The sequence below is a fragment of the Strongylocentrotus purpuratus genome, unplaced genomic scaffold (genome assembly GCF_000002235.5).
Source record: "Strongylocentrotus purpuratus isolate Spur 01 unplaced genomic scaffold, Spur_5.0 spur5_scaffold_6, whole genome shotgun sequence".
Classification (NCBI taxonomy): domain Eukaryota; kingdom Metazoa; phylum Echinodermata; class Echinoidea; order Camarodonta; family Strongylocentrotidae; genus Strongylocentrotus; species Strongylocentrotus purpuratus.
In genome coordinates this window covers 14160189-14232277 of record NW_022145612.1, presented here as the reverse complement: position 1 = coordinate 14232277, position 72089 = coordinate 14160189, and the positions used below count along the sequence as shown (strand labels likewise).

Below are 72089 nucleotides of genomic sequence, written 5' to 3'. Positions count from 1 at the left end.
AGTAGGAATAATAATGTCATGATATTAATTCGAAGTTTAAAAAAAAGTATTTTTTATAATAAAATGGAGCTCATGTCATTTCATGTGGCACTAACAGTGATGTCGTTTAAGTGAGATCGAGGTAGACCCAATGATTCTCATGTAATTATGATTTTATTCGCAGTAATGATCTCTTACCTGTGGAAAATCGTGAGATTTTAGTTGTGACAGTCGTTGAAATTCCGGTACAACCATAGTGGTATATGATGAAAACGTCATTTCTTTGGAAAAGCGAAAACGACTAGAATGCTGCGAAAACGGATCGGTCAGCTTTCCCACAAGAACCTGAATTATGAGGATAATTTTGTTTGGTTTGATTCAATTTAATCTGTTATTGGTTTCGGTGATATCATGTTTTAAACATTATTTTTTATCATAAACACCCATCGATACAACATGCACGCGCACACGCAAAACAAATGAAATATTTGATTAGTAACTCCATGATAAGATGCAATATTAGCTGCAAGAAGGATACAGTGTAAACATGAAGCTTGATTTGCTTGAGGTACCTTAAAAGAATATAGCGGGTTTAAATACACTTGTGAAACAGACAAGGAATTAAGATTTACAATGATTTAAACAAAATATTGAGAACATTCGGAATTGTAGGTGACAACACAGGGAAGGGAATGCTCTACATAGCCTAGATGTTTGTGTAAATGTTTATTATGTCATTAACACAATTTACTTAGATGTTGTTTCATTTAGATTCAAACGCATTATCATAATGATTAAACTAGCACCTAACATGCATTACAAGATATATTATAAAGCATCTCTTTAGAGCCAGAAGGGTGTTAACTGTTATACAACTACGCCTTTCTGGCTCCACACGACTCATCTGACACCGGGGGGGGGGGTCTTACCTTGCCCAGCACCTTGTCGACCTCGATGTACTGGATCTCAATGATGTCATCGGTTGATTGCTGTTCGTCTGGATACGTAGAGCAGTGAGCATCGACCACACGCACCACCTTGGGCAAGGGCTGGGCGTCGATGAGCGATGCAGTTCCATCATACACCTTGTCGTCCAATAAAGGATCTAAAGTAGATTTTATTAATACATGAATAAATAAAAAGGTTTTATTCCTATTTCATTTTTCAACCACGACAGGTTTACACACATTAAAGTTAAAAGGGTGCAATTCATACAATATTGCTTAAACAGGAAAATGTTTGATGGGTACAATTTTACACAATACTGGATAAAAATGTATCCAAGTTGTGTTATATTACCCACTAAACATGCGTGTTCCCTTTTTACACAATATCGTGTAAATCTTACTCTACTTTTAGAGAGTATACTCACATAAAGTATATTAAGTGTTACGATAGGTACAACCTATATATCGAAATATCAAGATAGAGCATGAGTGGGCCCTTTTCAGGGTTAACCCTGTCGAAAGAATACGTGGTAACCGCAAACCTTGATAAAATCTATCCTCACCATGGAGTTCTATTTAGTTCAGTTCTGTTTATTCGCCCAAGTTGAATAAATGGAAATGTTATAAGAGAATTTTTACAAGCATTACACAAATTCATATAAAACATAAAAAACAGTGATAATCGGAATACGTAAGTGATAAAAATGCATAAAACATTGACATCTTAGACATTGAATTAAGATTACCCATGGCAAAAGCACTAAGAAAGAGTAAAAGGGGGAAGAAGGTGAATAGAGGAAGAAGGACGGTAGATCGAGGTGGGGGAGAGAAGGGAATGAGTCAGAAGAAGAGGAATGATATAGAGAGAATGGGAAAGAGAGATGAAAGAGAGCCACAGAACGGAAAGGTAGGGACAGTTGTAAGAAGAAAGAGAGAGCATCATGAAATGATAAAGGTATTTAACAAGAAGAACATGAATTCCTATACACAGGCACGTAGCCACAGGGGGGGGGGGGGGGGGGGACGTGTCCCCCCCAAAAAAATCCAAGATCGGTTGAACTTTTTTAGACCCCTTTTTTAGACCTCGATCGATTACATGTATGTGCCCCCCCCCCAAAAAAAAAAAAAAAAAAAAAAAAAAACATCAAACTCGTGCCTGCCCATACAGCAAAAGATAGTGGAGATAAAGATAATGTAAGAAAGAACCGGGAAAGTAGAAAGAAAAAGAAAGGGAAATTGACATATTAAGTGCAGAACACCATTCATGTATAGGACCTTTGTATATAACATGTAGTCTCCAAAGATTACAAAGTGTAATTAAACTGAACCGAATTCAACAAAGGAGCCCTTGATATAAAGTTATAATGATCTCATCTCCAGCTGGCTTCAAAGAAAATAAGAATATTTTATTTAAGATTATTTATCCAAAGTGAACTAAAAGACAACTAACAAGGACCTGATTTTTTTTAGGAAAAGACTTGGTATTGATGTTATATTATATTCACTATGAAGGTCAAAACAAAATGATTTTGCTTAATATGATTAAGATATACGAATATAGATTTAAACCCCCGGTGACATCGAGACAACAGACAAAAGATGGAGCTTCGACGGAACATAAAATGTCATTGACGCAAATGGCCAATAATTGATCGGTTGGTTTGGCGTCGGTGAGGAGTCAATTTGCGATGTGATTACATGATTTAAAAAATACATCTCACTAAACATAACGGATTCAAATCGCGTCTTTATGATAGCTGTACTTCATCATTGTGTCGTGGTTAAGCGTTGGTCACATCCCACCGTGCGTGTTTTTAGTCCGTACGGTTTTTGGGGAGGCCACGGCCGCCACGTTTTCTGAAAACGTAGGGAGGGAGTGGCAAAGGCAGGGAGGGAGTACCGGCAAAGCACGTCACACGCACGGTGTAAGTACGTGGCCCGCACGCCACACCTGGCCTAGAGCGGTTGCGTGCATCGTACGTTGCCCACGTGGTAAGTGCGTTGTACGTGCTTACAACGTGCTTACTACGTGCTTACAACGTACGGTCTCCGTGCGGTTGCCACGTTATCTTACGGAGGCCGTACTTACACGTGCTGCTCACGTACGGTGTCCTTACTCACTCGCACGTTGTAAGTGCGTGCACGTACGAAGAACTTGGTGAGTCGGGGTATGTCGAAGTATATAGGACGACATTCCCATTTTCTCTAGAAGTCCCAGCTGCTGCTGCCTCCTCAAGATGCCGCCCATTCCACCGCAGAGACTCCGGGTTCTGATGCTGCAAGAACACCTTCAAGTGGCAGCGCATGAGCACGACGTGGTATTACTTGCCTTGATACGGGAGAGAGAGAGGCAACAGAGATGCCGACGCAGGAGATGGTGGGTTCGCCCATGGGTCGAGAGGAGGAGGCTTTTTGGGCAGTACGAAATGTGTTCCAAGAGCTAGAGCGTGAATCGCGGGGGGACTATGTCGGATACATCCGAATGGACCTAACGAATGGGCACACAACAGCATATCCACGTTCGTGCCGGAGGTCTGCACCGCCATCTACAAGGTACATAAGGAGGAGATGTTCAACATGCCCTCCACACAGGACGAGTGCATGGAAAGCCGTCGCCAGCCAGTTTGGAACGCGATGGAACTTTCACCACTGTTATGGGGCGATCGATGGGAAACATATCGCCATCAAGAAGCCCAATAAAAGTGGATCGCTCTATTACAATTATAAGCGCTTCTGTTCTGTGGTGCTCCTGGCCATCGTGGATGCTAACTATTCCTTCTTGTGGTGCAAGGTGGGGGCAAATGGCTCATCCTCAGACGCACGCGTGTTCAACGAGTCCACCCTCCGGGGGGCACTGGAGGACAACATTGGATTCCCAGCACCGGATCCACTTCCAGGCGTCAACCGGAACTTTCCCTACTTCATCATAGGCGATGATGCTTTTCCCCTGCGAAAGTGGCTCTTGAAGCCATACAGTCGCCGTGCCATGACCCACAAAGAGAGCGTGATGAACTATCGGACCTCTCGGGCCCGTCGGGTTGTGGAGAACTGCTTCGGGATATTGGCTCACCGGTGGCGGTGCCTACTCACCACCCTGCTGTTGGAGCCTGACAGGGTGATTCGCGTTGTGTTGGGCTGCCTCACCCTTCACAATTGGCTGCGAAAGCGCCAGCCCGGACTACAGGACCTTAATTTGGACCACGAGGATGAGGATGGCAACGTGGTCCTCGGGGCCTGGAGGGAGGATGTGCAGATGACCGAACCCAACCAGATGGTCGGCCAACGGGCCTCAAGGGAAGGGAAAACCCTGGGAAACTTATCGAAGAAGACCGGATTGACCGAGAAGAACTCAACCAGGCGCTCCTCCTGTTTCGCCGAGAACGAGCAGTTGGCCTTTTCCTTTGTCACACCCTTTTCATGTGACCCCTTCTTCGATCCACCAGCAGCACCCTCCTCATGATCAGACGCTTTGGCGTCACCATCTGACTCTTTTTCGCTCCTCCTCCACTCTTCCTCTCTGGCCTCTCATCTTCCGCGGCACCCTCCTCATGATCAGACGCTTTGGCGTCACCATCTGACTCTTTTTCGCTCCTTCTCCACTCTTCCTCTCTGGCCTCTCATCTTCCGCGGCCCGTTTCTGTTGGGCCTCTCTGGCCTTCTTATCCGCTGCCTTTTGAGCTGCAGATGCAGCTGACCCCTTATTCTGTGTCTTCTTCGGCGCCATCTTGGAGACGAAATGTTGGCACTCTTCCGTCGGCTCGGCTTTTGTATACTGCATAAATCAGTGCGCACGACGTGCGTTGTAAGTGCGGAGCACGTGCTTACTCGGTACGGTCCACGTGAGTTCTGCGTGCTCATCAGAAAGTTGAACTGGGGAAGTGGCGAGTAAGCACGGACCACGCGCTTATCACGTGCGCAGCACGCACGTGCTAAGTGCGCCTTCCGTAGAGCAAGTGATCGTGGGAAACAAATTTAAAAACGCACGGAGTCAGTGCGTTGTGCGCTCGTTGGCAGTACCGGGCACGCACGTCACGCGCACTGGGGGTGAATCGGTAGCCCGAACGCAGCGAAAGTTCCTCGTGCACTAAAAGTGCTACGGTGTGTCTGCGTTCTCCCAAATCCGTACGGAGGCGGTACTCACCACGTACCGATACCCAAATTTTGCCCACGTTTTTGCACGTAGACAGCACGCACTTGCAAGTACGGCGGGATGTGACCACCGCATTAGTGGTTCAACCACTTAACTCCCAATCAAGGGTTGAGGGTTCGAACCCAGCCCGGCACTAACGTCCTTTTGCAAGACATTACTTCTCATTTGCCACTCTCCACCCAGGTGTAAGCGTGTACATGGCAATTATAACTGCAAGGCACACAGGAAGACCAGTAGTTATACTGATGTAGCTACCCTAGGTAAATATAACCCACAGTTGCGTGTATTATTGTTAAATCTTATTTACTTACCTAGAGGTAGTATCTCAAATTCCTGTCTGGTGTAGAGGGGTAGACGCAAACCCTTCCCTGTCTTTGTATCGACTGCGTGGATTACCGGTTTTGCATACACAAAATGAAGCATAAAAACATCCCCTTTCTTAAACTTGGAATGACACCCCGAAGCCAGAAAGGTCTTGGTGATACGAACGCATTGGGGTAGTTTTGTCTCACATGCAAGCTTAGAGAGGGGTGTAGTTTGTTGGCTCTTCGGTAGGTCTGCACTAAGCCTTGGTCCACAGACTTTCCCATCCAGTGGTGTCGTGGAGTAGTACGGTCTATCCATTCCAGAGTAAACATTTTGTGCCTGTTGTTTAGACATAATTAATTGTTAGTTGTTTTTTTACGTCACAGAAATCATTTCCGACGAAATCATTCGAATTCTCGTTTACTCTCCTTTATCGATCCTATAAGGTGTAACAAATTCGATTTAAAATGAAAAGTATGAGTAGTTCACTGGAATAAAACAGACTTTGAAGCTGTTGAATGTTGAATGTTTGCTTAATGACCATAAAGAGGAAGTAAAAATGTATTAGTCAATGATTAACACTACTGTATTAATGACTCAAAGTATGAGCCTTAATAGCCTACTTTTGGTATTTATGAACAATGCGGCGCTGGGGTGAGGGAGGGGGCAGGGGTGGCAACTGCCCCACTTTTTAAGTACCCCTATTTATATAGAAAAAGTGCTCCATTTTACTTCAGATAAGTTCTCCTGTTTCTTTCAAATAGAATCCTGCTCCACATTCCCCTTTCCACCTGATAAGTGCCCCTATTGAAGTCTGAAAGGTGCCTCTTCTTATTTGACAAATGTCCCTTTTCCTTAGTAAGAAGTGCCCTTTCTCCTTCGAATAAGTGCACACTTTCACTTCTTATAAATGCTCCTTTGATTTTATAAACGTACCCTCTTTTCATTTAAAAAAGTGCCCTTTTTTTCTTGTAAGTACCCCTTTTCCTTTGTAATACATCTTCCTTTTCATCTCTGATGAGTGTACCCAAAGTACCCAATTTTCACCTCTGGTAATTGCCCTTTTTACTTTGACACATGCTTCCCCCTTTTCTTTTTTAATTGGTATCCTTTCCCTTCTGATAAGTGCCATCTTTTCCATTCTCCATAATGATGTGCCACTTATTTAAAGCAACTAAGGCCCTTTTTTACACTATGCTCCCTCACATTTATAGTTGATATAATTATTTTTCTTATTAAAGGCCTTTCCAGTCTTTTATTATTAGATTGTGCTTTAAATTCCGTCGGGATTGGTTTCTTTTCACTTTTGCTCGCTCGCAAATAAAAATTCAGACCATCACGCCCAACTACAAATTATGATATGATGCAGTACCTTGGACCATGTAAATATTGAAATTATTCCTGATAAAATAATCACAATGTGTATTTACCGATGTCTAAAAAGTATATATTTTCACTACAAGGTTTTCCTTTGAAGGTGCCCTCTTTTTTTAGAAAGTGCCCTTCTTGTTGGTGCCCTCTCCAATTTGGAAGACATACCGCCTCCCCTGTTTACGGATGAATACAAAGATCGTTATGAATGACGAAAATAACAAGAACAAATGAAAAATGTATAACGAATCAAAATTAGCGAATATGCTATTTATAGGCCTATATAATTTCTACAGTACTGACCACCACACGAGTGACTTCCAAGTGAGCGTCTTGAAGGATGATTTCATATGAGATACGGCCACAGAGGAAAGAGAGTAACGCCTTATCCACAATCTCGGCTGTCTCCAACCTCGTGGGATGAATGTTTATTTCAAATCTTTTCCCATGTTTTGATTTTTGTCTTTTGTGTTTTATCTGTTTTCTTTCTTTCTGTTCTCTCTTTCTCCTTGTTTTCTTCTTTCTTCTTTACTTTCTCCCTCTCTCGCTCTATCTCTCTCTTCCTCCCTATTCTCTTCTCTCTCGCACTTCTTCCCTTCTTATTTTCCTTTTCCGGGGGGAGGGGCGGAGATACCGTGAGACCTTGGAACAGGCGCGTACGCAGGGGGGGGGGGGGGTTAAGAGGACACTTTTTTTTTTTTTTTTGTCCCAAAAAAATCGCAACGACTCAGCCAGCCGCTGAATAAGCGGGGGGGGGGGGGGGGGGGGGGGTAAGAGGACACTTTTTTTTTTTTTTTTTTTGGTCTCGAAATTTGAAAAATTGACATTTTGCTCCGTTGGGGGGGGGGGGTACGGTCACCTTTTTTTAGGTCAGCCATGGGAATATTTTTTTGTTTTTTTGTTGTTTAATAATTAAAAAAAAAAAAAAAAATCCAAAGGGGGGGGGGGGTTTACACACAAAAAAATACCAAAGAGGGGGGTTTAACCCCCCCCTGTGTACGCGCCTGTCTTGGAAGCGTGTTTGTATAACATTTAATTACTTTAGACTATAGTGTATCCTTACAGACAACGATTATTCGTCCATTCTTTTTTCGGGGGGATATCTCTTTTATTCTTCACTTCCTTCTATATTCGTTCTTTCGTTCATTCTTATAATTTGTTGGCCGTTCCATTCAGGGCAAGTCGCCACCCCTCCTGTGTTTAATCAAACGGACCTACCAGGTACTAAATCTTGATAATATAGTTCGACGATGTTGACATTTGCAGTTACTGCTAAACATGACAGAACATGTTATATAATTATGTTAAGTACGTATAAAAATGCTAAATAGGAAAAACAAGATATGGCTAATGATCATGCAATAGGTGATTCAACTATCAGTTTGGTTCCCAGTTGTGGGACCTTAATCGAAATAAAAAATAACCTTCAGATGAGATAAATTATACAATAATAACGTACGTAACGTACTCATCAATACAAGATTATTAGTATAGAAGCGCCATGGAATTGTATATCATAATGCCTCAGTTTCTTCTTCTTTAAGCAATCCCATAACGCATTTATATCAATACCATTAATCATTTACAGTGAGAAAAGAAAGATTGAAAACAACAAATACTTGACAACTCTGACTAATCAGATGATATCGTCCTATTTGGTACCAACCAGATAGTTGGAGTATGATAAACCAATAACAGAATGGGAATACCCCCTTATTCCACCGATTTGTTTGTTTTTAGTATTAGTGACTCGTAATTTTAAAAAAAAATTGTTTTTATAGCATTTAAGTTGATAACAATCAATATGTCAATATCACTTTGACTCTCTCCTTTCGTAATTAAGTCAATCTTGTGTTAGATCAAGTTCAAAGGCTGCCCTAGGATATTTATAGAAGACTCAATTAAGCATTACTGTTTTGTTATTATTATCATTATTATTATTTTTATCATTATCATTAGCATAATTATTTTTAATGAATATAGAAAGCGTATACAGCATTATAGTGCTCAGATGACATGCTTTAAAGATCTTTATTGCTTTCTGTATTAAATGCTTTATCTTATGATGATGACGGCAACATTTTAGAACGAAACGATAATATGAAGGTTGGCACATGAGCAGTTTCTACTCTCCTAAAGTATTATACACGTATAATAATAATAATAATAATAATATTGCTTATATAGCGCTTAATACGTCGGGAATATCCGAGTTTTTAAGCACTTTACATTATTACCCCCGGTCATCGGATTCTAGCTTGCCCGCACACAATGTATGCACTTTCTCCACTCCCTGGGGAGCATTTCAACAAGAGCTACTAGGCTCAAATTGCTAAGCATACCACATTGGCTTTCGTATAACATGTTCGTTGCTGGGGCGTTGTACTTTTTCGCTGCTTTTAAGAATGCACTTGCTTACGTCATGCTTTGATTTTCTTTTAATTTAAGAATTGATGAGTGGAAAAATCTATACAAACTTTTCTAAGCACCTTGACCATATTTCGTCTTAAAAAAAGAAAGAAATGTAACAAGAATAAATAGATATTCTTTATACAGTTAAAAAGAGGCATAAAATATATTCAGTCCAGTGTGTTCATTTCCTCTTTATGAACCTCTTTTCAATGAAATATTTTGTGCATAAGGTGGCAGAAAAATAATATACAGAACTTCGAGCATTATACGATAGCAGTATTGCCCAATTTATGAAATAAAAGTGAGATTTATATAAAATTTCATTTAAATCATTATAGTGTAAAAAGAAAAAATTATTGTTCGTGGTAAAACGATTCTCTGAAAATGGTTCCGTTGAATTACTTTGATCAACGAAAGAAACTTCTTCAGGGAGCAAAGTAAGTGTCAGTGTAATTAAGAGTAAATGGCCGCTATCCATATTTATACCACAGCATAATATTTCAAGTAATGCAATACAACATGTACAATGAAAGACTCCCTCTATCTTAATACGTACATTGTGTTAAAGCTCACATGACAATAAAATAAATGAGTAGCTCGATTTTTGACAGGTTGTAATAAAATATTCCAATCTGTCAAGATGGCTTTAAAAACATAATGAAGGCACGAATGCTGGTAAATGCACACCTCGAACCAAATTTTAATCATATTTGATGTTTAAATTAGCAGACTAAAAAAAGAAAACAGTAGCAAATATTTGCCAATTTGAATTTGAACCGTAACAGTAATATACACTTTCATAAAACGTGAATTTTAGATATTGGGACGAAGTTTGACGATCGAAGTAATCTAAGACAATAAAACAAGATGAGAGTACAAACAGAAAAGAAATAGACAATTATTTTCATAAGGGAGTCGCTTTATGGGAATGATAGAACATTGAATTACTGCAATTACGTTCTAAAAACACGTTTTAAAAATTGGTGTAGCTCCAGGGGGCACCCCCCCCCCCACAACAAACAAACAAACAAAATTATACACAATTATAACCAAAAAAAAAAAAGGAAAAAAGTGAAACGAAGAAGACGAAAAGGACGAGAATAGAATACGCTTTGACCGCCTCCCGCACCCTTCCGCTGATAAGTAACCTTGTAAAATACGCATTTCATCTCAAACCATGGACCTACTAAGAATGCTTAAAGTAGATATTCATTGATTTTAAAAACTAACTTTATTTTCATTATTGCAAAGTTGAAACTGTGATTCGACAAGGTTATCAAAATTCAATGCTTGGAAACATTCGAAGTAATGATTATTATAAATTACAAAACGCTTAAATACAGCCCCAACATAGCACCTGAAGAGCTCTCCGAACGCTGCTGAGATGTGTGAGATCACAGTATGAACATGACTTGCACAAGCAGACGATGCCCCATGACATCTCACACATTTTCAGTGCCTGTGTTTTCATCTTCTTTTGAGTTCTTTCTCTTACTTCACTAGCGTCAGGTTAAATGTATAATCTATTGCCTCACTCTAAACTCCGCGCATGGTTTTGTTTTGATGAAAAATGCAGCGATACAAAAATAAAGGAATCTGTCGCTTGTAAACAAAATAAGACGCCATTGTATATTCAGCTGCACACACCGGGGTATGTTCGGCCTTTCAAGAGAGAACAAATGCCGTCCTTAATATCATTCCGGGGGGTTTTCAATTTGAAAGTCTGGTTTCTTTGATTGTTAATTAACCCCTATCCTGTGTATTTACAAGCAAAATATGTTAGTTATCAGAATCGGGTCATATCCCCTTTTGAATGGTTTGAAATGCTATTACATTTATCTACACTAAACTCATTATAATTGGAGAAATAATAGCTTTGCAATTATGTTCATTCTCTATGGGATGTCGTCTGCTTAGGTAGTGTTGGTCCATATAGTGACGTCATTAAACATCGTTATTTTTCCGGCGATTCTCTCGTATATCCCAGCTGCTACGGAGGTGGTTGTATTTGTATTTTTATAAATCCCCCGATATGTAGTTGACCTATAACTTGTACGATGGCCATCTGTTAGCTTACCAGTTTTTAGTGATACATTAGTTGGCATATTTGTGATTTTCTTTGAATTTCACCTTTAAACCAATGCCTCCAATTGTTTCATTGCCCTCTCAATGGGTGGACTCATAGTACGCTACTGCAGCCCTATGGTTTTTCTATTGTTGAATGCGTGTGTTGACTCATGACGTTCAATCCACTTCTTTTGAAGAGAGACAAATTACAGTGCCATCTTATTCTTATACCACAATAGTACAATCCTTGTTATTGTTGAGCTATATTTTGAACACGATATTTTACTGTAGCGTGTATGTAAGCATCCTATCTTCCCACCTGTATATTTACATCCCTCTGTCATCAAAATCTGTTTTACTCTTACAGTTACATTCAATCACCATCACCATTCCCTTTACCTTTATATTCACTTTCCCCAACTTTAGTTTCTTTTGTTCCCCCTTTCATGTTCATCCCATTGTTCAGTAGTCTTGTTCTTTCCAGTGTGGTTGGTTAAGCCCTCGATCAGTATTCATAGCAGATCATTTATAATTATGCACAAAAATCTATGGTTATTTATGTACCTTCTTTCATTTACAAGCTCTGTTATTTGAATATTTTTATTTACAGTTGTGATACAAATGTATTAGATAATGCAAAAAAACGACTGAGATTGCAAGCATTGCATAATCACAGGCAAGCAAGGAGTGAACATGTGTTTCTTATTTTCTGCAAGTAAGAGCCACGCCTTGCCTTAGCTGCGTATTTAGACCACCCTAAATGATCACAAGTCATGATAGTCTGGGAGAAATGACCAATCCCATCCAATGGCGTCATAGCAGTGGATTTTAGCGAGTTGTCAACTCGTCAATTTTGATTGTCAGTTTGCGTGCCTGGAAACGCGTCATTCCAAGTTCTTTCATCATCATCTCTTCATCAATGCTCATCAGAAGGACACCATCCACACTCTCTTCCAGGAAACGACTGACACAATTATCAAGGTTAAGACTCTTCAAGAGAACAGCGACGTTTTCCTTGGTGAAGGTATTCAAGTTAGTGTCGGGTGTGGCGTACATGACGGGATTGAATGAATGGTTAGGAGACAGTGGGCTAACAGAAGATTTCTGAGCTCTAAACTTGGCAGGGGGTGGTGGAACTTCGTCGTATGGCAAGTCGTATTCAGATATTTTGGAAGATTGGGTAACGGGCACATTCCGAGGTTCCGGTAGGGGTGGGAGAGGAGGTGCTAAGTCCGGTAGGTCATATTCAGAGACTGGGGCAGATGTGAAAGCGAACTGACCTCCAGGTGAGATAGAGTGAGGATGAGAGGGTCTGGCTGTCATGGAACGCTTGAAGCTATCTGTCTGCTGAGACAGTGGTAGTGACATTAAGTCCGAACTCTTCAGACTTGGATGCGGTTGTAAGGGCTCCGTTGGCAGGGGAACTCGACGTGCAGGGGAACTTATCTTTGTTGGGGATTTCAGACGCGGTCTCAGAGATGGATTCTCTTTGTCTGCTCGCATGGATATAGGAAGTGGATCGTATTCAGCTCTTGGGTCTTTGTGTTCTGTGCCTCTCGGTAAAGTTGATATCCCTGGACAAGCAGGAACACTTGGGAGGGGAATGTTTGGGGGTCTTAATGTTGAAGTTTTCTTAAGCGTCGTCTCAGTTGGTGGACGCTTTGGTAAAATGTGATGTTCTTTACCATGTGAATGCTTCGAGGTATTCTTATGACCTGGTACCATTAAGTCATAGCAATCTTCTTCGTCTCTCAGTGCCTCCAATGTTTGATCTATCTCAGAAAGTTTTTTAGTTTGTTTATCGAGCTTGGACTGGAGAATCTGGAGAAAAGTTAAGACCATAGGCACAAGATGAGAGTGATAAAATTACATTATTCAAGTTCTATTTCTGAACAAAAATTTAAACAAGATGTCTTACAAATCGTGTCGTAGTTTAGGATTTGAGACACTATGTTCTCAAAGATACACTATTAACCTTTATCAACTGATATGTTTTTATTTTAAGATATTTCATAGATCCATAGCCCCGCACCCTACCCTACGTAGAAGAGCGTATATCATTTTTGTTTATTTGCTCACTATTCACTCCTCACCTCTCTGTACCCCTCCCCAATACGAAAGTCTTGATTGATATTTCGGGGGGGGGGGGGTACTTTTAGGAAGAAGGACCCTTTTCTGACAATCTTTGCGTTACCGTTAGCAAGGTTTGAGGGATAACTGACTTCCTTTTTATAAGAATTACCCTGTTTGGAGGAGGTGTTTCATGACCTATAAAGTCTACACGTACATCTAGCAGATAGCGGAAAAGAAAGGTAAAGGCTGAAAGTACTAAAATCAGACTCAACACGGCTATGTACAACAATCTATGAAGGCTGATATACTTATGTACCTTGTTTTGCTCCTGCAATGATCGATTCTCCTTATCCTTTGTTTGAATTTCCTGATGGATTTAAGCAGAAAAATCAGAACAAATATCAATATCATTCAAACAACTGTAGCGGGAGTGAGTTTCTAAAAGGCGAAGAAGTGTGAGTGCACGAAAAGTCCGTCCAGCGAGTAGTTTCTGATGGTTAATGAGACTGAACGTCCTCAAGACCAAAAATTTATCAGCGTCATAGTTTTCTTTACCGTATTTACTCCATTTTACTATATATTTTAGGCTAGATGGCATGATGAGTTCGGTCGCAGATTTCAACAAAGATGGGAGATTATCAGATTTATTAAAGGGAAATGAACTTACCAAGACTTTTTCTGCCAATAGATTCTTTAGTTCTTTTTCTAAGTCAGTGCTGGCTAGACCAATCGACGTTCGATTGGATGACTTTGGTTGGACACTGCAGGAGGCACGCAAGACCGGGATAAAAAACAAACAAGTTGAAACACACTCACCAGCAGATATGATATTTTCACGGTATGTCTAGCAATACAGGTCATTAAAGGGATAGTTGAGTTCTGTTTTCAGACCGCAAACGCCTTCAAAGTGCATGGATATTGCTCTTATTCTTTTCTATGATATTTCTAGTGCCCTTTTAGAACCTAAAATTGATATGAAGGTAATTTTAGACCCCAAAATGTGTGAAATTTAGCCAATACGATCATACCAATTCAGCTCCACTTTAAAAAAAAACACGGTGACCGTTAATTAATTATTTAATTAAAAATAACAATACATGGGCCAGCTGGTTGTGCGTAATAATATTATAAGCAGCACGAGAATGCCAACAAAAAAGCCAACTTCGGTATTGGTTGAAATACGACGTAAAAGGCGTTATTTCGTTTTTTTTTCAACGGTTTTTTCAAATTTTTTCAAAATATCTGATATTTGTGGTGGTACACAAGTATTAGAAATCGTTATAATTTAGCCGTCTCTGAACCGATTTTGATCAAACAAAGATGATTTTGTCATTTAAATATTATGTTCTTTCAAATGTGACGCTCAGTTTTTCATAATCACACAAAAAAATTATTTTGTGTAGCGCCCTCTGCAACAAAACTCAACTATCCCTTTAAAGGACAGCCTTAATACGGCCTTAATATCGGTGAATAACATAATTATATACTAACTGTTCTACCTGCATAAAAAGTTATGATGAAACCTTTTACAAGAAGCTAAAAGAAGAAAAATGAGAAGTCTTACATACGAGTTTTAAATTAGCTTAAGTCAAGTATCGATAAGTTTTGGAGTTGCGTCTCATATTAGAACGTATTACGCGAGAGGTCACTAAAACTATTTTTTTTCTCGTTTCATTTAGAATGCTTTTCCAAAATCAGGAAGTAATAGAACCTGGTGAATTATCAAATTATTTGATAATAATTTCACATACAGATGTTACATACAAATTTACAAAAAATTGTAACATGAATGCTATATAGCCTTCTTGATTGTTAAATGGAAATGTTAGATTCAAGTACACTGACTGTACAGATTTTTGTTATTTATATGCTATGGTCTTAGCAAACCGTCTCTTAGCGTGTAAAAGGTTACTATGTAAACGTTTTTCTTAATGCAGTCTCTGACGATGTGGGTCTATACTTACACATCATAATCGCCTACTTTCTCCTCTTGACTGTTGGACCTGATACTGAAACTTGGTCTAGACGGAACTGGTGGTTCTAGACCTAAAGGAGTACCCGAGGGACAGTCTATCGGACTGAGCGGAAGATGGCTTGGCGAAGTACTGGGAATATGGCCTGGAGATCGTGGTGGTCTAACTGGTAGCGATGGCGCCATATACGGTAGTGGAGAGCACTGGCTCTTTAAATGATTCAATTCTGATTCTGCTCGTTTGAGATCTGCCATCAGACTTGCAATCTTCTTCTGCATTTCCACATTCTCTTGTTCAGCAATTTCATTGATCAGTAACTTGGCTGCATGAGTGAAATTAGGAAATGAAATTACATTATGAACTTTTGTTCTGGAAAGACGGGGAGCTTTGAGTTTAATATCATTCTTTTCATAACAGTATGATTTTGGAATGATCTAGAGAAAGCAAATCTTTGTAGAGTCTCATTCCAGTTACATAAATGATCTGCTGTCAGGGAAATAAAATTGGGTTGACTTGTTTCGTTCAACATGTTCAAAGGTAACCAAGATTCTTAAATGATAATGTAAATTTCATCCTCTCCGTTGCATTGTGCATATCCAAATAGTCAATGCCCATTTGCCATTTATGTTAACGTGTCATTTAAACAAATTGTAATGTGGTGAACGGATGAAGCTTATTGGGATAATAAATGCGGTGTTTGCAATAAAGGATGGTGGTGATTTAAAAGTACTTTTAAGAGGCGTGGTATATAAGACGATTCCACAAATTATAAATTTATATTTTCACCCCCTCCCTCAATCTCGATCCTCTCCACACAAGTGATCTGCTACCTTCTGAGTCAATCCGACAGAAAATGCAACCTATAATACGACTTGCCTTCTTGGCTTTTCAACCATTCGTCAAAAACTGCCTTCTTCGGCTGTGGCACTGCCTTCATAGCTGTATATGGAAGGGTAACCGAAGACAAGCCTTTCATGCACATTGATGTATTGACAAGCGGATACAAGGGCATCACCAAAGAGGGGATGGTATTCCAATGAGGAGTGATGCCGTCCAGTTCGAGGGGTGTACTGAAGGGGAAAGCAAGGACTGCTCCGTCGCGCGCCCGTGTAGCTATAACACGCTCTCTTTTGATGAGGCACTCCAGTCGAAGCTCAAGCTCTGTTGGACGCCTCCTCGAAGGCGACCCTGTGCTCACTGTTCGGACTCTCTGGTGATTAACAAAATGAAAACATGAACAACGACTGTGAATTGGGTTCATGCACGAATAACGGTAAAACGATTTACAGTTATATTGTTTACATTATCCGTCCCTCGGATAGGACGTTAAATGGAGGCCCCGCGTACATTTAAGAACTCACTGCACTATTCGTATAAGAGTAGGGGAAAACCCCGGTGTAGTGGTCCACCTGCACACCCCAATCAGTTATACCGGGAGAAGAGACCCGAGGGTTACAGTGATTCAGTTCACTTTTCACCTCCCAAGCCCAGGTGACGCCAAATACTTACTAGTATACTAATAGTTATACAGTGCGTCCCAGAAAAAACGAAACCGAGAAGTATTGATGTTCTATCATAACTTAATCACAACTATAATTAATGAATGATACATATTTGGAAAGCGTAGAGTCTCCTCTTTCATGTGATGCTACTCAGATAATGCATATTTCACGCGTGGGTGATTAAAAGGAATTTGAAGGAAGGAAACCAACAAGACATTTGGCGGGCTGTATCTGAATTTCGAAGAAAAATTCACATTTCTAGAAAGTTGAGTTTCTGCCCTTTCATATGACACCTCATTCAGGAAAATGAGAGAGGAATGACAAAGTTCTGTTTGTTTAAAGTAGTGCTTGCATTTCCATAATTTTATTAAACGAATTCGTTTTCACTGGCTGCCTGCCGTATCAATAAACGAAATTAACAAAAGACTTAACTCCGTTTCGTTGACAATCAGCCGTAGACGAGAGTCTTCATGCATGGCTGATTGTCAACGAAACGGAGTTACGTCTTTTGTCAAATCTGCTTTTTGCTACGGCAGGCACCCAGTGAAAACGAATTCGTTTGTTAAAATTATGAAATTGTAAGGGCTACTTTAAACAAACAGAACTTTGTTATTCCTGGCTCATTTTTCTTGATTGAGGTATCATATGAAAGAGCAGAAAATGAACTTTTTAGAAATATGAATTTTTCTTCGAAATTCAGATACCGCCCGCCAAATGTCTTTTTGGTTTTCTTCCTTCAAATTGCTTTTAATCACTCATGCGTGAAATATGCATTATCTGAGTAGTATCACATGAAAGAGGAGACTCTAAGCTTTCCAAATATGTATCATTCATTAGTTATGGTTGTGATTAAGTTATGATAAAAACATCGATACTTCTCGGTTTCGTTTTTTCTGGGACGCACTGTATAGTATTCTCATTTGCCACATTACGTTTCCTTAGAATTCAAATCGGATATAATGACTATGAAAACCATGCCCGGGTGAGAATCGTCTACAGTGTTCACAAAGGTTTTGAAGAGAAGGTTGAGTTCTGGAAAAGATTTTTCTTTTAGTTATTCTGTGAGCTTCTACATTCTTTGTTTGTCAGTTTACAAGACCATCGTATAAATGTCCACTGAAAGGGATCGCTCTTCAAATTTCCTTATACTCCTAAATTTGACGGGAAATGCCGAAAAGTTTGCATCCAGAAATAATCGTAACTATGAGTACTCTGCTTTATTATAGAGTACAGCAACATTTTAATCAATTTCTTTTCATTATGATCATTTCAAGACCTCACAGTATATAACAACTGTCAAGTAGTACGTGATTGATTTTCCACGATGCTTCCAAGCAGTTTCTTTAATATGATCGCATGACCAACACTCTTTTTTATCTTTAGGCATATATAAAGAGTCATAAATCAAAGATATATCTATGGCACATATTGTTCAAAACCGCTGTTAACAACTTATTTCAAAGTGATGGCTTTGGCTTAATGCTGTAAAACCAATCAATAATTTTTAGAACAATGGCTTTATTTTACGACAAAAGGCCAAAGTGTTGAATCTATTGAAACTAGTAACCTATCCACTTGATAAAGAATTGTATCGAAACGTGTAGAATCTAGCAAGTATAATAAGCTGTCACGAAGTCTGTCAACAGTACTCATATAGTAAAGAACGAAAGGCTAAGATACACCAGGCCTTCTAATGGCGGCTCAGCTGCAGTCGGTGTAATGATATGATACTTTGTATTATTAAGAAGAGTATAAACATAATGAAGCTGCGCTATTTAAAAGGGCCTGTCATTATTATTTTGCGTGGATACAGTATGTTTGTGATGAAAAACAATCACGATATGCTAATATTCATTGAAAATGGTTATCGTTACGAAACGTTATACTCATGTCCATATCAACACCAATGAAAGAAAGGCAATGAGCATGCGTGTTGAGAGCCGCACCAGGTTTAGATAACTAAATTATTGAGCGATATTGTACATTACATTTCCTTTTGAATTATTCGATTAAAACAATTGAAAATAAAGTAACCCATTATTAGGCGAAAGAGACGGGCTCTTCTTCTTAGGCTACATAAACATGCAAGTAATCTATAATTTGTGGTTTTCTTTGTATGATACAAACGAAATTCACCATTAAGATAGTTTCTCGATATTTTGTCTGTGATTGCTATAGAGAATGCAAGCATTCATGTTAAGTGAAGGCAACATAATTGCAATCTAGGCTCTAAACCAAGTCCAACTTTAGAATCCCTGGAGACGGGTCGAGGGTAGCTTAAGTAGATCAGAGTATCGAAAACTCTTGAAAACTACGTATGTGCTGGACATCAAATCCATCATGTTTCTATGTGATTTAATTGGCTAACGCTCTAATATGCGTGGTTCAGAATATAATACAAAATTTGTTTAGCGGTGGATTTCGACTGTATGAGATATATTACCAACATGATGAAGAAATCATCTCAAGGGCAATGAATAATATACTGTACTACCCACAGAAATCATAACTGGATTATGAAATATGCAATTGGACAAAGCAGTTTTTGCCTCATGTTTATTTTTTTGTTAATGTGAATGCGATAGCACACTACCTTTCGTTAAAAATTTTCTTGACAAGTTACATATTACTGTTATGTTAGAGAGACTTTTGAAAGACGCGATCACTGTCATGTAGGTCATGCTAACTTCCGAATTCAAAAAGTAATCACAATATGATCGCAAATCCCGCCCCCCCCCCACTCCGGGATCGGAGGGACCGCATGCGTGTTCCCAAAATGTCCGGTAAAGGGGTACTTTTCACGCACCAAACTCAGGCTCGTAGTACACAAAATTCCGGCCCGTATTGACTTTACACACCGGACTTAGGTTTTTTTTTTCTCAAAAGGAGGGAACATGCATATGCGTACCCTTAAAGGTACTATGTCCCTTTTGCAGCCAACCTCAAATTCTGTAAAACTTTGCAGGAATTATGAATATATCATGTATGTCCTATCTGTGAAATTTAAACATTAGCAGTGTCCTTATATTCAAATTATGTAAAGAAACCCGTTTACTTGCTAGACTTCACTGTCAGACACTATTGAGTGACTGACTGGCTTTTTTTCTTCTTTGGTAATAACATACATGAAAAGAGTTGTAAAGGGTACATGAGCATTTGTCTACATCAATAACCCACTTCTTATGATGGCCAAGATTAAACTGATTGAATCTTTGTGCAGCATAAAACGTATGACCATTCGGTTCAATTGTCTGAAAATCAAGACTATTACTTTTGGGCTCTATAGCCCTAAAGTCGATTTGACAACTAATAGTCGTTATTTTCCCACTTGAAGACATTTTCAAGCCCCACCTTTTTTAGGGAAGTTCTAAATTAGTATTATCTTTCAAATGCAGTTGGAATTTAACTTTTTCATTTATTTGGCCTGCAAATGGGACATAGTACCTTTAATAACACTGAGTGGGGGGGGGGGGCGAGTCGCAAACACTTTTTTTTTTAATCAAGCACTTTATTATTATGTATTACTTCAAATAATGTGCGAACATAACAATGACATAATTTTTATAGCACGTGCTCAAAGCATGATTTCCATGGGCAATACGACCAGGACATTGAAACTGAGTTGAATTCTTGAAAGTCTTTGCTATCGTGCTTTACATGTAACATACCACTGGCAGTTTGTGTTTGATGACCTGTGACAAGGATAGATGTTCAGAGATGATCTGAGTGGTATAGACTGCCTCATCCTCCATGCCCCGAATCCGCTGTGCTTCACCCATGATCTTTCCTACAACATACAACTGTGAAATCAAAAGAATGCATAATTGGTCAGGCATTAGGACTCAGTGTTACAGCATAACAAAAATTGTTTTAATTAGATTATAACCGTACTATGTTTAAAACACAGTGACTCAGCATTTTCTTTCCTTATCAATATATTATATATTGAATGAATCCGTTCATTACAACTACAGGAATCATCATATTGTATGCCTATATAATGAGGAGCGCTGTAGTATATAGGTCTTGAGTTTGGTCCTCGCTCAGTGCTTGAATCCTTGGACAATGCATTTGCTTATAATGTCCCTCCCCACCCAGGTGTATGGGTACCTGGCGATGGAGGGGAAATAATAATTAATAAATTACAGATCACTCAGGCAGATACTGATATGATAAACTTTCGGTTGTCTTCTTGTTCTATTTGTTCAGACATGATCTTGTTCTTGTTCTTGTACTTTTTCTTGTACTTGTACTTGTTCTTGTTTTTGTTTTGTTTCTTCTTAATATTATCATTATTATTATTATTATCATTTTTGTTGTTGTTGGTGGTGTTGTTATTATTTATCATCATCATCATCTTCATCATCATCATCATTATCATCATCATCATTATCATCATCATCGCCATCATCATCATCATTACCATCATCATCATCATCATCATCATCTTCATCATCATCATCATCATCATCATCTTCATCATCATCATCATCATCATCATCATCATTATCATCATCATCGCCATCATCATCATCATCATTATCATCATCATCGCCATCATCATCATCATTATCATCATCATCACCATCATTATCATCATCATCACCACCATCATCATCATCATCATTTATTATAAATGTTATTACTGTAACAATTATTATGAATATCATTATTATTGTTATCATTATCGTTATCATTATTTGTTGAGTCTGCACAAGAATGAACTCCCAGAGAATGACGCAAGTCCCTAATAATTACCTCATCATTGCGTCCCTTGTTCACTCCTTCTATAGTGATGATATCATCTTGTTCTTTGGTATCGTCTTCATCCGTCTCATCACAGTATCCAATCAAAACCCGGACCACCTGTGGCAGAGGGTTTGCTTTCACTAGTTCCATGGTTCCTCTATACTCCTTACCATCCAATCTCGGATCTGAGGTAAAAGATAAGAGTACAATTTTGTTTGTTTGTTTGTTTGTTTTTTGTTTTTTTCTGTTCCACATAACAAGGTTGTCTCATACATACTATTTAACAAGATTGTGCATTATAAAAAACAACGGTAAACATGTAACATAGATAAATAATAATGTGAAATATAGGGAACCTATTAAGAAGCAAAGCTTGCATATTATAGTTTCCCGAATAAATACAAAATATCGTAACTGAATTAGATAACAATAAGCTCGTTCAGCAGACCAATAACGAGCAAATCATGTTTTGGAAACAACCTATTTTCTTATTTTTGGGGTATAAAATAGCAAATACAATTCCAAGCAATTACGTTTTTTAATTTTGGAATAGAATTTAAACAGACAGCGAAGCCCTGTGAGCTTTTATTTCCGTATCGTTGTTTACACGCAGCAATTCATTGCATGGAATCATTAAATTATAACTTTATATAACGCAAATGATAAGTGCTGAACAATTGTATTTATTGTTATTGTCATCCTAATGACCAAAAAACATCAATAATAGATAACACTGCAAGGCCTTCAATCATAAGGATTTGCCTTGGATGGTTAGTTTACTTTGTTCATGTTTTATTTTTCATGCGGCTTATGTATCCTATTATTCCTCTCGAGATGTTACATCCGTCCTACTGGTCAGATAGGTAATGATAGGCATAAAGGTCTTCTGGGCATCGTTTCATGAAACCGTCGTAAATACAAGTTCACCGACATCCAGTTGAAACACATGCTAAATTTAATACACGCATTTCGGTGGGTTGGCAGCGAACTTGTATTTGTGGCGGTTTCATGAAACGCTACCCAGATTACTTGAATTTATTCATTGAACTTATGAAACGAATGTGAAAGCAATGTTGACTATCCAAAAAAAAAAACGTAACAATTATCAAATTATTTCTGTGTGATCTTGTACCTTTGCTTTACATACCTCATTCACTTATCTCGTTAACTCACTCTTAACCGAGTGAAGAACGATAACAAATCTTGGTTATTCTGGCTATTGTGTTTTTGTTTTTGTTTGAGCTAATGTCTGTCTGGTATCAGTTGCGTTGATCTATAAGTACTGGAGGTTATTGGGAACAACTATGACATCAGAGAAATAGACCGGATGGACTCTCACAGCCAATTCATTCAGAAAAAAATAAAGACAATAAAATTTGATCTATTAAAGTCAAATGAATGAATTAATTCCATTCATAATATTTAGGCATTACATTAATAGATCATGCACAAATATGCTCATTCTATTTATTGATATATGACACATTATACGACTATGTAGACAATTATTATACTTCCTCGTTACTATTAATCCAGTCAGCACGGCAAATGTCATTACATATACATCATTTCCTCTGTCCCAGAAATTAACAAGATATGGGGAAATTCTTATACCGTCAAATTATGCCAAAACAAATATACCTGATATTCGACAGGAAGCGAAGATCATTTTCAAATCATTATCTGGTCATTGTATATGAAACAATGGTGCAATGTTTCTTAAAATATCAATTTAATCCGAAATGATGTGATGGTGTAGGCTGGTAAAATATTAGGGGAAACTTGCACGTATGTCACTCTTAAAGTTAGAAATCAAACATTGCAACAAGGAAGTGTGCAACAACTGCTCTTCCAGCTACTACCACACCTATTACAAGAAGTTACCAAAGTTTGGTACAGTCTTTTTTTATACGCACTGTATATATATATATATATATATATATATATATATATATATATATATATACATATCAATTATCTTCAATTTGTGAATAAAACTTATGGTAGATTAGCCTTGTCCTTAACAAATAGATCAAAATCCATTAAAGTCGCCTACCAATATACTACTACTACTACTACTACTACTACTACTACTACTACTACTACTACAACTACTAGCACTAGTACTACTACTACTACTACTACTACTTCTACTACTACTACCGCTATTTCCACATATCTACTTTAAAAACATGTATAAAGCACGATAAACAAATATTTAAAAACAACAACATGGTTCAAGCAAATATACAAAGGAGAAAAGACTAATGATAGTGCGGGGAATTATACAAGTTTGGTAGAACTTGTGAACATGATCCCATCATCAGTGAAACAAAACTCACAACATAAGTACAGAAAATACTATAGTGAAAACCAATTAGCAAAGAGAATTGTAAATTAATAACCATATTTAGACTTTTTTAAACAATATATTATATTGCTCATATTATATCTAAGACTTATGGCAATAAATACTCATCAAACTTACGTTTGAAAGAGATTGAGGAATTTGAGTTCTTAATGTTTTCTGGTATATTGTTCAAGAAAAGAGGTACCTTACATGTAATTATTGATCTAGAAAAGGACGTACAACCATTATCAACTCGATATTCAAATGTGCTTCTAGTATTATAATCATGAAAATTGTAACAAGAAAACTGAGTTGTATATTTTGGTTTAGAGCTTCTTATTATACAAAAACACAACAATACCTCCATTATTGTAGTTATAGAGATCAAACACACAGGGAGAATATTAAAGGTAATACAAAGTTTTGGGAAATTTTGAAAATTGGGTGGACAGTGATTCTTTACAATGTTGATATATTTGGATGCCCCTGTGGATGTATTCTAAGCACTAGAAAATTATGCCTCTAAAACACTTCTGCTTTCGAGAAAAATTGAATATGAAAATTTACCGGTGCTCCCGGTAAATTTTGATAAATTTCAAATAGCGCCTACGGCTGTACAATGGTAGCTGCAACCATGAAAATCTCAGAATATGTAGTTGTGATATAATTTCCCAACGGGAATAGCTAATCGGTCAATTTTAGTCAAGAAACATAGTTTTATAGCTTAATTAATATCTTGACCTTGAGAGGGAGCTATACAACACAAAGAGTTTATAGTTTACAATTTATAACTTTAGACGCGACAACGATCACTGAATATTGTAGGATCGCATATGCTTCCAATATGTTCATTTGAACCAAATTCATGACCCCATACCAAAATTTTGTATTACCTTTATGCTTCTTAAAGAGAGGTGTGGAATGACTGCGGAAATCAGAGTTTGTGATTATCCTTACTATTTTATTTTTGTTATTTCAATAAGCTGTCAAGAAGAAATTTGATATTTGATTCCCATAAGATTATACCATAATTTAGATGAGGCAAAATAAAAGTATCGTTAAGCATCAATAATTTATTGTGCGGTACAAATTCTCTGAACCTAATATATAATAACGCCAATATTCCTAGAAATCTAGTTCGATATCTATTTTACATGACTTTTTTTTTTACTTGAAGTCGTCATCTATATCAATACCTAAACATTTAACAGTTTTTACTCGTTTAGTTGTATGAATTTATTATCAATATATAGGTTTATACCCTATACAACTATAAAACCGCCACCATCATTACTGCTCCTACTACTGCTACTGCTACTACTACTACTACTACTACTACTACTACTACTACTACTACTACTACTACTGCTGCTACTACTACTACTACTACTACTACTACTATTACTACTACTACTACTACTACACTCTAAAAACTGAAATGTTAATTCACCATTTAAAAGGGCCGAGGAGTGACCACTCAACACTTTAAAGGTTGAATCTAGCATGATAAAAGAAACAATCTGATATTTTGAAAGAGTGGTCACTCCTCGGCCCTTTTAAATTGACATTTAACATTTCAGTTTTTAGATTGTACTACTACTACTACTACTACTACTACTACTACTACTACTACTTCTACTCCTACTATTATTACTACTGCTACTATTACTACACTACTACTACTACTACTACTACTACTACTACTACCATTACTTATACTACTGCTGATATTAATTCTACTACTACAACCGCCACCATTACAGCCACTACCACCATCATTACCAGTATACGACAACAACAAATACTAGTTCTACTACCAATACTACTACTACTACTACTACTACTACTACTACTACTACTACTATAACTACTACTACTACTATTTCTACTACTTATTATGCTACTATTACTAACCCTGCTTCTACTTCTACTACTACTACTACTATTACTACTACTACTACTACTACTACTACTACTTCTACTACAGCTACTACTACTACATACCTTCTAATACTACTATTTCTACTACTACTACTTCTACTGCTACAAATATTACTACTACTACTCCTGCTACTACCAATACTACTACTACTACTACTATTACTACTACTACTACTACTACACTCTAAAAACTGAAATGTTAATTCACCATTTAAAAGGGCCGAGGAGTGACCACTCTTTCAAAATGGTGGATTAACACTTTGAACATGCTCGATTCAACACTTTAAAGGTTGAATCTAGCATGATAAAAGAAACAATCTGACATTTTGAAAGAGTGATCACTCCTCGGCCCTTTTAAATTGACATTTAACATTTCAGTTTTTAGAGTGTACTACTACTACTACTACTACTACTACTACTCCTACTATTATTACTACTACTACTATTACTACACTACTACTACTACTTCTACTAATACTACTACTACTACCATTACTTCTACTACTGCTGATATTAATTCTACTACTACAACCGCCACCATTACAGCCACTACCACCATCATTACCAGTATACGACAACAACAAATACTACTTCTACTACCAATATTACTACTACTACTACTACTACTACTACTACTACTACTACTACTATAACTACTACTACTACTATTTCTACTACTTATTATGCTACTACTACTAACCCTGCTTCTACTTCTACTACTACTACTATTACTACTACTACTACTACTAATACTAATACTACTACTTCTACTACAGCTACTACTACTACATACCTTCTAATACTACTATTTCTACTACTACTACTACTTCTACTGCTACAAATATTACTACTACTACTCCTGCTACTACCAATACTACTACTACTACTACTACTACTACTGCTAGTAGTATAGTAGTAGTAGTAGTAGTAGTAGTACAGCTACTACTACTGCTACTTCTACTTCTATATTACTACTTCTATTTCTACTGCTGCTGTTGTTGTAATGACTGCTATTACTACAACCGCTACTACTTCAACTACTTATATTGCATTACTACTACTTCTACTTCTACTATTATTATTACTACAACGACTGCTTCCAGTATCTCTACTACTTCTACTACTACTTCTATTACTACTACTTCTACTACTACTACTACTACTACTACTACTACTACTATTACTTCTACTACTACTATAACTACTACTACTAGTATTTCTAATACTACTATTCATTTTACTTCTGCTACTGGTATTACTGAAATTCCCGAAAGTCGTCTACTATTACTATCACTACTGCTACTACTACTGCTACTAATATTGCTACTACTACTACTCTACTGCTGTTATTACTACTACATCAATACTTAATATACCACTACTACTACTACTACTACTGCTGCTGCTACTGCTATTACTACTACTACTACTACTACTACTACTTCTACTACTACTACTGATAATACCAGTACTACAACAACTACTACTTCTACTTACCTAGCGGTAACATTTGATATAGTTGATTGGAATGAACTGGGAGGTATAACGTGTTCCCAGTTGGTCCTAACGCCTTGACTACTTGCTCTTTATCAGTGCAGTGTATCATCAAAATATCACCTCCTGTAAATAATTTGAAAGAGTTCTATTTAATAATAATAATAATAATAATACATTTAAAGAGCGCAGAAACTATCCAACATTAAGTATATATTCTACTGCGCTACAAGAGCTCCTGATATGCTTAGATTTACAATTCATTTGATTAAAGGTTATTTCAATATATTGAGCTAGTTGCGATAAAACGTTTCTTAATTCTCGTTGTACTTGAGGCGTCTTTTTTTTTACTGCGTTATTATTACTAACTCTAATAAAGGTAGTCAGTTCATGTGACATGACTTCAATTCGGTGTTTCAATCGACATACCCCTTTCTTCTTTCTTTCTTGATTTGATTTTGTTTGGCAATTAGTCATAAGTGACTTTTTTTGCGAAACATTCTTTTATGAAGTATATATATGTATATGTACAATTACATGACATAAATAACAATTTTTTTTGGATTTTTTTTCCCATCCTTTTTTTCTCGCTTTTTCTCTTTAGTTTAAGAGAAAATTATACAAATAAATACATTTTGGACAGGACGGCCTATCTGTAGTATATAGGTACTTTGAACTTGCTATATAGTCGCTGACGCAGTCGTAGGCCGAAGTCAGCAGAACGAGACATTGTGTGAACAGGAAAGATATTGCATGATTACTTCACAAACACAAATTCAAGTTAATATTGCCGATTCGCAAATGCAGCATTTCGTATGACCCCCCGCCTTCCTCACAAACACACACTCAAAATAATGTATTTAATCAAAAGTCAAAAGGTATTATAATTCAGTTTATAACATCATATGCAATCTTACATAATGTGTGATTGTAAAGAACATCTGTAGAGTCTTAAACGAAAAAATATAGATGATTTATTTGATTATTAAATAATTAAATGTTGTCCATCAAAATCTCTGAATAAATATCCTTTCCTCTGCTAAAGTCCTATAGAAACGATTGCTATCAATCAATAAAAAAATCCCTCTATTCATATTTACCTTTACAATCGGCATTTTTGATCTCTGGGTCACTCCGTACCTTGACGCAGATCGGCAGTCGCCCTGCCTCGCGGATAAGATTCGCTAAATCCCCGGACTGAGATTCCGGCTGGATGTACCCATACTCGTCCTCATCGTCGGAATCATCGGAATTGTTTTGTGGTTTACTGCACGGTTGTGGAGATGCAGCAGGGCTGTGCGATGACTTGCGAGGGACGACCGGTCTTTTGGCGATCGGTGGCCTTTTCTCTGCCATGATTGAAGAGGCGAACTTCTTTATTGCTTCGAGTTACCTAAACATTAACTTCATGACAGTATTGCAAGAGAAACATACGGATCCACCCTCCTCTGATAGGATGTGATTGTGATATCATGCGGTAAAAGAGAAGCGGTGTCGAATTCAAATTCGGAGCAAATAATATTTATTCAAGCAGAATACAATTTCATAATGTTCGTTGATACCACTTTACAAGTTTTCAACAAGTTACCAATGCTGGTTTGTTTGAGTAACGCTGTACATTGGTCTCGACGAGTTTTGAAGACTGTTATTATTCTGGATATACGTTGATCACCGACGAGGTGTGTTCTCGTAGCTTACAAATCTTTCGCATTCACGGCAAATATACGGCAGAGTGATTACTGGTCCTCGTTCAGTCAACAGCTAAATCCAAAAGATGAAACATACATGATGTCAACGGGAAATGCTTCTACAAGCAAGAATAGTTCACTTGGAATCACCACACCGTTATCCTTCCCTTGGCTCAATAATGTGAAGAATACCGACACTTTATGTTTCAGCCTGGCACTCGAGTATTCATGAACAGAAACTCGAGGTTTCAAGGCAGACTCAGAGCTACCCGGAACAACATTATTATTTATTATTATCCACACTACTCTGCATTTATAGATACATTCAAAGAGTGTGTGGTATATTTCCGACGCTATGCGACGCGGGATGTGATTGTGAATGGTTATTCGTGCGATTGTGATAATAAACGGAATATGAAAACCCGTCATGCATTTAATAATCATTTACCCTGTCTCCCTTATTATTTCCTTCTTGTGTTACGAGCGGGTTTCGAGATTTAGGGCATACCACATGCTGTCTCAAAAGTGGTACATTTTAAACTGACTTTACTTCACGGTTCTTAATATTTATGTTAATATGATTTTAAGCCTGCATTCTTGTCCCTAAATATTCCTTTAAAAAAGATGACTCAGGTACGTTGAATTTCTAATATGGACAGGGGAGAATCATTGCGAGGAAATACGCAACTGAATCTAGAGCATCAAGTCGATAATTTTGGACTAAATTCTAAAACAAACTTGCTAAACTACCCGTGCAATGTTATATTGTGAAAATGAGAACAAATAGTCAAGTGTAGTTTCTGTTTCTGGTTAAGATGAATCCTGGAGTTTCAAAAATATATATTATATTTTCTCAACTCAAGTTTGTATTCAAATGTATAGATTAATAGATTAAGGTAAGGGTATACGAAGAGTAAGAGTGGCGTATCCACACCTTGACTGGGGGGGGGGGGGTGTAAGGGGCGCTGGCAAATCATCTGAGGCAACACAATGACTGTATTAAAGCAAGCAACCTTTTTTTTCCCCTTCTCCCTGCTACTTTGTCGGACTGGAGTAATATTTATAATGCATGTATAAAATAGACCGGTATTTATCCATGTACCTGAAAATATTTCAAATCTTATTGTAATATACATGTATATTACAAGAACTGCTTCCGATTTTGTTCTACAATTATTTTGCTAGAAAATACCCGCTCCCATTTTCTTTTTCACTTTATTGCGATTCTGACTTCGTGACCTAAGTAAATAAGCTTGCAGTGCTACTGGACAGAAAATGTCCATTATTTGATACTTTAAAAACTATTGTTAATGATTATTGTTTACATTTTTTGTATAGAATAGTCCTTTTGTTGTTGGTTGGAATTATCCCCACCCCCAACTTAAAACACCAATGACGAATAAATATAAAGTTTGTTAAGACTAGAGAAAAATAAAGATCAAAGTCTAACAAACGGAAGGTACCACCCTGCATGGATCAAATGTGTCCAGTAGCACGTTACATTCAATTACCAAATAACAGACACCCTGCAAACATTTCCTAAAAAACACAATTGCACACGACGGATCCATCAATACAAACAAAATGTGATTGTGACGTATAGTTCAAAGTCTAGTATTTATTCACCTACAATTCATAATTTCATATGTACAGTACAATCGTCTTGTCACAGACTGGTTAAAAGAAGTACATTGCATGTATTACGGTAATTATAATTTCTACAACGTAAAATAGGTCCTGACATTCATCAATATGAACAAAAAGTTTTAATCTAATTATTACTAATCATCAATGATTGTAAGTCCATGATTGCCCACTTTGTTGGGAAAATAGAATGAAATTAATTTGGCTACTACATGACCTGAATTAAGAGATTACATTGCTGGTATTTATCTAAATGAAATGGTTTTTAAGGAAACTAGAGCTGATTTTGTTTTCATTATGAAAGCAATTCAATTCAAATTCAATCTCGCCCCCATAACAAAAATAAGAATAGGCAGTGGGAGGATAGTTATTTGTCATACATATGAAGCAAACCAGTACCAACTGAATACAAAGTGTGTTTCACACGTTTTACACAGTCCAACGAAAAGTGTTTACATATCTCACTTCCGAAAAGGAACAAAAATATCAATTTAAAAACTTCTTGGCTATGTTATCAATGAACTTACAGAAAAATGTCTACCCAAACAATACATTCTATATGAACATTTACTTATTCATAGGAGGCTGGCCCACAAAGCTGAACGGACAGGACTTCTATCAAATTTTATGGATATGATAACTCACTCCATGAAAATCTTTTAATTCATGAGGCATTGGTTCATATGCAGAAGATGAAAAAAGGAAATAAACACAGTTACTGAGGGGAAAACCCAAACTGCTAAAATTAAGTAATGTCAATGTTTGTTCGAAGTGGAACACCAAATAATGTGGATTCATAAATGTCTTCCGAGTAGGCTTTAGTAGAGATTTCAATTCATATGTTTGCCAATTGATTTAAATGCAAATAATGGTGAATTTCAATTCTTAATGTGTGATAGCCAACTCTTGCTTTACAAGTACATGTGTAAGCAACGTATTTTCCACAGCATTAATCAAGTCAAAAGACAAAGAAAAAAAAACATTATAGATTAAAACAAATAAAACCAACCGAGCAAATCAAAATAGAAAACATTACTTTTCCTTGGTACATCAATAGCAGGTGGTATATTAGGAGATGGGCCGATGTTCAATTCAATGCTTGGATAAAGTGAATATTTTACTCAGTATTTAGCATGGTTAAAGGGATAGTTGAGTTCTGTTGCAGAGGGCGCTACACAAAATATTTTTTTTGTGAGTGTCAAATTTGAAAGAACATAATATTTAAATGACAAAACCATCTATGTTTGATCAAAATCGGTTCAGAGACGGCTGAAAAATAACGATTTCTAATACCTGTGTACCACCACAAATATTAGGTATTTTGACAAATTTGAAGAAAAAAACGTTGAAAAAACGAAATAATGCCTTTTACGTCATATCTCAGCCAATGCTGATGTTGGCTTTTTTGTTGGCATTTTCGTTTTGCTTATATTACGCACAACCAGCCGGCCCATGTATTGTATTGCCCATTTCAAGGCTTTCCAAATATTAGGCATAAATCTCTAAGCTAGCTTCCTTAGGAGTAGAACACTTGAGCTGAAAGCTGAAACTGAATACCAGCATTGGCTAGGTATTTTATCTCGGCCAAAATGGAGTAAAATACACATATTTCAATTAACCCATTAGATACATAGGTATCTTTCCATACACTTGAGTCCAAGTGAACTGATGCTGTGTCCCACAAGTTTAGTATTGAATTGAATACCAGCCCCTTACTCATTATAAAGGCTTGGTTTAATTACATTCATGCAAATACAATAGGGCATTATCATCAAACATATTATCTATACTTCAACTTAAAAAGAGGAGATCATCTCCTGTGTTTTCTGATTAAATACAACACTAATTTCAGTTTTTTCATCTATAAACACTGCACAACACAAAATACAGGGTATATTAAATAAAATTCATAGTAAAATCTCCATTGTAAAGGGGTTTCAAATAAATAGAATCCTTTAAAATTTTGATTTATTAAATATGTGAATCATTCACTTTCAATGGTTTATTCACAGGAGAAAATAAGTTGAAATTCTTGATGCATTTCTGCAAGACTACTTGTGCCAACCCACTCTAGAATCCACACCCAATGTATTCTCATGTAAGCTAAATTATAATCTTGTATTAATGGTTGAGCTATGTGAGGGCAAACCTCTTTTACATATATGTTAAAGCATGAGCTTGAAGCGATTCTAAATTTTGATTGAGTGAAACTAAATAATTGTTTGCAATGTGTTACCATCGACTGGAAACTGAAAACAGGATTTGAATGATTCCCTCATATCACTGGGTGCAGTTCAAAAAACACTTGCAGAATGACGCTAATACATGAGGGAATATTTGTGATTCTGTATCACAATTCTAATGCACAAGGTTGAAGAATTTTAAGGGCTTATAAATATTGTTATGTTATAGCATATTGTCTTTGTCTGCATAAGAGGATTCCTGGACATATTCTGTATATTAAACAGGGTACCGAATTCTTATCACATGACAATAAGCCGAAATCTTATTCAAATATGCGAAAAATCCCCCCCCCCCCCCCCCCCCCACCCAAAAAAAAAAAAAAAAAAATTGTCCTTTTTCCTTACAGGTCAATTGCACATGTATGTAAAAACATTATCCTTTACAGAGTTTTAGCTCATATAAGCAATAATTTCATTATTATGGAATAGATTTAGCAAGCTTTCTGAAAAAAAAAAACTTACCAAATTAATTCATTTTCTGTTTTTGTCTGTCTATAATGACAACCACATGTCTCGAGGACAGAAGCATTAGAGAAGAACAAATACAGGTATACATGTTTTACACGATATTAATATATAGGTCAAGAATTTAGAATACAATTCAAACAAAGTATACTTTAAACATTTAACTTTAAATCTTTTTTTTTTAAAGTAAAAAGAACAAACTTTCAATATATCTAAATATTTGGAGAAAAGACCAAAAGGTTTTAGACAAACATTTTTCAAATGTAATCTTGATGTTGATTAAGAGGAAATTATATTCCTCTTCAATAACTCTTCAATGATGCTTCACATGTTTCACTGAGGGTTATTAAGTGTTTGTTTTGTGTTACATGTTGCCCAGACAGCTACGTAGGCACATTCATGTTTTATTTGTTATTTCCAAGCTCTACTTATACAAACTAAATCAATGCTACATCATGACATATGCCAAGTAGGGGATAGGTTAGTCCCTGGATATAAATTTTCTGTCAGTCTTAATATGATTCACTATCGTTTGCTGGCAAGTAAAGTAATAACTTCCTGGTTGTGTTCTTCAAGTGTTTACCGGTATTTCTTTAATATCCGGGCTGAAATTAAGTTTGATGCTTACTTCAATACATATTGGTGATATATATATATATGTATATATTTAACTGAATTACCACTGTTTTTGTAGATTTGGTAAAGTACTGCACCTAAAGCATGAGTGCAAGTACATTCTGCTAGTAACCGTCAAAGGAAAAGGCCTCTAGAATAGCCAGCACATTCTGTTGGTATCAGGAAATAGGAAATGGAAGAAAAGAACCTTCCTAAGTTTCATAACTTTTCTCATAAGATAATTGCGAGCGACTACATGAACTTCATGATGGATAGAAAGGGAAAAAAAGGGCTCATGTTTGTGGGTCATAATACTTAATGAAAAATGTGATCATTTGAGGTAGTCAACAGATCTGGGTCATAATACAATTAAACTTGGTCACAGTATACATTGCAAGTTTCCACTTGAGAAAAGGACACTCAAACAGTTACACAGCACTCAACAGTACCTTGTATACTTTCTGTTTGAAGTGATTCAGCTGGGGTGGAGAAAATGATTGGGAACTGGCAAAATAAGAAATTAACGGCAGTTACCCAAGCATATGTGCATGACTTCCTAGCCAATGATGTGCTAAATGAACATCAAGCTATACCCATAATACATTGCTGTAAGTTGCAGTTACCCCCGTCCTTGTAAACAATATCTTCTACACAAACAATCGTCCATGCTTCTTACACTATCATAATTTAGAATTGAGATAGATTAGATATGGCTTCTAAACCCTGTTCAGACAAGACGCAGTGAATCACTTCAGATAACCAGAGGCAGCACAATATCATTATAGGTGAGAATGAATGGCAAGTAGAGGGTTAATAAAACAAATGCACCCACCAAAATTCTCTTTATATACTCTGTGATCTAAAGGGAAGACCAGGGTTCTATTTCATAAAACTTTGTTTTCAATAACAATTGCCACAGATTTATGACGAATCTGCTCCTAGCCAATCATATGTAAGGAGTTCAGTAGCTTACAACAATTATAGTATCTTGTTATTGATAACATGTATTATGAACCTGTTGAGCCCTGGTGATTTCACCCAGTGAGCCTGTAATGAGACCCTAACATGTTTGAGTCCCATATGTGCTGTAGAATATGAAGCCTAAAAAGGGAAGGTATCAGGCCTGGAATCGGGTTAAGGCCAGAAAACAGGCATCCTGGGATGCCCTATGCTTGTGCAATTCTATTTTTTCCACTGTGGTTTTCAAAACGATTTACCGCATCATGTCTGAATGAGCTTAACAGGATAAAGTTTAAAAAGTAAAGGATAAGAACAATCAAACTATGAGGGATTTCAGTATATTGCTACACGCTTGTCTCGTTGCTTGCTTCTGACTTTGGTACGAGCCTTGAATGCTGCAGAGTTAAAATTATGCTGTAAGAAAGAGAACAAGAAGAAAAGAAGAATGATATTTCCCTTTCCCAGAAGTGATTTAATACCCATGCCTAGCAGAGCAAAATCATGATTTTGGGGCACATAATAAACAGAAACCTGCAAATAACACTTTAAATAATGCCAAGGAATCAAGTTTTGACATGAGAAGCTGCCCTATCCAGATAACCAGGAGCTTATAGAAATAAGGGCATCTATTATCATGGATATGGGCCATTCTATAACTCTATTTAATACTGTTTGATGATATCAACATATTATTTTGTGCTGTTCATTTTCTTCTTCATGTATGCCATTGTTTTAAAAAAGGTATAAAGCAAATTGTTACAAAGTTTTGAATTTGTGCTTTCTCAAAAGTAAGGTTCCAGTAAATGTAATACTATGAAATCAATGCAAATATATGCATAAAGTGTGTGAGATATATGACAGAAGTTACAAGTTGTTTTATCAACATCCTTGCATATGAAGAATGGGGAAGACCTCCAAAGTCCAAAGTTTCCTATTCCTGATTGTCAAAGAAAATTCTGTAAAACAATTCCAGTATGAAATTTTCATCTTTTATTAAATCGAGGGAATTAAAAATTGATTGACCTGGCCATTGGTTGTGTCTTTTTGGTACAACTGTAGTGACCACACAATTTTTTTTCTTCAAAATAAGAGAAGAAATTACGTGTACAGCCAGTCACCTGGAAATGTTTCCACATCAAATGTACTGTAGTTTATAAGCAGAATTGCCCAATACCAACGCATGACGGAACTCACCCTCTCTGTTTTGGAGGCTTTCTTATGACCTCCTAGGCCTATAACAAGGGGAGCCCCTAGTCCAAATATATCCCTGAGTAAAGGGTTCTCCTGTAGATGTGTGTTGGTGCCTGAGCCTAGGGACTCGCGGATGATGGAATACTGCCGTCTTCTCACCCATGAGTCTATCTCTAAACATTCTACTCCAAATTTGACCAGCTCCTGCGGGGATTCCCCGTTCTGTGAGGATGATGCAAGGGTTGGGATGTAGGTTAGTATCACAGAAACAGCAAAAGTCGGCGGTTCTCTTGAATCAGAGTAATATCATTAACATCATCAGCAATAATGAATGCTTTTGTGTATGGAGTGTGGCTGGTATTAAAGCACAATATATAAATACAAAAGAAAATACTTTCTTTCTGGTTACAATACACCCAGAACATCCTTTGCGCAAAACAGTTATATAGATTTTGGGACACTGGATGGAAAAGGGTCATTAAGAGGCGTGACTATCCCGAACAGGTAACAAATATTGGTGAAAAATTTATGAAAGCTAGCATGAAGCCAGTATGAGATAATAGTTATTTTTTCCAGCAATTTCTTTAAAAGAAGAAATGCCAATGAACACACTCTAAATTTTACAACAGTTGACCCATTTGTATGTGCTTGTGTTCAAACGATTCAACCAATTGTTTCTGAAAATAGTGCTTGTGAGCTGTTAGCAGAAACGTGTCTACAAACGCTTACTTATCTTGACCAATTTCACAACAGATAAACCATTCAATATCAGTAAGAGACAAAACTGTTGGCTAACAAGCGGATAAACTGATTGTTTTAACAATAAGTGCTAATCTACCTGCGTTAGTGTCTGAATACTAACACTAACATTTTTAAAGTGCAGTTATCAAATCTTTTCACAAAGCGAGAACCAAGCTGCTATGTTTACCTCTATAGTTTGTATGATGTCCCTAAAACTAGACCGTTGTTGCCTCAAGTCTTTCTTGGCTCTGTGCTTGTTACTATCTGTAGCTAGATTTCTTATCTTCACTACAAGTTCATCTATATCATCACCTTCAAATTCCTGCAAGATATGAAGAAAAACAAAAATATGAAGTAAGTTTAAGTTTCAATGTTCCATTTTAAATGAATTACTTCTCCATCAATGATTTTTTTTTAAATGGTCAGTTTTTGTATTCCACTCACCATTAAGTTTTCCAAAGGTTTTCTAATAATTTGTCATTGATTTATTCTTAAAACTTCTATTAGAAATTTAAAGGGTACTACAGTAATCAAATAAATCAAATCGATCATTAATAACAGAATGCACCAAAAGTTGTCACTAATATTTCCATCCTTCTTTCACTTCCTTGCTGCCCACTACTTCTAAACTACTCTTCTTGTTTGACATGATTTTATTTCAGTTAACTGTTGATTAAAATTTTAAAAGATTGATAGGAATGCCATGAGCTCAAGTACCATGTTATCATCGAATATGAAAGTTAGGATCAAATTACATACAATATACACATGTAGTTATTTCATGTTACCAAGAAAACATTCTTTAAACTTAGTTTGTTTTATTAAAACAACTTCCAGCAAAAAAAAAATAGCTCCTATGAACTTAGAAGATTGATTGATTGTTATTCTCTCCAAATATGTTAGTAATATAGGAATTAGTCCTATGACCTCTGTAGAGTTGCCTTTAGTGAAAATACAAGGATAAGGGAGATATGACGGGTGGAGTGAGGAAAATCAGGAGATGGAAGATATGCTTAGAATTTTTAAAACTTAACATCACTTTATAGCTAAAGATAACCTCTTATTGGAAATGCAGTCTTTTTTCATGGCAAATAAGATGAACTCTCCATTCGTGTTTCAGATGGAGTTGAATGTACGATTACAGCCTTTACACCGATGAGGCCACCCTGGATAATTAAAACTTTCTTTTGTATTACAAGTACATACCTCATCATCTTCTCTGGCTAGTTCATAAAGCATAGCTATAGCTTCCCCTGCGACTATTCTAAGGTTGACATCATCACTGGACAGGAGATCTGGAAGCTTAGGTAAATGTCTGTTTGAAGTCAAAGAAAATATCAAGAAAAACTTGGATTAAATGTAGTTATGGTAGATATAAGTTTTTCCTGTGGACAAGAGGTCTATCACGTAGTTATTCATTAGATGCAAATATCAAATATAGTTAACATTCGCTATTTATGTGAAGTCTTCAGGAAACCTAATTATATCCAGCACTTGGTGTCCACATCTGTCAACTAATTTTTCAATGTTTCTTTTACAAGGAGTGACTTAACCTTCTTTTTTCCCCAGCTATAGTTTACATTTATTTCAGCTTCCTGCTTCTCCAGATTGCCAGTGAATGCATAATTCTCTACATCTCAGGCATGACAGTTATCAACACGTCAGAGATCCAACAAAATCTTAATGTCATCTAATCCATTCGGTGCCATAAGGTTTTGGACAATTGTCATTAATGAACGTTCCAGAATGATGTTCTGATTTTTAATGGCAATTAATTTGGCAATGCGGAGGGTAATGCATAACATTCCCTGAACTTACGTTTCTACTATATGTTTTATCCTAGAGGTAGGAGTGATAGACAGTAGTAGCATCCAGCCATTAAGTGCTGCGGTGTGAAGGGTAGATACACCAGGTTTATGGGTTGGACTGGACCCATCACCTTTGAGGTATGAAGCACTGAAGATGTCCTCTAGAGCATTCATGCAGCTGCATACAGTCTGAAGGAAAAATACACCATTTTATTTACTTCTTCATTCTTATTTCTTCATGGTTTAATACAAATCGTGATTATCAGCTAAAAGCTAAATTGTTCATGATTTACTAACAAATTAAAAAATACATAGAATAAAGTACTGCAATCATTTGACAGCCTCACCAGAAATTCACAAAAAAGCATCTTTTGTATCTGATCCTCCGCATGTTGACTATCACTATGAATATGACTGACAAAGAAAGCGGACAAAATATACAGTTCCTCAGGTAGACAAAGGAACATGCCTTCACTGCTATTATGTAAAAATGTGTGGAACAGGTGTCACATGCATATTCACCTTTTTACATAATAGCAGTGAAGGGATGTTCCTTTGTCTACTTGAGGAACTGTATATTTTGTCCGCTTTCTTTGTCAGTCATGTTCATAGTGTATATGCACATGACTGCTAAACCCTCACAATATACACTGAAATGGTTAATCAACAATAAAGATCAAGTGTGATGTAAAGGTCTGCTTGTTACATACCTCAAACTCTGCAGCTGCTATAAATGTTCCTAGTCCTAAAGCTGAGGCACACTGAAAAATTAAGAAAATAATATACAATAAGAAAAAATAAAGAGGGATGACACATTCATCAATCTAGGCAAACCAACATTCGTCACTGAAAAACACTGATGATTTTTTGTTTAACGGAAAGGAAGGGTGATGTACATATGACTTTTATTTATAGAGGAAGAGAACAGTGCTCTTATATTCCTAAAATTGTAGTCTTAATTTAAAGCAAAATTGCTAAGTTTTAGTAAAAGAATATTACTTTGAAATCCAGTACTACTGCAGTTATACTTCATACCTTGCCTTTTGAGAAAGATATGAGAAAAATATCCCATAAATAATGTTGCCAACCCCTGTAGACTTCTACTGTTAAAGTAATATTTAACAAGTCTTAAAGGTAAAGACCAGTTATGGTCATGCGATTTCATTTTTTGAACTTGGGGCGTTTCCAATACTGGTCTTTACCTTTAACGATATTGTCAAGTACAGGTGATGCTGAATAAAGTTTACTTCTTCAAACATTAAGTTTTGAAATCATGCATTATATTTAAGTCTAGATGCAGAACAATTCATGAGTAAATACCAGAAGAGAAACAATGTAAAACAATGCAAAACAATGCTACTACCTAGACTATAATTTCATACTTTGATTTTCTTAACCGATAACTTTACATAAGTCTGTAACTGTCAGTAAATGAAGAAGAAAAAGAAAGAAACAAAAATAAAAACAGAAAATATGCTCACACTGGCTCTTGCAGCAGGAGAAGCAGTTTTATCTAGCACCTTGGACATGAGGACTGGCCGAAGAGCGGCAAACACTTCCTCACATTCCGGTCCTGCACCAAGCTGGATCCATAGTGTGTTTAATAGTTTAGCTGCTAGAACCTGTTCATCACCTTTACCTGTGGGGTAGAGCAAAGAATGGGATTGGAAAATGATATTATGTAATCACAGACTATCGGTCAGGTATGAGAATCTCAATCTGTACATGTAATTGAAATACTGTGATCATGACAAAACAAGTTTATCATCATGTATGCGAATATGAATCACTTTGAAGATTGTCCTGTATACAATTTATCTAGATCCATAGATTGTCTATAATATATCAGATTTTGAACTACACACACTATTGGTTATGGCTCCAGTAAAGACGGCTGTCTCATTTACATTATAATTGATTTTCACTTTTTTTTTTTTTTTTTAAATGTTTATCACTGTAATTATTTACCTATCAGTACATGAACAATTCTTCCCATCCATCAGTGATCATGTTAAAATAATATTTGTCTTTCCTACTTGCAAAATAACCATGATCATAAAAGAATTTGAACTTTGATCTCAGAACTGAGTCATGGACGAATGTTTGCAAACTATCAGTGCTCACTGCTCAGTACAGTCAATACGCCACTGTGTTGTACACGCTTTTTAACTCTCGCAGTGCTAACAGATCTAACACACCCATCCATGTCACTTTATTTTATTCCATAAATTGTATTTGTCTTCCTAAAGTCAAAATACGTTCGAATTAGCTGATAACCTGTTAATTACTGAATGCTCAAAACTCACCTGGTAGTAGGTAATGGGTTAACAATGAATAATTATACACCGTTTATCAAGTACCTACTCAGCTCGGTCTATACTCGAGGGCAGAAAATGCAATTGCCAGACTTTATATGAAATGCAATGGTACTAGGAAATTATTGCAAAAAAAGAAGGCTACTTTTGTAGAAACCAAATTTTTGCAAGCCAAAATAATTTTTGATTGCAATATTTTTGTTCACATTTTGCAGCTGTATTGTGTGGATTAATTGCACCTACATGTGTTAATCGGCATGCACACTCAGTTGTTAGAAAGAAATTTAATTCCGATCTCCCTGTAGCTTTGCACTTTAGGTAAAGAACTCACCTTTCTTTATACTTCTTTCAAGGCAGTCTGCAATTGTGATCTTTCTACTGTCTACAAAATCAAAGATGTACTTCTTTGAGAACGCTGCCCTGATGCCTTCAAAACAGTGCTTGCGACCTGCAGCACTGTGAGAAGAAGAGGGAGAGAGAAAGAGAGAGAGAGCTAGTCAATAATCAAATGGAAATGTCATTTTGAAATGCCCTTCATTAACATGTAATTTGTTAAACAAGGGCACAACACACTACCAGCTGTATTGTTACCTCATGATATCATGTTACCAAAGAATTGAATCATGATTTTAATATGAACTGTGTTATCATCAAATCTTTGTGATTCAGCTCTTTTATTTGTTGTTCCTTGATTATCTCTTAAACAAATTCTACATTCATAAGTATTCCAATATCACAAAACTATTATTAGAGTTCAAATCCTGTGAATCAAATCAAATATGTCTACGCCTTGCTGACAAAGAGTTAATACTTAATGTTGGATTGAAATATAAACAACAAATCCACTTTATTGTAGTACACGAACATCAATCTACCATATTAAGGCTATTGACTGTTGTAAGTAATCATACACTCATTTATCATATGAAGTATCATATTCACTCTAGTACTCTAGTAGACACACCAAGGACAATACACTACACTGAAAGGCCAATAATTGATTGGGTTACTTTGAAGTTGACTTGGAGTCAGTGTGGCAGTGTGACTTGGGAATAAAGTCAAATCCTATCATGTAGATAGAGTACCTCTTCTGTGTTGTTCCATCGATGAAATCTCTAATCTTCTCTTCAAAGGCATCTTGACCACTGGTCTCATCCACGTCATCCAACCCATGGCTCGCTATAGCTGATTCACAAAGAAAATAAATAGAATTTTACAATTGTGCATTAATAATAATAATTACAACCTCTTGTATTTTTTAATGTAGTAAAATAACGTAAAATGTAGTAATTTAATAAGACATTTAAATAAAGCATAATACCCAGCACTTACAAAGAAAGTAAATTGCTGCAAATGAGAAATGAAAGTCTTCTTTAGAATAATGGCCAAATTATTTATACTGGACTTCTATTCTAATGATTGTTTTCACATAACAATATACATGCACATACTGTACACAGTTTACTTCATTGTCCAATGTGTACCATACACTGTACTGTATGTTTGCACATGTAATTCTGATCTACATGGTACATGTACAATGTACATGTATGTGTATTAACTTACTTATTACTATCTTTGCAGCAATAGATCAGTAGCATTATGCATATTATATCTCATTGGACATATATTGTGTGTACACTTTACATTGAACGTAAAACAGAAAGCCTTCATATGAACTTATGTACAATTTTCCTGCAACTGTGCCAATATCCTTGATCCAACCTTCAGAATGAAATTGGGAGTTAGCCAATATTTAATCTAGTTCAAAGGTCTGTCAGTTACATGTATCATAGCAAGATATCTAATCTATATGTGTGAAGTACTGTAGTGCTGTAATGAAATGTAAAACACTATGCTAGATATGTAATCATAAAAAAAAAGGAAATTGGGTTGAAAATGAATTCCAGTCAATATAATAAAGAGAAATACCATGAATAGTTAGTAATACATGTTTCCTATGGAGTAAGGCCTATAGTCAGTATAGTGTACACTGTAGTGACTGTTCACTGTTCAGAGTATGTACATGTACACGTGTACATTACAGTACACTGTAGAATTTGATGATGCTCTATGACCTTTCTCTTTACCAAGTATCTGATGGCTCAGTGGTCACCTAGTCTATTTGTGTAACTTCCTACATGTACATGAACAGCTGTCATACTATTTCCTATTTCAACATAGCATATTTCACTTTGCAAGTCATAATCTTTTAATGCCATGTGTACAACTTTGCATAGAGAAAATGCACTCTTCTCCACCCATTATAATAGTGAAGAGAATCAAGTATAATCTAACATTGTTTCAGGAAATGTTTCTCCCTTGTCTTCCCTTACATGTACAAGTATTGTAAATATTTCTATAACATACATGTAACAACTCTTACTACTGGGAAGTAATTTCATATACATGCACCCCTGTACTGCCAAAAAATTCGAATATTGACAGTAAATGACACATTTCGTATTGCAATGTCAGACATTTGTCATTCCAAGAACTTGGCAAATTGTTCTCATTTAATACACACAACAGCTGTTTGGGTGTTATTTATGCGTTGTTTCAACGATTTGTGGTAGTGCTGTAGTCAAACGTTTAACCGTCCGGTATCCGACCGCCCATGGCGGATTCCGTTTTCAATTGGACGGTTTCGTTTTCCCGTTTTTTTTTTTTTAAAATTTTTATTTATTTATTTTTTTTTAATAATTTTTTATTATTTTTAAGTTTCGATTTATATACGCCCCTCCACCTGGTACTATGCCTGGCAATGTCTACCAGTTCAGTAATCTGTGCGTTGACTCACCACTCCGAAACTAGAACAACACTCCAATTTTTCTGTCATCTTGGTTTGAAAGTAATCTTTGTAATAGATCTCAATATGTAGTTTATAATAATAATTCATCCAACTTTTACACACGGCGTACCACAAGGTTCTATCCTAGGTCCTCTAATGTTTTTAATTTACATTAATGATCTTACACATTCTTCTAAATGTTCTTTTAGATGAATATCCTTCCCGCGTGGGTTTTTTTCACAGTCGGTCAAAAAAACAACTAAAAAAATCGTTTAACCGAAAACCGTCCTGTTTTGACTGGCGGTTAAACGGAATTGGAGATATCCGTGATGTTACAGCACTAATTTGTGGCATGATTAGTGATTGGGGGAAAAAAGAAGAAACCCTACCTTAAGTATGCCTTCCCCAGAAAAAAATAAAAAATAAAATAAATGAATAAGGACACCAAAATGAAACCAAATAAAATGAAACAACCCAAGAAGAAATTAATCAATATGGATTAATAAATACATGTACAAGTAATATGTTAAAGTCCCCATATTCATTAATACTTAATACACTGTTAATTGTTTTGTTTTCAAATCTTCAAACCCTACCTTCATCAATGCTGTCTGGTTCTGATATATGACTGCTGGTGACGCTCGCTGTCTCCTCAGCCGTATCATACTCGCTGCTATCTCCGGCTCTAGCCCCGCCTGGTGAGAGAAAACGACGAGATGCCTTCATTTCTCAAGAGTTTTGTCCAAAATGCCAGATGGACACACAAAAGTAAAATATCTACTAAATTTCTTATTCAGAATATAACAATGAGATAAACATAAAGTCGACACTTTAAAGACTACATTTAGTAGCCGAATAAAATAGCAATTTGGTCAATGAAATTCTTTCGATTTTGAAGCATATGGTAGACTGCTTATTGATGATACTGAATAAACTGTCAAACTGTGACCTATATTGACTGACACCATGGCAGGCTTTTGGCCAACATGTATTTTAAGGAACATCTGTCATGGTTCCCATGTACATGTACATGTATGATACAAATCTGCCCTTTGGATGAAGTGACGTAAAAAGAAAAGAGCAAATATTTGTACAACTGTATATAACAACAATAATTGTGTGTACATTGCATACCTTTCCAATCATATATTTTGCTAAGAATTGCAGCCCAATGGTTAGTTTGGAGTTTGAAATTGGCTGAGTATTATTGCCAATAATACCCTTTTCTAACTGCACCGATTTTCATCGGATGCATCCGGACGCATCCGATGAAAGTGCCAGTTAGAAAGCAACAGAGGAGAAAAAGGCGATTAAATAGCCGATGAAAAGAAGAGAAATAGGGGATTAAATTCTCCTGCTCTAGAGCAGGAGAAATTCTCATTCTATCGGTGTGACACCGATGAAACGTGCAGTTAGAAAACGTTCGGGAGAAAAGGGCGATTAAAACAGCGATTAAAATGGTCAAAGGTCGCAGTATACGCGCGCTTTACCATAACCAGCTGTGTTTGTTGACTTATGGTTGAACAAGCTGCATGCTAGCTAGATGGAGCGCGGGCTTAATAATTACGTAATAATTCTTCACTTCCGGCAAGGGCTCGCCACAGCGAGTGAATTTTACCAGCAGTTAGAAACCGACAGGGGGAAAACTGCGGTTTCACCTTTGTTTACATAAGGAAAATTCAATCGGTATTTTCATCGGTGTGACTCCGATAGAGTGCAGTTAGAAAAGGGTATAAGAGTGCAAACTCCCTTTTCATCCATAATCCTCATTTTGTTACAATTACCCACCTTGGACTATCACCCCCTACCCTCTCCCTCTCCCCCCCCCCCCACCCCTAAGGACAATTACCCCCCGAAAACAATCTGCTTTTAAAAACCAACTTATTATCACGGTCCCCTGTAATGAACCGGGGGGGGGGGGGGGGGGATGGGAATCGTCCTTATATAGGGAAAACAATCCGTGAATACAGGGGTAATCCCCCTCCCTCCCCTCTTCTTTAAAACTAGAATTCTTTATAAGCTTCCTTAATATGTACAGAAGTAACAAAACACCTTCTACATAGATGCAGCACAAATGTATCAAACAAAACAACAAAAAGCTCCTGAATGGTGAATTTTAGGTGAAAGTACCTCTCAGCAACACACACACACAAAAAATGGTGATTTGAATAAAATGCATATGAATGTGTATGAATTATTCATGAGAATAAGTTCACATTATCACATATATGTCCCATCATAGCCTATCATATGCAAGAATACATGCAGTCACATGTAACTTTCAGCCTTTTCACACACAGCTAAAATTCGTCGTATCTAGAGATGATAATAACATGTTTAACTCAACAGTTTTAAACACCTTTAAAGGCCCACTGCACTACTTGTAGCTACTTGTGCCCTCTATATAACAAACAACAATGCCTAATCGGTGACCATTGGTCCCCCATGATCCTCTTTTTCTTATGTTAACTGAGAGCTGAGTTGATGAGATAACCACCTGTCCAGTGACCTTGCAGGGCGCTCTAATCCCTCCTGTAAACTACGGCAGATAAGCTTTAAAGAAAATTTTCCCTGTGTGAACATCGTTTATACGATGTTCAGATAGATACGAAGTCGCGATTCATACGCCCCTCAAAGCAGGCTGCAGATACTAGAGAGCTTGACATTTTGTGTGTGAACGGCTTAAACGTTTTTAAACTGGATGGAGCGTGTGCTTTGTTTGATATGACCTGACCTTCAAGGCACTATTGCGCATTTTAAGAGCAGTAGTTAATCACGAAACGATTAACGATCGAACCGAAATTTATGTGTATGAATGATGTCGTATGTACAGCTGATTAGTTTAAAGTCTAATCATGTTTATAGAATTTTAGCTGTGTGTGAAAAGGCTGATGTTGTGACTGTGTGAGGGTGTCTACTTCAAATACTGTACATGAACATGTACAAGTTTTTTTCTTTTTGGACTGCAAACAATACATTTTAACAGGCCCAACAATAACTTGCAGTTGGTCATGTTTGTCTTTAAATTAGAATTCAGGATTTTAAAATTCTAGCACCAACATACCAAAGAGTGGCCCCAAATTATCTACATGTACATGTACATGTACATCACTACATGCACATAGTGTTATCATATCAATTTTTTCTGTAGAACCTAACAGTCCCAAAATATGAAACTGGATCATACCGAGTTACTGACAATGAAAAGTTCAGACAAGATTAAATTTAAGCAACCCTTCACTTCCAAAATTGTCTTTTAGTGTACAGCAAATTCCTCCTTCTCCTCCTCTTCTCCCCTTACCCCCTCCCCCTCCTCCTTCTTCTCCTCGAAATTTGGATCCTTTTTGGATTTGGATTTGGTATGCAGGTGGACCATTACACAGGTGTTTCCCCCTACTCTTATACGAATAGTGCAATGGGTTCTTAACGTTCTTATCGATCCGCGCGCGCTGTGATGAGAATTGGGATATTTACCTGTGTCCTTAAATTATTTGTCTGACTTCAGCTTCGACAGGGTTGTTTGAGCTCGATTTTGAAAGAATGTTTGCCTCTAGGGTCCAGAAACATTTAATAACACCAATAAGCAACACACCAAACACCAACAGCAGAGACGCCAAGTTCAAAGATCAGCAATGCGTGACATTTGCATGATTCAGCGCGCAAGTGCGCGGGCAAGGGTATAAAACACACGTATAGTCAGTAGGGGCGCTGGTCCGAGAATAAGGATCGTCTTTGTAAACACGGACCGATGCGTCCTCAAAAATAAGGACCGTCATTTTCGCAGACGTTTCATATTTTTGAATGGCGCATTGGCGATGCAAAAAACGGATTCTGCAATGATTTTCTTGATGCATTTTTCATTGACTTTGTACAGAGACCTTCACATTATGAGCAATAAATCCTTGGGAAGACGGCCAACCCATAAAAGTAGACAGTGAACTAGATCTAGGGTTATTTTCCCCCAGGGAATCCATTTTTGGCATCGCCAGCACGTCCCCATAAATGCAGACAACCATTATTTTTGAAGACGCATTTTGTCTGCGTTTATGAGGGGATATGAGGACATCCTTGTTTATGAGGACTATCCTATTGCGTTTTTTCAAAATCTAGCGCGCGTCGTGCGTGAGAGCATTTCCAGACCCTCGAAATGCGTGATACTTGATAGCTATGCAACAGTAACACTCAGCAACTACACCGAAATCACCCACGCGTGAAATCACTGGGACCAACAGAGAACATCAATAGTCACTGGTACAAGACTAAGAGCTCTGGAGAAAAGCTCGACATGTTCAAATCCGCTCACTTTCAACACTTATTCTAAACCTAATTCATTCTACCAGTACATGTATATCATTTAGGAAGTTTGTGTTCTGTAATGTATATGTAGGGTCTAACTTAGATTTGAATACATTCACAACGAAAAAAGAGCAAGCATGCATCGTCTACAAAAAGTATAAGCACCGCTCTCTTCGTAATTTACCGGCACCTCATTGATACACGTACACACGTGCAATGCCATTCATTGACAACATATTGCAAGCCAAGAAAGAAGAGATCAAGAACTTACCCTTCTTTTTCTTCTTATTTGTCCGCGGCATGTTCACTATAAATAAGTTTAAATACAATTTGAATAACCTAAATTTCAGGATTTGGGAAATCTGTGTATACTTCTAGCGTATTTATCAAAAATTTCGGCATCAAACCGGGAGAAGAAAAAGATAGTTGTCTGTTCGTCGTACATATTTGTGTTTACCTCATATATATTGATCGAAAACAAGAGTGCGCGCGCTCAAAGGCTTTGAAAGTGTACAGTGGATATGCATTGTGGGTACATAAAAAATATGCCAGTATTGTGAAGAAGGTAAATAGTATTGCAATCAAGAGGTGTAATTTTCATTCATTCGTATCTCGACGTACCCGACATCAACATCAGTTACGTCATAAGCTAAAACCGACCCTGCCGTAAAACAATTTGATCAGTCATGACCTATGATGACGATGACGAGCATCGTTCTAAGGAATAATAATAAACACTGAGTGGGGGCCGGGGTTTGTCGACAAACCTCCTTTGTGAATTCGGGCCAATGGGTTCGATTCCAAGCTACTCCTCTCATAAGAATCCATAATGTTGACTTGCCAAATTGAATAGCCAAGCTTTCCTATATTCATAATACCGATCTCTATTCATTACGCTATGTCAGCAGCTACGCAATGCAATGGCCTACTGACTTAACACTTCAATTTGGCAGTTAAAAAAAATATCTAATAATATAAAAACTCACTATAATTAGTTACTGAAATAAAGTTATCATTAAAATAATTATCATGTATCCCGTAAGCGTAAAATCAGTAAATCGATTGTTTTTGTTTGTACAGTCATTTACATCAGAAAGAATAAAAGTGAGGCAGAGAGGTCTTGTCTCTTGGATAAGTGACCTCTTCATACACAATGCGGAAGCAAAGAGGTTTGATTATAGTCTTACTCCTTTATCCTGTTCTTTTTTTTTTAGTCCATAATTTCGCATTTCCAATCATCTTTTTTTTTAATTGAGTCCCCCTCCTCCCAGTTTTAAAAAGAAAAGAAAGGAATCGGAATTTGGTAGAAACTCACTATCTTATTGGTTACTGAAATCAAGTTTTTTACGGGCAATCTTGACAACATAGGATTACAAAAATAACAATCATCATGACTCAAACAAGTGTAAAAGTAGTAAATCTGCATTTTTGTATAGTCATTGACATCAGAAAGTATCTACAATAGAAGCGAAATAGATAATACCAGTGAGGAAGAATTTGTTTTGTAATTGATCTTTATTTCATTCATAAAAAAACATCATAACCAGGCGCGTACGCAGGGGGGTGTTTGGGGGGTTGCTTTTTTAATGTGTATAAACCCCCCTAAACCCCCCCCCCCTTTGGATTTTTTTCTATTTTTTTCTAATAATAATTAAAAATTTAGCAAAATGTCAAATTTTCAAATTTCGAGACAAAAAAAAAAAAAGGTGTCCTCTTACACCCCCCCCCCCCCCGCTTATTCAGCGGCTGGCTGAGTCGATGCGAAATTTTCGGCCCGCATTAAAAAATGTTAAACCCCCCCCCCCCCCTTGAAAAAATCCTGCGTACGCGCCTGATCATAACAAACATATAAAATACAAAACATAGTGTACAAGTTAAAGAAAAACATTTGCAATAGAATACACCAACACATTATTTTGGAGACTGCTAGGAAAGCCACTGCTTTATTGCTAATATTGGTACTGCCACCGACTGGTCTTGTGGGTAAGGGATCACTTCACCTTGCATTGAAATGGGTTCGATTCCAAGCTATATAGTACTTTTCCTATTTGTTGTTTATTCAATTTTTTTGGCCATTTTTGGCCAAGTGGACCCCCCAAAAAGAAGAGAAAAATAGAAGTCAAAATGATATTTCTATCACCTCTCTTTAACAAGTGACTTTCTGAGTATCTCCTGATTTTTTTTCATCACCACCATCACCATCACCAGCATTGCACCACCACCGCCGCCACCACGTAAGTACATGCCTGGCCCCTGGGTAATTTGGTATTGTATGATTTTGTGCCGTGGGGGCTGTAAGTGCCCGTTTTCCATTTTCGGCAAATTGAACTAAGTTCTAAATGTTTGATGTGTTGACGATATCTATCTAAAAGTTTCCCCGCCCCGGCGGCCCCGCTAGCTATAGCTCCCTTCCCCCAGATTCTCGCCTAAAAACAAAGAAGAGATTTGGTGGCGCCGCCACTTGCATTGCACGCAGTGCAAACACACGGCACATGGTAAATAATAAACAAGTGGTGGAGCTCTTTCCCGATCCCATACACACATGCATACCATTTACGTTACTAGAGACGCCGAAGCAAGTCGCTAGGACCTGGCGCCGGATGGCAAAAACAGGTTAGTTGCGAATTTTGTTAGAAAATAACATACATTTTTTGTTGTGTTTTATACTTTGCATTCTTAAACAATTGATGTTGTTTAATATTCACTTATAGATTTTCAATGATCATTATTATGAATATGCGATGTAATATTGTGACAAGTCTTTTCATGGTATGCACCAATTGGCTCCGTACCCCGGTAGTAGCGGCGACGGGGCAACCTACGAATAGTATCTCATCAGCAGTTAGGGTCCGCTGCTTTGTGTGCTGCGCTGCGCTACTCTCGACAATCAATCTTGACGTTGATAAAACACATTTAACATGATCAATGCTAGCAATATAATCATACTACGTTCAGAATTTATATGATTTAACACATGGATGTTTTTAATACTTTCATTTTTAAATTTGAATTAACTCTCTGAGAGAGGAGTTCTGCAGAACCAGATATATACATGCATAGGCTACTTAACCATCTCTTAGAAATAGTGGCATTACTTTTATGTCACCTATAATCCTATATTTCATTTTAAATCTGTTTTAAAAGCAATACACCAATATCATTGACTGACAATTTTAGTAAGGATTAGACTGAAGTCAAATATAATAAAGAAAAATTTATGATCAAATACTAAACTTGTGGTTTGTAAAACAAAATATTCATGTACCACATGAATGAAATTTTCTCAATACAATACAAAAATACAAACCCTTTTCTTTCTTTTGTGACAGGCTAATCTACATGTTTGTTTTGATGAGTGGATCTGAAGAGTTTCAAGCATATTGTGCAGAATGTAGATGACAGGGGAGGCAAAATATATTTCTTTAGAATCTTTTTTTCTACATGGTCAGTCAAGACTGACTGACCAACAAACTGAGCAACTGGTGTAAGGACCAGTTGTCTATTTGACCCTTCATCATCCCAATGGGAAGTGGGTCCAGCAATTCTCCAAATACTTCACAGACGATGCCGGAACCCACCCCGCAACCCAAGCGCGAGAAACGCGCTCGGGGGCGGGGGGACTTTGAAGAAGTGCAGCTAACAGATCCAAACGCCCCATCGGCGTCTCAATTGGCTGAACCAAGACAGGACAATGCTGCTTCAAGGAACAAACAAAAACAAGACAGAAAACCAAAGAATGTGCCAAATAGTGAAGGGAGTAATGTGCAATATGGTGCGGGAAATGGTGGTTCAGGGTACGCCACAGGGCTAGGGGCTGGATACGATGGGTTGCAGCAACATGACCACAGTGGACCTCAAGACATGTGGCAGTATGGTTCCCAGGCAGTTCAGCAGCAACAGAGGGTCATTGACTCGTTTCAGCAACAGGCACAACTGGTACCTCAACCTAACCAAAACCCGGATGAATTCCTCTCAATGGCTCTGCAATTGCAAGAAATGGTAAGTCTAAACCATCAGAATATATGAAAATAAGTAATCTAATACATAGTCAATGAAAGATGTTTATTTTTCAAGATTAAGATTTTTGAGAAGAGTACATTTAACACCCCTAAAACAAATTGAAAGTAGATTTTCTTTCTTTTTGTAAAAAATAAATAATGAGATTCTCTGAATAGTTTGGATTTTGAGTAGGGTGAAGCATAACACTGGTCTCTTGTGACTAAATGCATATTAATAAAACCTTGTTAAGAAAAAAAAAGAAAACAAGAATGAAAGAAATAAATAAAAGGAAGGATTGAGAACTCATTTGTTAGTTAGTCCTCTATCAGACTCCTCTGTTTCCACTCTTAGAAGTGATATTGTGATTGCATGGGCTGCACACTGAACATGAGGATGACAGAGCATATTAACCTTGATATTCACCACAAGAAAGTATACCTAGATGGCATGGCAAGTGACAGTATTTGGCGCTAGTTTAAATAATCATATCCAGACTTTGACCCATAACTCTGGCATCACAGGCATGGAGATACTTTACTAAAAACATCCGAAATCAATTAAATATTCATGAAATGTTCAAATTATGGTCATGATCTAAAAGTTGTTATGTTTCTTACCTGTTTCGTGTAAATTTTCTTATTTTGGGGGGAGTATGTTTGGAAAAACATTGATATTAGTAATTTAGTATACATTTTCTCACAGGTTTCACGGCAAATCGCTGCACAATACAAATGCATACCAATGGTGGGTTGAGGGCGGATACCTGCCTGCCCGCAATTTGATATGCAATTGTATTGTGCAGCGATTTTCAGTTATTTGAACATTTCATGAATATTAACTTGATTTTGGGTATGTTTTAGGGTCTCCACGCTAGAGTTACGGGTCAAAGTCTGGATATGATTCTGAACTAGCGCCCAGTACTTTAACATGTTAAATTATTATAGATCAAAGTTGTCACTTCTTGTCAATGATGTCTTGTGATGTTTTATTTTAATTTCATAATTATAACAGGTATGTGAAGATGTGTAAGGCTAGAACTTCCTGGAAGATCAAGTCAGGAAACAAAAAGAAAACACTTTTTTCAAACTCCCCAATTATACCATTTTTTTATAGTCTAATGGGCCAAAGAGATCTGCCGAGTACATTATGATTATGAATAAAATGTTATTCATGAACAGTATAATCTTGATTGGTATTTTCCATTCTCAAAGATGTGTGTCTTCTATTGCAGCTATGCAGTAGCCAGAGTGCTTCAGTTCATCTTATTGTTCCTATTGTATGAATTTGTGCTCCAGTTTTAGCTGCATTGCTAAATGTCATTGATTTATTGATCTGTGCCGTTCAGTCGCCACAATACTGGCAGTATCTCCAAGGTGCTTGTTCCAAAGAATGAATTAAGGCGAAAACAGACCTATAAGGTCTAGATGGCATGTGTTTGGTTTCTTCTTTAAGAATGATATTTAAAAATCCAGTAGTCATAACAGAAATAAAGGCATTTTTGTGTATAATGAGGAGCTACATTGTATACCAAAATTTACAAATTGTAATATTCATAAACAAAAAGTGGTTAAACATATGCATAGAATGAGAAAAAAGAACAATAGTGAATCTGTATTATAACCACTATATGGTTGTTTGTTAAATCAAGCATAGTACAAGGAAAAGGTAGTTTGTGCACTACTTTCAGATGATTACACCGTTTCTATGGCAATCACTTTAGGATCTATTGATTTCCTCCGGAGTGATGATAGCACAAAGCACAAAGAAAAAATCCAAACCGCATACATATACAGGCATTTCTAAATGTTTGTATATTGCTGTAATTGTGATACCATACATTTTAAGCTGTTACGTGTGCATGCACAATTACTAGTAAATGAAATTTTACACTTATGACGTAATTGAGGAAATATCCTTTCTAATTTAGATTTTTTGTTTGTACATACATGTATAAATTCATGAAAAGAGAATATCATGCACAGAATATATAGGCATACCGGTATGCCTTTATATCTACATGTACATGTACGAGATGCTACACTCTTGATGAAGACAGTGCTAAAATAAGGGATCCCTGTATTCCAATTTATAACAAAATCACAGTGTATATTCATGTACATGTAGTAATCAAATATTGAGTATTTTTTGCCCCTGGTTATTGTAGTGTTATATGTGTAGATATTTAACAGGAAAAGGCTATCACACAAATTATTTTGTTACTACACATGAAATGTAATACAATGTACCTTTACCTTTCATTTCATATTTATTGACAAATCTTGAAATACAAGTTAGAATTAGAATGTCAAAGGAGAACACTGAATAAAAGATTTTTTGTTGTTTAATCAGGAAAAAAAGGAAGTTTGCTTGTTTCATACCAAGTGGTGAAGGCTGGTCTCCATTTTAAGGAAATCATTATTGGTTTTTAAAGCTTATAGATGATCCAAAGAAATAATGTATGCAATTAAAGTTTTTTGTTTTACATTCACTTTATCATGTTCCAAAAAATATTTAACTGAAAAAGAATTTATACAATTAAAAATTCAGTTGTGTGCTCTTTATTTAAATATTTTTTTAACAACAATCTTTATCTGTGTATGTTTTAGGGTGATGAGGACATTGTCTTTGAGACTTTTCATCATAATAATGGAAAGAAATACACCTGTATCAAGCAAGGAGGGCAGAGACATTACCTTGATAGCTGGGATACTCAGGTATGTATACTTCTGTACCATATTTATATATTTTTTAAATTCACTGAATTTATAAAATATTGATGAGAAATAACAGTCAAGTTTTTGTTATTTTAATGAGAGGTCGGCGCATTCCTATTAGCGGCATTCGTCCATTCTTATTACCAAATCTTTTTTGAGCACTTTAAACAAAATGATTGTGGTATGTGCCGTTAATTGAGTCACTTTCAGTTTTTTCTTTACATACTGGGTAGTCTTTAGAAGCTCATCAATCCACGTGAGACTCGGATGATCTGTTATTCAACCTTCAGTATATCATCAGTCAAATATTTCATTGATTTCTACTGCATCATTACATGATATACACATGTACAAAGCCATTGTTTTTCTGCATCGCTTTCTAATTACTTTCACTTTATGTATTCAGTACATGATTGGTAGTGGGAAATGCAATTCTAATTTGCCCCACCCTTTTTTTTATCATCGCTTCCCATTAACCAGCCAGACATTCACTTTTCAAGCTCAATTTGAATTAGAAGCCTTATTATTATAACACAGCACTTAGCTAGCTATAATGTGCATGCATAATTGACATGTGTGCATAATACATTGATGTTAAGGGAAGTCATCACAAACAATGATAATGTTGATAAACTCCATAATAATTAAATAACTCTGATATAATGTAGCCAAACAGAGTTGAACAATTTGGTTAATTTAAGTGATCAAACTAGAAATAATATGTTTTAATTTTACATTAAGCATCCTGAAAACAGTATTTACATAGTATGAAGGTTGTGAGAGATGGGAATGCTCATACAACACAAGTATATGAATTCTATGAAATATTTTATTTAGTTTGTAAAGAATTAACATACTCATTCACCAGCTTATTTTGATTATTTTTAGATCCCCATAAACAAGCATTTAAGTATGAAATGTATTAAACTGTCTCTTAGGAGTACCTATGTATGTGCACAAGGGTATTTCAGGTAATCTGATACATATATCATGTTTTTAAAAGTGGTCTTGCCCATTGTACTCTAATACTTTTGAATAATGCTATTTATCTCTAAATGCAATTTATCTCGAAAAAAATAGAACTGGCAGTCGTTTCCTAATAAGTGGATAAGTAATGGAGTGTTCATACGAGATGGAGACCAAGGCTACTCTGAGCCCGCCTCCAATCAGACAGCCAATGCTGATAGCGGAGGACACCATCATCAAGAAGAGAGCAGTGGAGCGGAGGTATCAGGGGGTCTGAGTGGGACCAATGATGACAGAGCAGGGTCACTCATGCACCCTACCAAGGGAACACTCCTCACATATATATTTGAGGTATGTTAATGTTATTGAAGATATGCTTGTAATAATCATACATGTATGATGGAGGAAGGACAATCACTTTTGTGATTTTTGGACGGAATTTTATTTGATACAGTTTGAGTAGCAGATGGAAGCACAATATGTATTGTGAAGAGAATGGCTTTGCCTAAAAACTGGAAGAATTATGCACCTTTAACTAAATGTATATTTTTTTATTATTATTAAGAGTGAACAATAGATTATCCTTTAGTATAGTTGAAGTAACGTTTTTGTTGAGGTGACCTGTTCTTTTATAGACCTGTGTTTACAACCTGTACTAAACCTAGGTGATTGGTGTATTGTTCTGATGAGAGAAAATGGTGCTAAGGTAGTGACTTCAATGCTAGATGTACAATTAAAGATGATCTGAAAGTTTGAGTGAAAACAGCTAGACTGTTATTAATGATACAAATTAGGAAAAATTGATCTGATTGATTTCTTAATCCTCCCAACTATATTAATACAATTAAATTAAATTTTAGGTGAATGTAAATCATCACAAAGCAATGAATTGGCTCTATATACCATTCCAAACATTTAAGTGTAGAAAGAAAAATTAAAAAATGGTTGGGAAAATTTACTGTTATAGGGTGTTGCACAGTGGCGCCTTTTTTTCAGGATTTTTAGCATGTAAATCGCTTAGAGACATTTGTATTAAGCGCTATATAAAAATTAAATATTATTATTATTATTTAATAGTACAGTTGAAGGAATATAATAAGTAACATTTCATACAAAAATTACATTGTTTTTTTCATCAACTTCAACAATGTTACTGATTCACTTTAATCCTTGCATTGCATTATAGATACAGTACACACATAGTTTCACTATTGATTCTCTATTGATGGAGCCGAGACAATAATACTCCGTCTCTCTCTCTCTCTCCCTATACATCGCACTCATCTTTAATTCAAGGAGTACCATAGTGTGGTCTCTTTGGCTGGCTAGAATTCATTTTCTTGAGAGGCAGGTGTTAATTTTCCAAGAGCTATTCTAGTACTCCTGACAGTGTTAATAATCTCATTGTGGAGTTATATTCACTGTACTTCCACCACAGAATGTTGTATAGCAAAGGAGGAATATTTTTTAATTTTAATTTTCTTGATATTTAATATGGATGTGTTTTTTAAATTAAATTATATTTTGTTATACATTTACAATTTACAGGCCTCAATATTGTGGTCTATTTCATGGACTCTGTCTGGTGTTTTTTAATGAATGTAAATACTACACTTTCATAATTTCGTGATGAAATCCCACATAATTCAGGATTTTTTTCAAGGAAAATTTTGATGAATGTGCAGTATGTGTATTAGGCCTTTACCATAAAGCAGTAAATTTATTTCTAATTATATATTTCTAATCATTTTGATTGTATTTTCTGGCTGACAGGAGAAGCGCAACATTCACTGTTACTTTGATGATGATTCTGGTATGTGGGTGAAGATGCCAGTCAGTTGGGAGCAGCATACAGACTTTGTGAAGGGATTGATCAAACAAGTCAAGGTTAGATCAATATGCTCATTAAAATATATATCTTGGTGTTATATACTTACTTTGATTTACTTATTGATTTTTTTTGCCTCTTGCCCTGTTCCTTAAAAGAGATATGATGATTTCATGTTTAAGATACAAGTAGAATCACACTGTTGATTAGAAATTCATGTTCCTTGATAAGAGAAGAAAAGTAGGCCAACGTTTCTTTTGAAAAGTGCTACTTCACATAGAACATAAACACTGTTTCATGTCAAGAAGAGAAATGTTTGTAACATTATGTAAAGAAGTGAAATATTCTTATAATATGTGGATTTTGTATGTTATTTGGTTTGACTTTCACCCTGCATATATTTGATCTGAAGGTCAATTTGGTCAAATGTATAAATGCACTTAGTGAGTTTCACTTCATGTTCAAATGTAAAACAAACCCCATTGCTATATCCTAAAGTCTATGTTGTACTTTACAATCACTTTCAAGCTTTTAACTAAATCTTACTCTGTCATCTTATAAAGGATCAAAGTCCATCTTGGAAAGATGGATATGACATTGTAGCAGCTTTGAGGAAGAGTAACTATGATGTTGATGATACTGTCATGACATATCTGACCGTGGGGGATACTGGGTGTATGGACACACCGGATCGTCTCAAAGGCTTCGACATGAAACTCATCAAAGAAAAAGATCAGAAAATTGCTATTCAGCAAGAGAAGTTGGCAAAAATGGTAAGAAATATAGCAATATTTCAAATATTCATGATAGTCAAGCATCCATATAAAAAAAGAATGCATGTACCAGTGAAACCATTTTGTGCTCCTAGAAAAGAAATTGTAGGACCAAAATAATAAATGAATAACTACCTGTAGAGGAATGCATGCATATTACCAATGAGTCACTTTGATATTATACATGTGTCCTAAGCATGTTGCTAAATATTAGTATAATAAACTGATAACTTCATAATTTTGATATTGGATTTTATTAAGAGCAAAAAATGAAGAGATACTAATGCTTTGATATTCAACTTTAAAATTGTGTGCAGTTGTCTTGTATGTTTTGATTGTTTGTATTAAAATGTTTATGATTACTTCAGTCCATTTATATTTTGTAAACACATTCATTTTCTTCCAGCATCGAAGCTATGACAAAGTGATGCAGAACAACAAGAAACTGAGGCATGAAAACGACAAAATGCAGAAACAGGTAGTGTAAACTACGGATTTCATCTGTATTTAAGATTAGCATTAAGGTATGGACCAGTGATGATTATTGAGGAGAAAATACATTGGAACCATGTCCAAACACTTAGCACTAGTACAATGATAAGATAACATTTGTGCAAGAAATTCATGTTAACTTAATGTGAGGGGTATTTTATTTTTTACATAATTTGAAAAGCTGTGATGTCAGTAATTTGTTCAAGATGTAATCATAATACAAGAAGGATTTCTCTACTTAGTATCCTTTATTAAAAGGTAGGGTAAAACTGAAGGGAATACCATACTGTGTAATATTTTGGGGTCACAACTTAGGTATTATACTTGCAAGCTTGTTATCAAATGTAATTAGTCAGATAATCGAGCTGAGCATTATGCACTAGTATATCACTGGCATACACCACAAAGTCTTAATAGTCGGTAATAAAAGGATTTCCACACACAGTAGGAAGGTGATCAAAAGGAATCCCTTGGCTTAAAAAGTTGGGGCTGCAGTGAATTGAAAATCAGATAAACAACCCCAAGCGTTTGTATATGATGGAAATTAGTAAAGGGAAGATTGATAACGGCTATGTTATGATTGACAAAAAGTAATTGAGATAAAACGGAGTAAAGGTTACCATAGATTCTATTTACTTTAGACCACAATGAATATATATGTCAACAACAAATAAAAGAAGTAATTACGGATTATAAAACTTTAATAGCTCAATTTGGTTTGGGTAGTGATTCTAAGAAAAAAGGACAACCATTACTCTTTGGGACAAAATGGACTTTCAGACAGAACTCTAGGAGATTGGTTATATACAGGGAAATAGTTTTTTAGGTACAATAATCTTTGACAAAATGGAAGCACGGATTGTAACTACCAATTTAGATATAAAAAGAAGAATCAGATAATAGTGATATGTATCCCCTTCTGGCATATACCCTATTGATATTTTAGATTATGTTGATATAATTTTGTATTTTTTGTTTATGTCTATACCCATAGTTGGATCAATTGAGAGAGAAAGTAGCAAGCTTAGAGGTAGAGGCCAAGACTGCCAACCATAAGCTCCAAGCTCTTCAGAATGAGAGACCCAGAACAGCTCGGGCAAGGACATCCTTAGCATCTGATCCTCCGGTAAGATTTACACATGTACCATCATCTATTCTCTGCTTTTATCATATAACCATGGCAATGAGAATCGCTCATGAAGCACTGAAATTAAGATTAGCTGTTAAGATCAATTTTATTAAGGAAATTGTGAACAATTTGGTCAATGACTAAAAAAAAGACAGCTATGTTAGAATGTGGAGATGTAGGTCCCTTTGTTGACTTCAAAATTTGTAGCATAATATGTAAAACATTCTTAAACATTACAGGTAAATTAAATGAACCTAATACCTGCTTTAAATTTAAGTTAAAACGTCATGGTCACTTGTCACTTATCTTTAATTAGATTACTAAACCATAGAGACACACTGCATATATTTATGCACCAATTATGCAATGTCTGTAAAGAGTCATCCTGTATCTTGTAGCCCTGTGTTTCCCTGGTAAGATGACTTGTGTATTTGATGTGAATTTGATCATCAGGCCATTGCAGACTGCACCTTCAGACACTAAAGAATCACCTTTTGTTAGTGCGCTTGGCCATAGAGACTGGCTTTGCAACAAACTAAATCTTTAGAGCCATCTTATGACTGTAGAGTCATCCTGTAGTCATGTGTTTTCCTGATATGATGCTATGTGTATTTGATATGACTTGATCATCAGGCCATTGAGACAGCACCTTCTGATTCAGCCCCTGAGGAGCCAGCAGGACCAGTGGGTCCTACTGTGGATGAAGAGACTCTAAGGAAACTGGACAAAGATGCTAAAGAACTAGATAAAGCTAACTTGACTCTCAAGAAAGAGGTTCAGCAAGGGTTTAATGGTAAATGCTTATACACATCAATAGTTTTACTTCTTTCATTATCCAGCCTTTAACAAATATTTGTTCACCTGCATATAGTCCAGGAAACAAAAGCACTGATACAAGTTTGTAGTGTTAAGGCATCTTATATCATATTTTTATTTTTAAAAAAGTTTCTTCATTGATATGTACTTAGATCTTGTACTTAAACAGACTTTTAAATTGTACAATATCAAAATGCTATCCAATTTAACCAAAAGTTTATGTAGACATTCAAAGATAAATTCCGAAAGCTGAATTATACACATTGAGATGTTCAACAGTCTGTTGGTCAACCATAAAATCTCATTGAAAAGAGGTTAACCAGTTGACTACTGAATTCATTCATAGCCATAAGTTTTATATAGACCACTCGGTTCCAGTAGGCAATGGGTTAACTAACCCATTGAAAGAGTAACCTTATGATAATTTATGACATTGGTTATTTTCAGATATGATTGAGATGATGAAGGAGGCCTCAGCAGCACTCAAGAAGATGAAGAGGATGGATTCAGGGAATGTGAAGGAGTTGGATGAACTTAGAGTGCTCTACAGGAAGGAATGCTTGCAGAGGAAACTCCTTTACAACAAGGTAATTAGGTACAGGGGATTGGTGATAGCGATTATAGAATCATCTTGATGATGAATATATTCAAGAGGCAATGTCTAGATCTAGTTGTGATTTCCTTCTTTGGAATCTGTTGCAAAATTTCACGCTTAAGTTAGTGGTATCCAAACTGAAGAAACTTGTCCAGCATTAAAAATCTTCAATATGTCACAATTTTTTCAGTATTAAGTGTGATTTATTGCGATCAATTTGCATAAGGTTTAACATTTTGACATTACCATCCTAGTATGATGAAGAGGAAGAATTAGACCAATTTCATAATGAAGCAGATGTATTTATTATGGATCCAATTGTTTTTAAATATTTTAAGTCTAATCCAAGTTGGGAAAAATATCTTATGTGTCAATAATACAAATAACAGTATATTAATGTCAGAGAATTAGTTAATGATTTATGTTAATGATTAGTTAAAGATGTATTTATTATGGATCCAATTGTTTTTAAATATTTTAAGTCTAATCCAAGTTGGGAAAAATATCTTATGTGTCAATAATACAAATAACAGTATATTAATGTCAGAGAATTAGTTAATGATTTATGTTAATGATTAGTTAAAGATGTATTTATTATGGATCCAATTGTTTTTAAATATTTTAAGTCTAATCCAAGTTGGGAAAAATATCTTATGCGTCAATAATACAAATAACAGTATATTAATGTCAGAGAATTAGTTAATGATTTATGTTAATGATTAGTTAAAGATGTATTTATTATGGATCCAATTGTTTTTAAATATTTTAAGTCTAATCCAAGTTGGGAAAAATATCTTATGTGTCAATAATACAAATAACAGTATATTAATGTCAGAGAATTAGTTAATGATTTACGATTTCATCTCTCAATTCTATGGTTCCTCTCCTTCTGTAGTTACAAGAGCTACGAGGCAACATCCGTGTGTTCTGTCGCGTCCGGTACGACTCGCGTACCGACTGCTGTCTGAAGTTTCCATCGGAGATAGAGATAGAAGCTACCAATCCTGCAGGAAAGAAGATGCTCCATTCCTTTGATCATGTCTTCTCTCCCACATCAACACAAGAACAGGTATGTACTCTTGCCCCTTATTTTGAAGCACTTTCAGACAAATGCTTTATGATATATATGCTATCCTTGTGCCACATTGTCTCTAACAAAATGTATTTCTACCAGTGGTCTCTTGCAAGATGGTCCACAAACAAATTTGAAACATGTAGAATTGCAAAATAAAGGAGTATAACACCATGCGAATGACAAGCATGAATAGAAGAGCAGCATCCCTTACAGCCTGGGTCCAGCTCTGGAGAGCTTAGATGCTCTCTGGTGGAAATGTGCAATCTGATCTCTTATTTTGAAGCATTTTCAAACAAATTTTAATATATCATGAATACTTTTGGCTGATAAAGAGTATCATATGTTTATTTTATTATAAAACTTGTCACTATGAAATCGTAACCTGTTACTAATTGTCTCCGAAATAGAGCCAACTGTCAACTGGTCCCTGCATGGTTGCCTTATACTGTACATCTGTGGCCTATTTGTCTGCAACCTTTACAAATGTATCATCTGATCAATTTGTTTTAGATCAGGATATGACAAATATGTTCACATTCGCTTGCTTCCATTTTCTCAGATTGGGGTTAAAGATGAAAATAGAGATGTGAAATATATATACATGTATATATATATATATATATATATATATATATATATAGACAATGAGATGTAATACGTTTATGAGACAATAGCAAATGTACTGTATTGTGTCTTCTTGCTTAGGTCTTTGCCCAAGCCCTACCCATCATAACATCCTGTGTAGATGGATACAATGTGTGTATCATGGCGTATGGACAGACGGGATCAGGAAAGACCTTCACTATGATGGGTCCTAAAGACAACCCTGGAGTCAACGTACGTGCTATCAAGGAACTCCTCAAGATCTGCAGTGAGAGGGATCAGGTCGATTACACTCTCAAGGTCAGTTCATGTAATCCCCCCTATAGTTTTAATGATGGGATTTTGAATAAACATTCACTGTATAGGTATGAACATAAATGGTGAAGGAAGACTTGTAATACAGTAGCAGTTTATTTAGTATATGGATGATCATTTAATACAGAATGTGTATAGTCATCAAAGTAGAAAGTAGGACAAGTACTTGTAGCTGCTATATTGAAAAGGAATCATAAAACCTTTTAGATATCTTTTTTAATTGAAACATCTTTGCCAAACAAGAAATTTTAACTCTTTCTATTATTTGCATAGCAAATTGTGTTGCTGCTTGCCTGTTTAGAGAAAAAAAAATGCTTTGAAAATACTGGGAAACTGATTCTTAGTCCCAATATCAGAGTCATATGTAGTCTGTCATTCTAAAACATGACACCATTATATCCATTTATTCCTTGTAGGTATCCATGATTGAGGTCTACAATGAGCAGGTCCAAGACCTGTTGAATACTGACCTAGAGAACAAGACCCCTCTCGATATCAAGATGCAGGGTAAGAGACTATACCTCCAGGGTTTGGTTGAGAAGATAGTTTCAAATGAAGGTGATATCACTTCCATCATGGAGATGGGTGATGCCAATCGCTCGGTAGCTGCTACCAAGATGAACTCCACCAGGTAAGCTTTTAATTCAAACGGATGGAGTACGTTAGCATTTAGATGTTGCGGAGTCCAGTTAATCCATGCTGGTGATGAATAACTGTTCTGGCACCAATCGCTCCAGGCTTTATTTCATTTAAAAAAAGCAGCTTTGGGTTGCAATTATATGGATTTGGATTAGATAAAGGGTTTGGCATAGGCCTACTATTGTGTCCATGGTTATCTAAAAGATATTTACTGTGGAGCAATTGTCACTAGAGGATGTGTTATACAGCTTCCATGCTATTTACCAATTCATACATATATTGATGTTATAAAGATAGATCATTAGGATAAACGGTGCATCACTTTGTATACATGTATGTATGCATGAGTAAAGGCATTCTTTGCTCAATGCAGATGCCAGATTAATGAAGTTTTCCAGTCATACCTTTACATTAGCGGTGGTTTGTAATCAGAGGCGGTTCTCCCGGGGGGGCAGGGGGGGCACAGTGCCCCCCCACTTTTTCAGATACCCCAAAAGTGCCCCTTTTTACATAGGAAAAGTGCCCCTTTTATTTTGTAAGAAGTGCCCCTTTTACATAGGAAAGGTGCCCCTTTTACTTTGACAAGTGCCCCTATTACTTAGTAAAAGTGCCCCTTCCCCCTTTTCACCTCTGACGAGTGCCCTTTTTATTTTTGACACGTGCCCCTTTTCCTTCGACATGTTCCCATTTTCCTTTGCAATAAGTGTCCATTTTCCATTCTCATAAATCTTGAAATTATCTTGAATAAGTGCCCTTTTTAATCTCTAGTAAGTGCCTTTTTTCAGGTACGAGAAGTGCCCTTTTTCACTTTTAATAAGTGCCCCCTTCACCTCTGATAATTGCCCTATACATAACTGAGAGGTGCTCCTTTTACTTTGACAACTTCCCCTTTTTTCCTTTGTAAGAAGTGCCCCTTCTCCTTTTAATAACTCCCCCTTTTTTAAACTCGGATGAGCACACCTTTCATTTTAACATGTGCCCCTCTTATTTTCTAATAAGTGCCCCTTTTCCTTATGATAAGTGCCCCCATTAAAAAGAGAGAGCTCCTTCCCTTTCTCATAACTACCCCTTTCCCTTTCTAATAAGTGCCCCTTTTCCTTATGATAAGTGCCCCCATTGAAAAGAAAGAGCTCCTTCCCCTTCTCATAACTGCCCCTTTTAAAAATCTGAACGGTGCCCCCTTTTTATTCAACAAATGCACATTTTCCTTTATTATAAGTGCCCCTTTTACATTTTCATAAGTGCCCCTTTTCATATCTGGTCAGTGCCCCTTTTCAACTCTGATAATTCCCCTTTTAATAATGATACGTGCCCCTTTTCCTTTCTAATAAGGGACCTATCCCCTTTTCACCTCTTATAAATGCCCCTATCAAAATCTGATGGGTGCCCCTTTTCCGTCAACAAATGCCTATTTCCCATTTTCGTAAACGCCTCTTTTTCATCACTGGTGAGTGCCTCTTTTCAGGTGAAAAAATGCCTCATTTTCACCTCTTATAATTATCCTTTGTACTTTGACACGTGCTCCTTTTCTTTTCTAATAAGTGTCTTATCCCTTTCGATAATTGTCTCCTTTTCATGTAATCATTAAACGTGCCCCTTATTTAAAGCGACTAAGAGCAATTTCCCCCAAAGTTCGCTCGCTGCGCTCGCTCGCATTTAAAGATGATAAAATTATGTTACTTATCAAAGGTCTTTTCAGTCTTCCGTTATGAGAATGTGCTTATAACCCCATCACGATTGGCTTTTTTCCTCTTTATAAGATGTAATTTTTCGCACTGCGACCTCACAGATCTTTAAAAATTTTCTCGCTCGCTCGTAAATGCATATTCAGACATCACACCCAACTGTAAAGTATGATGCTTAAGCGATATCTTGTATGATGTATGAAGAGAAACAAATATTGAAATCATCCCTGATAATGTAATCACAATGTAGGGGTATATACCAATGTCTAAAAAATTGTATATTTTCGCTTTGAGATTTCCCACTGTAGGTGCCCTTTTTTTCCAGAAAGTGCCCTTTTTTGTTGGTGCCCCCCCCACTTTGGAAGTCGCTCGGCCGCCCCTGTTTGTAATCCATTATAATTATTTCATTATAAAACCAATATATGGAATCCCAAAAATATTTGATAGTCAAGTTGACCTTATTTCATTTCCTGATTCCTCCTGGGCAGTTCTCGCTCTCATCTTCTCCTGATGCTGACTGTAGAGGGCACCGACAAGGTGTCCAATGCTACAAGCTATGGCTCGTTGATCTTGGTTGATCTGGCAGGGTCAGAGCGAATAGCCAAGACGGGGGCTACAGGTCAGACGTTGGTAGAAGCTGCTGCTATCAACAAGTCACTCACATCATTGGGTCAAGTAAGAATACTGGGGTCTTTATAAGTAAATCAATAGTGGCAATTTAGTTGGAATTGTGCAATTACAGGCTGTATCAGGCCATACCTAAGGTTAAACTACATATATATATATATATAGAGAGAGAGAGAGAGAGAGAGAGAGAGAGAGAGAGAGAGAGAGAGAGGGAGAGAGAGAATGTATTGTGTAGACCCCATACACGTACACTGGCCTTGTCAGGAATTCTGGATGGACCAGTGGGGAAAAGTTAGATAGAATTAAGACACATAAATTGGCAGTGTGAGAAAGAGAGAGTGGAGTGAGAGATACACACACTAAAAATTAAAAACAGGCAGAGACAGACATACACTGTACATACAGAAAGGAAGACACATAAGGATAGATTCTGAGAAAGACAGGCAGAGAGAAAAACATACTGCTATAATGTGTGGTAGTTAAATATTTATAACTTGTACTAGTTTTGAATGGTCATATATATTAGAAATGTAAGGCATAAAAAAATGATGGTATACCAATTATGCATCGTGTGTTGGTTATGTGGACAGTCATTTCAAACAGTAATTTGAAGAAGTTTACAAGCGGTGTTTCATGAATCTATCGAGAACCCCCCCCCCCCTATCCTACTAAGATGTTCAAGTGAAAGAACATTTTGTTCTTGAGGCAAAATAAAAAAAATATATGTTTAGAAGTAGAACCAGGGCATGTGAGTTAAATGGATACGCATCTAAGAGGGCCCTTTGAAGCAGTCCGTTGCACCGAGAGTCTTTTTTCCCCCCTATCATAATCCCCTTAATCCCCCACCCGGACCGCACAGCTCGTAAATCTCACTCCCGAAACTGAGTGACATAGGGCTCGCGAAATGCATTGTTGGAAATACACATCGGCTGCTATCGACAAAAATGGCGGCGTACAGTAGGGAAGAGTATTTGGTAGGCGACGATTTAGACTTTCTGACTGATTTTGAGGAAGATTTGATTCTTGACTTGAGCCTGGTGTATGGGAAGTTGGAGACCAATACAAGTTATGCACGTGTGAAACTCCATCAACGGAAAATCTTATTCGTTGCAGCGAACCAGAATGTACGGTTAAATGGTTTCATCGTGAATGCGTAGGCCGCTCCATGTAAATAGGCAGCATTTGAATACATGAATAGTCAATACACTCACAACATACAGTACAAATGCACATAATCATCCCGATGCGGTTGATCGGCAAGTTTGACAGTAGACTCACAATTTTAATTTTTAAATTATTCTTTCTAACATCAGAAAGTTGAACAAATTGTATTTTAATGCTCTTTAGGTGTCATCAATCGTCACTATAGTACTGCCTTTGAATGAAATCAGTTGAGTTTTGTACAGTGGTGTTTTAAATGTTGAGAATCGATAGCACAACTTTGAATACACGGCCAGGGTAGTAATGCAGCTATGTGTGTTTCCACCAACAACATCCAGCATGTAGCGAGCAGGGCGGCTTTCACGTCGCCGGCCCGTACTCGGGGTGAAAAGTGGTGATGAATTGACAACTTCTAACCCTCATTAAACCAAATGCGCAAATATATAACACAGTTTCATTTAGTTATTTTAAGAGATAAACTTATGGACTACCTTCCTAGCTATGTAAAAATTTCGGAAACTTTCGGAAAATGTCAATAATTAGAAGAGAACGTGATGATGATGAGAAACTTGCATTCACTCTAACTCACGTTTTCCTTGGTCGATTTCGCTGGTTCAGATGGCTACGTCTTCAGAAGAGTTATCCGAGCACAGCGAAAGCATTTGATAACCAATAGAAGGTTGCCTTGTGCCATAAGTTGTCGATTTTGTATTTTTGTCTGTTATAGCTATATACATCTTCAATGAGTATGACGTCATTTTCTCGGTGACTCGCATGGCTTCAAAGCCTTTTTTTTACGACCAAGTGTTTGGAGAGCTTAGGGAAGCAGGGTGCGTTGCGTAACACTTCGTAACATTTGGATCGCCAGAGGGCATCTGTGGTCTGATGAGGGCGGCTGTTGATGGATTTGATGGCTGAAGAGGGTTAAATTACTTGTTGTTAAGCCAAGTTAATCTTGAATATCTTTCCCTCGGGAAATTCTTTCGAGACGGAATCTCCATTTAAAGTCTCACCTCCCTGGTAGAACTCTATTTTACAGATTTATAGGGAGCTATATATCTTCAGCTATTAACAACAATGCCCATATCACTTTTGGTTTCATCATTGAAAACCTGAAACTAAAGTAAAAAAATCTTGATTTATATATTTATTTATTTTAATGTGCAGGTTTTTACAGGTTTGCGGTCAGGAGCTCTTCATGTGCCTTACAGGAACTCCAAATTAACCCATTTACTCCAGCCATCTCTGAGTGGAGATGCTAAGGTAACATTTAATATATATATATATGTATGTACACAAATCATTGGAAGAATCTATGAGGTATTTGATTGGTCAATTTGAATCAGGGATTGACAATTGCTCTGGTGATAATTTCTCCTGGCTTTATGTCAACAAACATACAGGGTTAGGCTAAAAATTGCAACAGTTAGGTATAGTATTGGGTTCAAGGTGGAGGTAGTAATTTTGGTTAGTGTAGGAAATGACAGTTTCCCCAGGAGCAAGTATTGTACATCCTGCGTATCACCTGACATTCATTATTTATGCCATGCACTAGCTGAATGCCTCTCCAATCATGCAATTTTGTTGAGCCAAAATGGATGATTCAACCATACGATATTCATATCTGATGTAGACTCTAGTTATAGGACAAAATCCCTTGGATTTGCCTGTATAACGTCTTTTCCAAATTACTTTAATTTGTTTGCAGGCTTGTCTCTTTGTGAATGCGAGTCCTAGTGAAAGCAATGTTACAGAAACAATCAGCGCATTACAGTTTGGATCTAATGCAAGACAGGTTGCTCTGGGTCAAGCTACTAAGAACACAGGCAAGAACAACAAGAAGTAACTTCCATGACAATAAAAGCAGGAAAGGTCAGAAAGTTTCATCGTGATTTTTTTTTTTCAGTGTTAAAAATTATTGCTACAAAGAATAAATGCAAGAACAAAAAGATATTACTCTCTACTGCTGGAGCTGGAAAGATTAGAAAATTTGATCAATAAGAAGGATATATGTATAAATAATGTAGAATCTTACTAGAGTTAAGTGCAACTATTAAAAAGAACACTGGAGAAGAACAACATGAGAACTGCATCAAATCTAGATAAATCTTGCATCCAGTGTTCTTAATATATAATTTTTTTTTCCATTTATGATAGGCACAAATTCATTTCTTAGCATCCCAAGTAAATGTAACATTAAAAATAATTTGTTTATTAAATGTATTTTATTGATAAAATTTCTTTGAAGACAGAAAAGAAATTGGTATGCTTGCATGGTGTTTTTTATTACAAGAATTTTTATTAGAAAGAAAAAAAGAAGAAAATATCTCAAACTGGGATATAGACACATGTGAGAACTTGTTTTATTAATTTGCATGTACATCTGTGTATTACAGGGTAATTTTGTTTTTAAAGAGATATGTGTGTGAATCTAGAGAACATCTAGTGTTGTCTTGCCAGAGACACTTGCAAGATTCATTGTGAAGTACACATACATGTGTATATTTGAGAGTACATTTAACACTCTACTGATGCTCAATCAACCTTAAAGGGGAATTCCGCCTTCATATTCAGTTAGTTTTAATAAAAGAAGAAAATGAGAGAAACAAATTAGTGAAAGTTTGAGTAATATCCCATTAAAACAGGAAAGTTATGAACATTAATGTTGTCAACATTGAGATACAAATTGACAACACTGTGACGTATCTTGCGAGCTCCTCTCCGATTTGCTCTGTACAGAAAATTTTATAAACTCTCATTCTCTTCTATAGTTATTGATGAACTTGAGTAATAGATTTGCTTTATACATGGGTTGTATAAAAACATATTTGCAATAATTATATCAAAGGTATGATCGAAATTTTACTTAAGGGGATATATAAATTTTGAATTTGTTTAGTACAGGGCAAATGGGAGGGGGACCTTGCAAGATACATCATAGAGTTGCCAATTTGTGTTTGATTGATCGCACCTTCAAAACTCAATAACTTTTTTTATTTTTAATCTTTGTTGCTCAAATTTCACTGACCTGTTTCTCAATCGTTAGTGCTTCTATTAAAACTAACTTAATATCAGGGTGGACTTCGACTTTAATGAGTAAACCTAATATGTTTGTGCCTGATATTGATGTTTAGTAGGTATATGCAGATGAGATTGTGTGTGACAAGAAGTTTGGCACCAAATGAATGCCTTATACTTGAAATGTAATTTGAATATCATTAATGAAAGATATTTTTGAAAATAGGTGCTTATATATTCCATGGAGTGTACATTGGACATCTAGAGATAAGCTTTATTTCATGTTTATAAAAATGTATATATAGTAGGTAGCGATAGTATGATATTTTGTGTAAATGATCTGTATATTGAAGATGTGAATGAAGTAAGAACCGTATGGCCAGCCTGAGAGTAGCCAAGTGCAAACTATGAATTAAAACACTGCTGAATATATAAAACTATAACAATTATCATCTTTGGGCCTTCAAATGTATTTTTCTTCATTGCAGAAATGTGGATTAATACACGTATACTCTCTATCTGTATTCAAAATATATATATTTATGTACTGATATGTGTGTGCTCCACTGTGTTTTCCAGCTTGCCTTTAGTACTGCACAGAAAAAATAATATACCAGTAATCATATGGCAAAACTGTCTTAAGTTTAGCAAGATTAGAGATATATACATTGCATTGGCAATCAGGGTAGATGTATTTTTGTAATTTTATATGGAGACTGATGTATGTTAATATGTTTTGTAATGTAGGGAGTACTAATAAATTGGTTGTTTAGTATGTATATTTTATGTTTTCTTCAAAAATGTGAGTGCCATTGAAATCTTCATGTCTGTTAACATACAGCAAAATGCCTTTGCATCTTCTTTGTGCCTATAATATTCTATTTCTGGGTGCTAGAAATAATGCTTATATTCTATCTCTCAAATTTTCCAGCATTCAGTGTCATTATAATTAACAATAGACTGTTAAGTTAGGATGTGTTAGCTAGAAGGAAAAAAACCCACAATGAGCTGAACAAGATGGGAACAAAATTACCAAGCCTAGAAATTGTAAATGGAAAGCAATTATGAACAACCTTTCACTTTCGTAATCCTTAAAATATTTCATGTTTTACAAATGACAATTATTCACGGAAGATCAGTGATATATAAAATGTATGTCCTTTGATTGCTAAATGTATGCACTTTTATAGCAACATGTATGTCCGTGTTTATCTAGTTCAATATGGATATTGAAATTAAAAAATAGAAAAAAGCATGGAAAGTACTTTAGGGTCATTAATGTGGCATATCCAACATACAGTGTTGAGAAAAAGAAAGATTGATATTAAGTGGGATGTGGTTGTCTAGGTGATGACATTGAACTTAAGTTTCAAGTGGCAATTACCCACCAGTGTAAAATTCATTTTCAAAGTCACAGGAAGTTGGAATGCATGCAATCATGTTCTAATGTGATTTTTTGGTTACAAATAGCCGGATAGACAAATAGAAGGATGTTTTAAAAATAAAAATAAAAATATGAATGTGTGTAATGGTAAAGGTACATGCGTTAACATGTACATGTACATGTGTACATTATAAAACCA

General features: G+C 36.3%; 4 protein-coding genes and 1 long non-coding RNA gene across 5 annotated transcripts in view; 1 reads left to right on the top strand and 4 right to left on the bottom strand.

The window, feature by feature from the left end:
* LOC105444654 overlaps nt 1-5736 on the bottom strand; it is a 7108-nt gene extending 1372 nt beyond the window's left edge. The window contains exons 1-3 of the mRNA XM_030973162.1: nt 5388-5736; nt 909-1084; nt 178-324 (exon numbers count right to left, since the gene is read on the bottom strand). Of these exons, the coding sequence (XP_030829022.1) occupies nt 178-324; nt 909-1084; nt 5388-5736 (672 nt within the window). The remainder of the gene's footprint in view (nt 1-177; nt 325-908; nt 1085-5387) is intronic.
* A 7156-nt stretch (nt 5737-12892) lies between these two features.
* Nucleotides 12893-15350, bottom strand: LOC105444663. The gene is made up of 4 exons (XR_004066796.1): nt 15270-15350; nt 13973-14066; nt 13622-13672; nt 12893-13053 (listed from the first exon to the last, which is right to left on the bottom strand). It is a non-coding gene; the product is annotated as an uncharacterized LOC105444663 (long non-coding RNA).
* A 766-nt stretch (nt 15351-16116) lies between these two features.
* LOC115918209 lies at nt 16117-29463 on the bottom strand. The gene is made up of 5 exons (XM_030973160.1): nt 28415-29463; nt 27318-27440; nt 21539-21714; nt 20449-20580; nt 16117-16488 (listed from the first exon to the last, which is right to left on the bottom strand). The coding sequence occupies exons 1-5, from the start codon at nt 28668-28670 to the stop codon at nt 16117-16119; spliced, it is 1059 nt and encodes a 352-aa protein (XP_030829020.1). The 5' UTR covers nt 28671-29463.
* A 3150-nt stretch (nt 29464-32613) lies between these two features.
* On the bottom strand, nt 32614-48550 carry LOC100888771 (interferon-related developmental regulator 2). Its single transcript, XM_031000305.1, has 11 exons — nt 48343-48550; nt 44372-44470; nt 42070-42169; nt 41316-41440; nt 40151-40308; nt 39380-39430; nt 38680-38858; nt 38068-38176; nt 37049-37183; nt 36124-36342; nt 32614-35343 (listed from the first exon to the last, which is right to left on the bottom strand). Exons 1-11 carry the CDS (start codon nt 48371-48373, stop codon nt 35263-35265), a joined length of 1287 nt encoding a protein of 428 aa, XP_030856165.1. The 5' UTR covers nt 48374-48550; the 3' UTR covers nt 32614-35262.
* A 1980-nt stretch (nt 48551-50530) lies between these two features.
* LOC585748 (kinesin-like protein klp-3) lies at nt 50531-69527 on the top strand. Its single transcript, XM_030972257.1, has 16 exons — nt 50531-50684; nt 51401-52070; nt 54677-54784; nt 55865-56101; nt 57524-57637; nt 58142-58351; nt 58758-58829; nt 59838-59969; nt 60606-60765; nt 61236-61375; nt 62279-62452; nt 63164-63361; nt 63793-64007; nt 66189-66375; nt 68656-68751; nt 69197-69527. Exons 2-16 carry the CDS (start codon nt 51594-51596, stop codon nt 69332-69334), a joined length of 2658 nt encoding a protein of 885 aa, XP_030828117.1. The 5' UTR covers nt 50531-50684; nt 51401-51593; the 3' UTR covers nt 69335-69527.
* Nucleotides 69528-72089: the final 2562 nt, after the last annotated feature.

Excerpts from the sequence above, each read along its gene's own strand:
- LOC115918209 (XM_030973160.1), bottom strand. The coding sequence starts at position 28,670 with ATGGCAGAGAAAAGGCCACCGATCGCCAAAAGACCGGTCGTCCCTCGC. Across the intron at positions 21,715-27,317 it reads ATATCAAATGTTACCGCTAG|ATCCGAGATTGGATGGTAAG; the intron begins GTAAGTAGAAGT and ends CTTTTACCTCAG. Across the intron at positions 16,489-20,448 it reads TCAAACACAAACTGCCAGTG|AGAGTCCGAACAGTGAGCAC; the intron begins GTATGTTACATG and ends GTTAATCACCAG.
- LOC100888771 (XM_031000305.1), bottom strand. The coding sequence starts at position 48,373 with ATGCCGCGGACAAATAAGAAGAAAAAGAAGG. Across the intron at positions 44,471-48,342 it reads AAATAAGAAGAAAAAGAAGG|GCGGGGCTAGAGCCGGAGAT; the intron begins GTAAGTTCTTGA and ends TTCTCTCACCAG. Across the intron at positions 37,184-38,067 it reads TAGCCAGAGAAGATGATGAG|GAATTTGAAGGTGATGATAT; the intron begins GTATGTACTTGT and ends CATATCTTGCAG.
- LOC585748 (XM_030972257.1), top strand. The coding sequence starts at position 51,594 with ATGGGAAGTGGGTCCAGCAATTCTCCAAATACTTCACAGACGATGCCG. Across the intron at positions 52,071-54,676 it reads CTCTGCAATTGCAAGAAATG|GGTGATGAGGACATTGTCTT; the intron begins GTAAGTCTAAAC and ends TGTATGTTTTAG. Across the intron at positions 57,638-58,141 it reads GATTGATCAAACAAGTCAAG|GATCAAAGTCCATCTTGGAA; the intron begins GTTAGATCAATA and ends CATCTTATAAAG.